This window comes from Petromyzon marinus, chromosome 84 (assembly GCF_048934315.1).
Source record: "Petromyzon marinus isolate PM22_M1 ecotype Great Lakes invasive population chromosome 84, UKy_Petmar_22M1.pri1.0, whole genome shotgun sequence".
In the NCBI taxonomy this organism is placed as follows: domain Eukaryota; kingdom Metazoa; phylum Chordata; class Hyperoartia; order Petromyzontiformes; family Petromyzontidae; genus Petromyzon; species Petromyzon marinus.
In genome coordinates, this window is record NC_133749.1 from 3,136,498 (window position 1) to 3,199,264 (window position 62,767).

General features: G+C 53.8%; 2 protein-coding genes and 1 long non-coding RNA gene across 3 annotated transcripts in view; 2 read left to right on the plus strand and 1 right to left on the minus strand.

Moving 5' to 3' along the window:
* Positions 1-5,859, plus strand: part of RNF25 (ring finger protein 25) — a 53,378-nt gene extending 47,519 nt beyond the window's left edge. Inside the window, exon 9 of the mRNA XM_076057806.1 lies at positions 875-5,859. Within this exon, the coding sequence (XP_075913921.1) occupies positions 875-2,626 (1,752 nt within the window). The 3' untranslated portion in view covers positions 2,627-5,859. The remainder of the gene's footprint in view (positions 1-874) is intronic.
* Positions 5,860-41,257: 35,398 nt separating this feature from the next.
* On the plus strand, positions 41,258-59,071 carry LOC116937737 (uncharacterized). The gene is made up of 4 exons (XM_076057807.1): positions 41,258-41,274; positions 43,313-43,401; positions 45,813-46,615; positions 59,031-59,071. Exons 3-4 carry the CDS (start codon positions 45,925-45,927, stop codon positions 59,069-59,071), a joined length of 732 nt encoding a protein of 243 aa, XP_075913922.1. The 5' UTR covers positions 41,258-41,274; positions 43,313-43,401; positions 45,813-45,924.
* Positions 42,427-43,111, minus strand: LOC142907868 (uncharacterized). Its single transcript, XR_012931313.1, has 3 exons — positions 43,031-43,111; positions 42,833-42,944; positions 42,427-42,749 (listed from the first exon to the last, which is right to left on the minus strand). It is a non-coding gene; the product is annotated as an uncharacterized LOC142907868 (long non-coding RNA).
* Positions 59,072-62,767: the final 3,696 nt, after the last annotated feature.

The window sequence follows — 62,767 nt, forward strand, 5'->3', positions numbered from 1 at the left end:
AGAGCGAGAGTGAGAGAGTGGAACATTCGCCATTGGCTGCACCGGTGAGAGGAGTGGGAGATAGTGAAGGCAACTGTGAACCCCACCCACCCACACGGCCACTGTGAACCCCACCCACCCACACGGCCACTGTGAACTCCACCCACCCACACGGCCACTGTGAACTCCACCCACCCACACGGTCACTGTGAACCCACCCACCCACCCACACGGCCACTGTGAACCCCACCCACCCACACGGCCACTGTGAACCCCACCCACCCACACGGCCACTGTGAACTCCACCCACCCACACGGCCACTGTGAACCCCACCCACCCACCCACACGGCCACTGTGAACCCCACCCACCCACCCACAGGGCCACTGTGAACCCCACCCACCCACACGGTCACTGTGAACCCCACCCACCCACCCACACGGCCACTGTGAACCCCACCCACCCACCCACACAGCCACTGTGAACCCCACCCACCCACACGGCCACTGTGAACCCCACCCACCCACCCACACGGCCACTGTGAACCCCACCCACCCACCCACACGGCCACCGTGAACCCCACCCACCCACACGGCCACCGTGAACCCCACCCACCCACCCACACGGCCACTGTGAACCCCACCCACCCACACGGCCACTGTGAACCCCACCCACCCACCCACACGGCCACTGTGAACCCCACCCACCCACACGGCCACTGTGAACCCCACCCACCCACCCACACGGCCACCGTGAACCCCACCCACCCACACGGCCACCGTGAACCCCACCCACCCACCCACACGGCCACTGTGAACCCCACCCACCCACACGGCCACTGTGAACCCCACCCACCCACCCACATGGCCACTGAACCCACCCACCGTCTCTTTCAGACGCGCGTCGAAGAATCTCCTATCACGTTGGAGCTCTCTGCGCCTCCTCAGCCAATCAGCACGGAGGACACCGACTCTTCACCGTCCAGTCAGCAGCAGCGTTACCGCCCCCACCACCGCCCTCACCACCGGCGCCACCACCAGCAGCCAATGAGGGGCGACGACGCAGACAGGCGCGGCTACTTGCCAGCCAATCACAGCGGACATAACTGGATGAGGGGTGGGGACGGTTGGAGGAGACCGGCAAATCAGAGGGAGCCGTTTGGCCGTGCGGCCAATCAGAGGAGAGGTCTGCCCCCTTTTTCAGGGGCCATTGGAAGCGAAGAGAGTTTGACCAATCAGGAAACCGGATGTTGGGAGGATCCCCACGAGCCGACCAATAGAAGGGCGGTTTCTTCTACAATGCTTTTGGCCAATCGTGGAAGAGCAAGGGCCAACCGGAGTCACCCATTCACTGAGAGAACGGCTAATCAGAGCCCAGCTTCTTCGCACTTGGCCAATGAGGATGTAGAATCCTCGGTAGCCAATGAGAATATAGCTTCTTCACAATCGGCGAATGATGATGTAGCATCTTCAGTAGCCAATGAGAATGTAGCCGCTTTACAATCGGCCAAAGAGGATGTAGCATCTTCAAAAGTAGCCAATGATAGTCCAGCTGTTTCACAATCGGCCAATCAGAGCGCAGCATCTTCGGAAGCCAATCAGATTGAAGGGACTTATTGTGGGTCGTCATCGCAGGACAATCAGAACTCCCCATCATTGCTTTCATCGCCATTGACCAATGAGAGATTGGAATACTCAGTAGCCAATGAGATTGGGGCATCTTCATCAGGCAATCACAGACCATTGTCTGCATCAGCCAACCACAGGCGGCCAGGATTCTCTCCAGCCAATCACAGGGCTAGATTATCAGCCAATCCCAAGCCAGCTTATACATTGGCCAATCAGAACCCTGGAGTTGCAGCAGGCAATAGGAGCAAAGCATCTTCAATGGCCAATCACAGTGAAGAACACTATTCAACCAACCACAGACAAGTTTGTGCAACCGCCAATCGCAGGCCAGTGTCTTCAGCCAATCAGAGGCCAGCATGCTCATCAACCAATCAGAACTCTTCTGTTACAGCCAACCAGAAACCAGCATATTCATCAGCCAATCACAGGCAAGATTGCTCTTCAGCCAATCAGAGCTCTGCGGCTCCAGTAGCCAATAGGAGCTCAGCATTTCTATCAGCCAATCGGAACATGGATTCTGCAACGACCATGAGCGGGCCATCATCTTCATCGGCCAATCAGAAGCTGGCTTACTCAGCAACCAATCGCAGAATAGTGCCTTCATCGACCAATCAGAGGCCAGCATACGCATTGGCCAATCCAGAGTCTTTATCGACCAATTGCAGCGAAGAACACCAGTCAACCAATCACAAGCCAGCTTCTGCGAGAGCCAATGACAGACCAGCATGCTTGTCGGCCAATGACACACCAGCATACTCGTCCATTCAAAGGCCACCACATTGCTCATTGACCAATCAGAGGCCAGCACATAGCTCGTTGGCCAATCAGAGGGCAGCACAGTTCTCATCGGCCAATCAGAGGCCAGCTTTCGAAGCAGCCAATAGCGGCAGCCGGGGGAGGGGACGCGGTGGGAATGTGAGGGGCCAGGCAGGCCCCAGGGCATGCTGGGATAATTCCTATGATGCATCGGGAGGGAGGGCAGCTTCTGATTTCTCGATAGAACGTAGGGCGGACATGTGAGGTGAACCATAGTCTCATCCCATACAGAACCATAGTCTCATCCCATACAGAACCATAGCCTCATCCCATACAGAACCATAGTCTCATCCCATACAGAACCCTCATCCCATACAGAACCATAGCCTCATCCCATACAGAACCCTCATCCCATACAGAACCATAGTCTCATCCCATACAGAACCATAGCCTCATCCCATACAGAACCATAGTCTCATCCCATACAGAACCATAGTCTCATCCCATACAGAACCATAGTCTCATCCCATACAGAACCATAGTCTCATCCCATACAGAACCATAGTCTCATCCCATACAGAACCCTGGTCTCATCCCATACAGAACCCTGGTCTCATCCCATACAGAACCCTAGACTCATCCCATACAGAACCATAGTCTCATCCCATACAGAACCATAGCCTCATCACATACAGAACCATAGTCTCATCCCATACAGAACCATAGTCTCATCCCATACAGAACCATAGTCTCATCCCATACAGAACCATAGTCTCATCCCATACAGAACCATAGTCTCATCCCATACAGAACCATAGTCTCATCCCATACAGAACCATAGTCTCATCCAATACAGAACCATAGCCTCATCCCATACAGAACCATAGTCTCATCCCATACAGAACCCTCATCCCATACAGAACCATAGTCTCATCCCATACAGAACCATAGTCTCATCCCATACAGAACCATAGACTCATCCCATACAGAACCCTGGTCTCATCCCATACAGAACTCTGGTCTCATCCCATACAGAACCCTAGACTCATCCCATACAGAACCCTCATCCCATACAGAACCATAGTCTCATCCCATACAGAACCATAGTCTCATCCCATACAGAACCATAGACTCATCACATACAGAACCATAGTCTCATCCCATACAGAACCATAGTCTCATCCCATACAGAACCATAGACTCATCCCATACAGAACCCTCATCCCATACAGAACCATAGTCTCATCCCATACAGAACCATAGTCTTATCCCATACAGAACCATAGCCTCATCCCATACAGAACCCTCATCCCATACAGAACCATAGTCTCATCCCATACAGAACCATAGTCTCATCCCATACAGAACCATAGACTCATCACATACAGAACCATAGTCTCATCCCATACAGAACCATAGTCTCATCCCATACAGAACCATAGACTCATCCCATACAGAACCCTCATCCCATACAGAACCATAGTCTCATCCCATACAGAACCATTTGTCGATGGTGCTGTTGGTGGTGCATCTGCCAGTGACCTCCTGCACCTAGCCTGGCACGGCAGTCAACCCATGGCACCTGCTGGGTCTGTCACGTGACCACCTCCTCGTGCACCTAGCCTGGCACAGCAGTCAACCCATGGCACCTGCTGGCCCTGTCACGTGACCTCCTGCACCTAGCCTGGCACAGCAGTCAACCCATGGCACCTGCAGGGTCTGTCCCCTGACCTCCTCCTCGTGCACCTAGCCTGGCACGGCAGTCAACCCATGGCACCTGCAGGGTCTGTGGTGATGTTCGTGATAGCTGTGGTCGCAACCATCACCGACATCATCATCACCACCATCATCACTGTCACGACCACCATCACCACCATCATCACTGTCACGACCACCATCACCACCATCACCACTGTCACTACTACTATCACTACCACCACCATCACCACCACCACTATCACTACCACCACCACTACTGTCATCACTACCACCACCACTACTGCCACTACCACCACCACCACTACTGCTACTACCACTACCATCACTACTATCACGACCACCACTACTACCACCGCCACTACCACCACCACCACCACTACTGCCACTACCACCACTGCTACTGCCACTATCACCACTACTACCACCGCCACTACCACCACCACCACCACTACTGCCACTACCACCACTGCTACTGCCACTACCACCACTACTACCACTGCCACTAACACCGCCACTATCACTACCACCACCACGATCACTACCACCACTACCACCACCACGATCACTACCACCACTACCACCACTGCTACTGCTACTACCATCACTACTACCACCGCCACTACCACACTACCACTGCTACTACCACACTACCACTGCTACTACCACTACTGCACTACCACTGCTACTACCACTACCTCACTACCACTGCTACTACCACTACCACACTACCACTGCTACTACCACTACCACACTACCACTGCTACTACCACTACCACACTACCACCGCTACTACCACTACCACACTACCACCGCTACTACCACTACCACACTACCACCGCTACTACCACTACCGCACTACCACTGCTACTACCACTACCACACTACCACTGCTACTACCACTACCACTGCTACTACCACTGCTACTACCACTACCACACTACCACTGCTACTACTACTACCGCACTACCACTGCTACTACCACTACCACCGCTACTACCACTACCACACTACCACTACCACACTACCACTGCTACTACCACTACCACACTACCACTGCTACTACCACTACCACACTACCACTACCACACTACCACTGCTACTACCACTACCACACTACCACTGCTACTACCACTACCACACTACCACTGCTACTACCACTACCACACTACCACTACCACACTACCACTGCTACTACCACTACCACACTACCACCGCTACTACCACTACTACACTACCACTGCTACTACCACTACCACTGCTACTACCACTACCACACTACCACTTCTACTACCACTACCACACTACCACCGCTACTACCACTACCACACTACCACTGCTACTACCACTACCACACTACCACTGCTACTACCACTACCGCACTACCATTGCTACTACCACTACCACACTACCACTACCACACTACCACTGCTACTACCACTACCGCACTACCACTGCTACTACCACCACGGGCCCCCTACAGCTGCTACTCACAGCACGTGGTGGGCCCCCTACAGCTGCTACTGACAGCACGTGGTGGGCCCCCTACAGCAGCTGCTACTGACAGCACGTGGTGGGCCCCCCCTACAGCTGCTACTGACAGCACGTGGTAGGCCCCCTACAGCTGCTACTGACAGCACGTGGTGGGCCCCCCTACAGCTGCTACTGACAGCCTCGCGTGTACGGGAGGATGGATCTGTGTCCTTGCTCGGTGAAGGTGTTGCGATGTGATGGAGGTGATTTGCATGCGAGGACATTAAATATTATTGGCGAACGCAAAATCGAGGCCACGTGTTGTCTGTTCACAATCCCAGCTGTGTCTCTGTCAGCTGCGTCTATGCGTGTCTCTGTGTGTACACTGTGTGTGTGTCAGCTGTGTCTGTGTGTGTACACTGTGTGTGTGTCTATGCGTGTCTCTGTGTGTACACTGTGTGTGTGTCAGCTGTGTCTGTGTGTGTACACTGTGTGTGTGTCTATGCGTGTCTCTGTGTGTACACTGTGTGTGTCAGCTGTGTCTGTGTGTCTCTGTGTGTGTCAGCTGCGTCTATGCGTGTCTCTGTACACTGTGTGCCTCTGTGTCAGCTGTGTCTATGCGTGTCTTTGTGTGTACACTGTGTGTGTCAGTTGTGTCTCTGTGTGTACACTGTGTGTCAGCTGTGTCTGTGTGTCTCTGTGTGTGTCAGCTGTGTCTATGTGTGTCAGCTGTGTCTCTGTGTGTGTCAGCTGCGTCTATGCGTGTCTCTGTGTGTACACTGTGTGTGTGTCAGCTGTGTCTCTGTACACTGTGTGTGTGTCAGCTGTGTCTCTGTGTGTACACTGTGTGTGTGTCAGCTGTGTCTATGCGTGTCTCTGTGTGTACACTGTGTGTCTCGTGTCAGCTGTGTCTATGCGTGTCTTTGTGTGTACACTGTGTGTGTCAGCTGTGTCTGTGTGTGTACACTGTGTGTGTCAGCTGTGTCTCTGTGTGTACACTGTGTGTGTGTCAGCTGTGTCTCTGTGTGTACACTGTGTGTGTCAGCTGTGTCAGCTGTGTCTCTGTGTGTACACTGTGTGTGTGTCAGCTGTGTCTCTGTGTGTACACTGTGTGTGTCAGCTGTGTCTATGCGTGTCTCTGCGTGTCTCTGTGTGTGTCAGCTGTGTCTCTGTGTGTGTCAGCTGTGTCTCTGTGTGTACACTGTGTGTGTCAGCTGTGTCTCTGTGTGTACACTGTGTGTCTATGCGTGTCTCTGTGTGTACACTGTGTGTGTGTCAGCTGTGTCTCTGTGTGTACACTGTGTGTGTCAGCTGTGTCTCTGTGTGTACACTGTGTGTGTATCAGCTGTGTCTCTGTGTGTACACTGTGTGTGTATCAGCTGTGTCTCTGTGTGTCTCTGTGTGTGTCAGCTGTGTCTATGCGTGTCTCTGTGTGTACACTGTGTGTCTCTGTGTAAGCTGTGTCTATGCGTGTCTCTGTGTGTACACTGTGTGTCAGCTGTGTCTGTGTGTCTGTGTGTGTCAGCTGTGTCTCTGTGTGTACACTGTGTGTGTGTGTGTCTATGCGTGTCTCTGTGTGTACACTGTGTGTCAGCTGTGTCTCTGTGTGTCTCTGTGTGTGTGTCAGCTGTGTCTCTGTGTGTACACTGTGTGTGTGTGTCTATGCGTGTCTCTGTGTGTACACTGTGTGTGTCAGCTGTGTCTGTGTGTCTGTGTGTGTCAGCTGTGTCTATGCGTGTCTCTGTGTGTCTCTGTGTGTGTCAGCTGTGTTTCTGTGTGTACTCTGTGTGTGTGTGTGTCAGCTGTGTCTCTGTGTGTACACTGTGTGTCAGCTATGTCTATGCGTGTCTCTGTGTCTCTGTGTGTGTCAGCTGTGTCTCTGTGTGTACACTGTGTGTGTGTCAGTTGTGTCTATGCGTGTCTCTGTGTGTACACTGTGTGTGTGTCAGCTGTGTCTGTGTGTCTCTGTGTGTACACTGTGTGTGTGTCAGCTGTGTCTATGCGTGTCTCTGTGTGTACACTGTGTGTGTGTCAGCTGTGTCTCTGTGTGTACACTGTGTGTGTCAGCTGTGTCTCTGCGTGTCTCTGTGTGTACACTGTGTGTCTATGCGTGTCTTTGTGTGTACACTGTGTGTGTGTCAGCTGTGTCTCTGTGTGTGTGTGTGTGTCAGCTGTGTCTATGCGTGTCTCTGTGTGTGTCAGCTGTGTCTCTGTGTGTACACTGTGTGTGTCAGCTGTGTCTATGCGTGTCTCTGTGTGTCAGCTGTGTCTCTGTGTGTACACTGTGTGTCAGCTGTGTCTCTGTGTGTACACTGTCAGCTGTGTCTATGCGTGTCTCTGTGTGTACACTGTGTGTGTGTACACTGTGTGTCTCTGTGTGTACACACTGTGTGTCAGTTGTGTCTATGCGTGTCTCTGTGTGTACACTGTGTGTGTGTACACTGTGTGTCTATGCGTGTCTCTGTGTGTACACTCTGTGTGTGTGTCAGCTGTGTCTCTGTGTGTACACTGTGTGTGTGTACACTGTGTCTATTCGTGTCTCTCTGTGTGTGTGTACACTGTGTGTGTACACTGTGTGTCTATGCGTGTCTCTGTGTGTACACTCTGTGTGTGTACACTGTGTGTCTATGCATGTCTCTGTGTGTACACTGTGTGTGTGTAAGCTGTGTCTCTGTGTGTACACTGTGTGTGTGTACACTGTCTATGCGTGTCTCTGTGTGTACACTCTGTGTGTGTGTCAGCTGTGTCTATGTGTGTACACTGTGTGTGTGTGTACACTGTGTCTATGCGTGTCTCTGTGTGTACACTGTGTGTCAGCTGTGTCTCTGTGTGTACACTGTGTGTGGACACTGTGTGTCTCTGTGTGTACACTGTGTGTCTATGCGTGTCTCTGTGTGTACACTCTGTGTGTGTGTACACTGTGTGTCTATGCGTGTCTCTGTGTGTACACTCTGTGTGTGTACACTGTGTGTCTATGCATGTCTCTGTGTGTACACTGTGTGTGTGTAAGCTGTGTCTCTGTGTGTACACTGTGTGTGTGTACACTGTCTATGCGTGTCTCTGTGTGTACACTCTGTGTGTGTGTCAGCTGTGTCTATGTGTGTACACTGTGTGTGTGTGTACACTGTGTCTATGCGTGTCTCTGTGTGTACACTGTGTGTCAGCTGTGTCTCTGTGTGTACACTGTGTGTGGACACTGTGTGTCTCTGTGTGTACACTGTGTGTCTATGCGTGTCTCTGTGTGTACACTCTGTGTGTGTGTACACTGTGTGTGTGTACACTGTGTGTCTATGCGTGTCTATGCGTGTTTCTGTGTGTCAGCTGTGTCTCTGTGTGTGTGTACACTGTGTGTGTGTGTACACTGTGTGTGTGTACACTGTGTGTCTATGCGTGTCTCTGTGTGTACACTGTGTGTCTATGCGTGTCTCTGTGTGTACACTGTGTGTGTGTACACTGTGTGTCTATGCGTGTCTCTGTGTGTACACTCTGTGTGTGTGTCAGCAAAACAACCCCCGACCTCGTGGTGCCGGACGGGCAACGCAGTCGTGGGCAGTGCCGTGGGGGAGGGCCAATTCCGAGTGGCCTTTCCCCTCATGGCGTTTGTAACCACAACAGCGGCTAATTGGGGGGGCTCTGGACGGGTGCGAGGGGCTGGTAACCCCTCCACCTTCAATAAATTACCACTAAACCACGTCTAAGATATCTAACTAATAAGCTTGTGCTGGAGGCCCCAATTTGGCAGAGCCAGGAGATTGAATCTCTACCCTCGGGGCTACTCCAGAAACAACGAAAAGCCACTTCGTGTGGCCATGTGGAATGTTCGAACGCTCACTGCGGAGGAGAGGCTGCCACTCCTCTGTCGGGAGCTGAACCGGTACCGCCTGAGTCTCTGCGGCATTCAGGAGGTCCGGTGGACCGGCTCTGGCTCCTGCCACCATGAGGGGTGGACAGTCCTCTACTCGGGGCAGGAGACTGCCAAGCAACAGGGTGTGGCTCTTCTTTTGAACAAAAGAATGAAGGGGGCGTGGGAGCGTGGCGGTGAGGTGTGGGAAGCTGTAAGCCCCAGGCTACTTTGGGCTCACCTTCCCATCAACCGGAGGCGAGGAGTGGTGGTCGTGGTTACTTATGCCCTCACCGAAGACGAACATCCGTGGAGGGATGCAGGCAAAGCCGATGAGTCAGATGCCTTCTATGACCTGTCACAGGTGCTGGCTAAAGTGGCCCCTCGGGATAGAGTCATCATGTTGGGTGACTTCAATGCCCGAGTTGGTCATGATGCTGGCACCTGGTCTGGAGTGATTGGAGTGCATGGGCCAGATCAGCTCAATAACAACGGCAGGAGGCTGCTAGATTTTTGTGCAGCCCATGGGCTTGTAATTATCAACACGCTGTTCTGGCATTGGTGCATCCACACCACGTCATGGATGCATGCCGGGTCCAAGCAAGAACATCTGCTGGACTACGTAGTGACGGACCAGCGGATGCGAGCCCATGTCCTTGACACGAGGACCTACCGTGGAGCTGATCTGCCCACTGCCCATCGACTTGTCATCTGTAAAATGCACCTGCCATTCTTCCACTCCGGTGGTGTGTTTATCCTCAGTACCCCATTCAAACACTTAGTGACCTGGTCTCAGCTAGCTGATGAAAGTTGCAAGCGAGAATTTCATCATCGCTTGCGGCTGGGGTTGGCATCGTCCCCCACTCCTCCTGATGTCGAGGGTAAATGGGCGAGGTTTAGGACTGTGTCTCATGCAGCTGCAATGGCTGCTTTTGGTACACGGTCCAGACCTCCACAAAGACCCTGGCTGACAGAGGAGGTGTTCAAGCTGGCTGAGAAAAGGCGACAGGCCCACTCTCATTGGCTACAGCATCCCACGCCAGGGAATGAGGAGGCTTACCGCAGCCTTCGCTCGGAGGTTCGGAGAGCCGTGAGGCGCTGCAAGGATGGGTGGCGGTCATGGGTTGCTGAGGAGATGGAGTCTGCCTCAGTGGCCCGTGATCACAAATCTCTATTTAACTCCATCAAAAAAGTAACCTGCAGCGCCACACCTATTACCATCATTAGGAGAAAAAACGGTGATCCAATCTCCGACCTCCAGGAACAGGTTTGCAGATTTGCTGAGCATTTCTGTGAAGTCCTGGGAGAGGGGAAATCCCTCGACATGGGAAACATCGTGGCACAAAGTGGGGATGACCCTGCTGAGGCTGCGGTGCGTCAAATATTTGAAGAAGTCACCCCCTGTGAGTGGCTGGCTGAGGTGCCATCTTTCGAGGAAGTACTGAAGGTGATCCGGAGTCTGAGACCAGGAAAGGCAGCGGGCAGAGATGATCTCCCAAGCGAAATGCTGAGGGAGGGTGGCGTTTGTGCACAAACTGCCCTACATGACATCATAACAACAGTCTGGACCACTGGACGGGTTCCGCAGGACTGGAAGGATGCCCTGGTGGTCCCCCTCTTTAAGGGGGACTGGTCCTGGCAAGGATTATTCAACATCGCCTTGCCAGACACGCTGAGGAGAGGCTTGCAGAGCCCCAATGCGGTTTCAGGAAAGGGCGGTCCTGCACAGATGCCATATTTTCTGTCCGTCTGCTACAGCAGAGGTGTAGGGAATTCCAACAAGACCTACATCTCTGCTTTATTGACCTGGTCAAGACCTATGATACCATCAGTAGGCCTGGGCTCTGGGTTGTTCTTCGTGCTTTAAGTGACCCTCTGCTCACGATCATTAAGGACCTTCATGATGGTGAGCGGGCCTGGGTAAAACTACGTGGCCAGGAGCCGGAGCCATTCCCTGTACACCTTGGGGTGCGAAAGGGATGTCCTCTGGCTCCCACATTATTTAACATGTATTTCGACCACGTAGTTCGTGAAGCCTTCAATAGCTGTACCGGAGGAATTTCCATCCAGTACAGATACAATGGGAGGCTGTTCGATGCCTGGGTGCGGTCAAGGAATGGCTCCCTATTGCTCAACCACGTTATTTATGCCGATGACCTGGTAATTGCGACTCACTCAAAGGAGGAATTGGAGGCGCTGCTGCTGAAACTGGAGCGTGCCACTAAGAGATGGGGCCTTACCATCAGCCCCACCAAAACTAAGCACCTGCCTGGGTATTTTGATGGGGCAGTTGTGGAGAGAGTGGACCGTTTCCCATACCTGGGCAGTGTGTTCGTGACCGGCTCCAGTTTAACAGCAGAGGTCTCACTCCGAATCAGTCGAGCGGCAATATCTTTTCATCGGTTGCGTAACGTTGTGTGGAAGCTACCTGGTCTGTCGCTCCGCACTAAGCTTCAGGTCTTCTCAGCCACGGTCATTCCCTCCCTTCTCTACGCTTGCGAAACGTGGACCCCCCTAATGGAACATCTTCGCCGGTTAGAAACATTTAGGCTGGCTTGCCTACGATCCATCTTGGGTTTAACCAGACTGGATTGTGTGAGGAGCTCACAAATCCTTGAAAGATCTGGGCAAGGTCCCAACGATGAGCTCCTCCGGCGGGCAAGGCTGCGATGGCTGGGTCATGTAGCCCGCATGCCCAGCCACCGCATGCCGAAACAGCTTTTGCTCGGCCGGATCGAGGGGGCAAAGCGGGCGCGGCACGGGCTAGAGAAGAGATGGAGTGATGTGGTACAGGAGGACGTGGAGCTGAGTGGACTTGCCGATGACCGGTACCAGCGGTGTCAAGATCGGCCTCTGTGGAGGAGGCTCGTGAAGGATGCTACTGGGCAGTTGGAGGTAGTCGCCCTCCAACAACAACGGAGGGCAGAGGAGCGACGCTAACAACAACGAGCGGAGCGCCGGGTGGCTAAAGCACAGCGGGTTGGCACAGTAGGGGGCACAGGTGGTGCATCAGCCAGTCATCTCAGTCAGTCGACCCGTGGCACCTGGGTCTGCCCCGTGACCTCCTGCCAGCGGGCGTTCGACACTTCACGTGGCCTCAGGGTGCACATAGCCTGGCACAAGCATCGTGGTGACGTCACCGCCACTTAGTGGCGAATGGCGGTTGTTGTTGTTGTTGTGTCACTGTGAGTGTCACTGTGTGTGTGTCACTGTGTGTGTGTCACTGTGTGTGTCACTGTGTGTGTCACACTGTGTGTGTCACTGTGAGTGTCACTGTGTGTGTGTCACTGTGAGTGTCACACTGTGTGTGTGTGTCACTGTGTGTGTCACTGTGTGTGTGTGTCACTGTGTGTGTCACTGTGTGTGTCACACTGTGTGTGTCACTGTGTGTGTGTCACTGTGTGTGTCACTGTGTGTGTCACACTGTGTGTGTCACTGTGAGTGTCACTGTGTGTGTCACTGTGTGTGTCACTGTGTGAGTGTCACTGTGTGTGTCACTGTGTGTGTCACTGTGAGTGTCACTGTTTGTGTCACTGTGTGTGTCACTGTGTGTGTCACTGTGAGTGTCACTGTGTGTGTCACACTGTGTGTGTCACTGTGTGTGTGTGTCACTGTGTGTGTGTCACTGTGAGTGTCACTGTGTGTGTGTCACTGTGTGTGTGTCACTGTGTGTGTCACTGTGTGTGTCACTGTGTGTGTCACACTGTGTGTGTCACTGTGAGTGTCACTGTGTGTGTGTCACTGTGAGTGTCACACTGTGTGTGTGTGTCACTGTGTGTGTCACTGTGTGTGTCACTGTGTGTGTCACACTGTGTGTGTCACTGTGTGTGTGTCACTGTGTGTGTCACTGTGTGTGTCACTGTGTGTGTCACACTGTGTGTGTCACTGTGAGTGTCACTGTGTGTGTGTCACTGTGTGTGTCACTGTGTGAGTGTCACTGTGTGTGTCACTGTGTGTGTCACTGTGAGTGTCACTGTTTGTGTCACTGTGTGTGTCACTGTGTGTGTCACTGTGAGTGTCACTGTGTGTGTCACACTGTGTGTGTCACTGTGTGTGTGTCACTGTGTGTGTCACTGTGTGTGTGTGTGTCACTGTGTGTGTCACTGTGAGTGTCACTGTGTGTACACTGTGTGTGTGTGTCACTGTGTGTGTGTGTCACTGTGAGTGTCACTGTGTGTGTGTGTCACTGTGTGTGTCACTGTGAGTGTCACTGTGTGTGTCACTGTGAGTGTCACTGTGTGTGTGTGTCACTGTGTGTGTGTATCACTGTGTGTGTCACTGTGTGTGTCACACTGTGTGTGTGTGTCACTGTGTGTCACTGTGAGTGTCACTGTGTGTGTCACTGTGAGTGTCACTGTGTGTGTGTCACTGTGTGTGTGTATCACTGTGTGTGTCACTGTGTGTGTCACACTGTGTGTGTGTGTCACTGTGTGTGTCTCTGTGAGTGTCACTGTGTGTATCACTGTGTGTGTCACTGTGTGTGTGTGTCACTGTGTGTGTCACTGTGAGTGTCACTGTGTGTGTCACTGTGTGTGTGTGTCACTGTGTGTGTGTGTCACTGTGTGTGTCACTGTGAGTGTCACTGTGTGTGTGTCACTGTGTGTGTGTGTCACTGTGTGTGTGTGTCACTGTGAGTGTCACTGTGTGTGTCACTGTGTGTGTCACTGTGTGTGTGTGTCACTGTGTGTGTGTCACTGTGTGTGTCACTGTGTGTGTGTGTCACTGTGTGTGTCACTGTGTGTGTCACTGTGTGTGTGTGTCACTGTGTGTGTCACTGTGTGTGTGTGTCACTGTGTGTGTCACTGTGAGTGTCACTGTGTGTGTGTCACTGTGTGTGTGTGTCTCTGTGTGTGTCACTGTGTGTGTCACTGTGAGTGTCACTGTGTGTGTGTGTCACTGTGTGTGTGTCACTGTGTGTGTCACTGTGTGTGTGTGTCACTGTGTGTGTCACTGTGAGTGTCACTGTGTGTGTCACTGTGAGTGTCACTGTGTATGTGTGTGTCACTGTGTGTGTGTATCACTGTGTGTGTCACTGTGTGTGTCACACTGTGTGTGTGTGTCACTGTGTGTGTCACTGTGAGTGTCACTGTGTGTGTCACTGTGAGTGTCACTGTGTGTGTGTGTCACTGTGTGTGTGTATCACTGTGTGTGTCACTGTGTGTGTCACACTGTGTGTGTGTGTCACTGTGTGTGTCACTGTGAGTGTCACTGTGTGTATCACTGTGTGTGTCACTGTGTGTGTGTGTCACTGTGTGTGTGTCACTGTGAGTGTCACTGTGTGTGTCACTGTGTGTGTCACTGTGTGTGTGTGTCACTGTGTGTGTGTGTCACTGTGTGTGTCACTGTGAGTGTCACTGTGTGTGTCACTGTGTGTGTCACTGTGTGTGTGTCACTGTGTGTGTCACACTGTGTGTGTCACTGTGTGTGTCACTGTGTGTGTCACTGTGTGTGTCACTGTGTGAGTGTCACTATGTGAGTGTCACTGTGAGTGTCACTGTGAGTGTCACTGTGTGTGTGTCACTGTGTGTGTCACTGTGAGTGTCACTGTGTGTGTCACTGTGTGTGTGTCACTGTGAGTGTCACTGTGTGTGTCACTGTGTGTGTCACTGTGTGTGTCACTGTGTGTGTGTCACTGTGTGTGTCACTGTGTGTGTCACTGTGTGTGTCACAATGTGTGTGTGTCACTGTGTGTGTCACTGTGTGTGTGTCACTGTGTGTGTCACTGTGTGTGTCACACTGTGAGTGTCACTGTGTGTGTCACTGTGTGTGTCACTGTGTGTGTGTCACTGTGTGTGTCACTGTGTGTGTCACTGTGTGTGTGTCACTGTGTGTGTCACTGTGTGTGTCACTGTGTGTGTGTCACTGTGTGTGTCACTGTGTGTGTCACTGTGTGTGTCACAATGTGTGTGTGTCACTGTGTGTGTCACTGTGTGTGTCACTGTGTGTGTCACACTGTGAGTGTCACTGTGTGTGTCACTGTGTGTGTCACTGTGTGTGTGTGTGTCACTGTGTGTGTGTGTCACTGTGTGTGTGTGTCACTGTGAGTGTCACTGTGTGTGTGTGTCACTGTGTGTGTGTGTCACTGTGTGTGTCACTGTGAGTGTCACTGTGTGTGTGTGTCACTGTGTGTGTGTGTGTCACTGTGTGTGTGTGTCACTGTGTGTGTGTGTCACTGTGAGTGTCACTGTGTGTGTGTGTCACTGTGTGTGTGTGTCACTGTGTGTGTCACTGTGAGTGTCACTGTGTGTGTGTGTCACTGTGTGTGTGTGTCACTGTGTGTGTCACTGTGTGTGTCACACTGTGAGTGTCACTGTGTGTGTCACTGTGTGTGTCACTGTGTGTGTGTGTGTCACTGTGTGTGTGTGTCACTGTGTGTGTGTGTCACTGTGAGTGTCACTGTGTGTGTGTGTCACTGTGTGTGTGTGTCACTGTGTGTGTCACTGTGAGTGTCACTGTGTGTGTGTGTCACTGTGTGTGTGTGTCACTGTGTGTGTCACTGTGAGTGTCACTGTGTGTGTGTGTCACTGTGTGTGTGTGTCACTGTGTGTGTCACTGTGTGTGTCACTGTGAGTGTCACTGTGTGTGTCACTGTGTGTGTGTCACTGTGTGTGTCACTGTGTGTGTCACTGTGTGTGTCACAATGTGTGTGTGTCACTGTGTGTGTGTCACTGTGTGTGTGTCACTGTGTGTGTCACTGTGTGTGTCACTGTGTGTGTGTCACTGTGTGTGTCACTGTGTGTGTCACTGTGTGTGTGTGTCACTGTGTGTGTCACTGTGTGTGTCACTGTGTGTGTGTCACTGTGTGTGTCACTGTGTGTGTGTGTCACTGTGTGTGTCACTGTGTGTGTGTGTCACTGTGTGTGTCACTGTGTGTGTCACTGTGTGTGTGTGTCACTGTGTGTGTCACTGTGTGTGTGTCACTGTGTGTGTCACTGTGAGTGTCACTGTGTGTGTCACTGTGTGTGTCACTGTGTGTGTGTGTCACTGTGTGTGTCACACTGTGTGTGTGTCACTGTGTGTGTGTGTCACTGTGTGTGTGTGTCACTGTGTGTGTCACTGTGTGTGTCACTGTGTGTGTGTGTCACTGTGTGTGTCACTGTGTGTGTGTGTCACTGTGTGTGTCACTGTGAGTGTCACTGTGTGTGTCACTGTGTGTGTCACTGTGTGTGTGTCACTGTGTGTGTCACTGTGTGTGTGTGTCACTGTGTGTGTCACTGTGTGTGTGTGTCACTGTGTGTGTCACTGTGTGTGTGTCACTGTGTGTGTGTGTCACTGTGTGTGTCACTGTGTGTGTCACTGTATGTGTCACTGTGTGTGTCACTGTGTGTGTCACTGTCTGTGTGTGTCACTGTGTGTGTCACTGTGTGTGTCACTGTGTGTGTGTGTCACTGTGTGTGTCACTGTGTGTGTCACTGTGAGTGTCACTGTGTGTGTCACTGTGTGTGTGTCACTGTGTGTGTCACTGTGAGTGTCACTGTGTGTGTCACTGTGTGTGTGTCACTGTGTGTGTCACTGTGTGTGTGTCACTGTGTGTGTGTCACTGTGTGTGTGTCACTGTGTGAGTGTCACTGTGTGTGTCACTGTGTGTGTCACTGTGTGAGTGTCACTGTGTGTGTCACTGTGTGTGTGTGTCACTGTGTGAGTGTCACTGTGTGTGTGTCACTGTGTGTGTGTCACTGTGTGAGTGTCACTGTGTGTGTCACTGTGTGTGTGTCACTGTGTGAGTGTCACTGTGTGTGTCACTGTGTGTGTGTGTCACTGTGTGAGTGTCACTGTGTGTGTGTCACTGTGTGAGTGTCACTGTGTGTGTGTCACTGTGTGTGTGTCACTGTGTGAGTGTCACTGTGTGTGTCACTGTGTGTGTGTCACTGTGTGAGTGTCACTGTGTGTGTCACTGTGTGAGTGTCACTGTGTGTGTCACTGTGTGTGTCACTGTGTGTGTGTCACTGTGTGTGTCACTGTGTGTGTCACTGTGTGAGTGTCACTGTGTGTGTCACTGTGTGTGTCACTGTGTGTGTGTCACTGTGTGTGTCACTGTGTGTGTGTCACTGTGTGAGTGTCACTGTGTGTGTGTCACTGTGTGTGTCACTGTGTGTGTGTCACTGTGTGTGTGTCACTGTGTGTGTCACTGTGTGTGTCACTGTGTGTGTCACTGTGTGAGTGTCACTGTGAGTGTCACTGTGTGTGTCACTGTGTGTGTCACTGTGTGTGTCACTGTGTGAGTGTCACTGTGAGTGTCACTATGTGTGTCACTGTGTGTGTGTCACTGTGTGTACACTGTGTGTGTGTCACTGTGTGTGTGTCACTGTGTGTGTCACTGTGTGTGTGTCACTGTGTGAGTGTCACTGTGTGTGTCACTGTGTGTGTGTCACTGTGTGAGTGTCACTGTGTGTGTCACTGTGTGAGTGTCACTGTGTGTGTCACTGTGTGTGTCACTGTGTGTGTCACTGTGTGTGTCACTGTGTGAGTGTCACTGTGTGTGTCACTGTGTGTGTCACTGTGTGTGTGTCACTGTGTGTGTGTCACTGTGTGTGTCACTGTGTGTGTCACTGTGTGTGTCACTGTGTGAGTGTCACTGTGAGTGTCACTGTGTGTGTCACTGTGTGTGTCACTGTGTGTGTCACTGTGTGAGTGTCACTGTGTGTGTCACTGTGTGTGTCACTGTGTGTGTCACTGTGTGAGTGTCACTGTGTGTGTCACTGTGTGTGTCACTGTGTGTGTCACTGTGTGAGTGTCACTGTGTGTGTCACTGTGTGTGTCACTGTGTGAGTGTCACTGTGTGTGTCACTGTGTGTGTGTGTCACTGTGTGAGTGTCACTGTGTGTGTGTCACTGTGTGTGTGTCACTGTGTGAGTGTCACTGTGTGTGTCACTGTGTGTGTGTCACTGTGTGAGTGTCACTGTGTGTGTCACTGTGTGTGTGTGTCACTGTGTGAGTGTCACTGTGTGTGTGTCACTGTGTGAGTGTCACTGTGTGTGTGTCACTGTGTGTGTGTCACTGTGTGAGTGTCACTGTGTGTGTCACTGTGTGTGTGTCACTGTGTGAGTGTCACTGTGTGTGTCACTGTGTGAGTGTCACTGTGTGTGTCACTGTGTGTGTCACTGTTTGTGTGTCACTGTGTGTGTCACTGTGTGTGTCACTGTGTGAGTGTCACTGTGTGTGTCACTGTGTGTGTCACTGTGTGTGTGTCACTGTGTGTGTCACTGTGTGTGTGTCACTGTGTGAGTGTCACTGTGTGTGTGTCACTGTGTGTGTCACTGTGTGTGTCACTGTGTGTGTGTCACTGTGTGTGTGTCACTGTGTGTGTCACTGTGAGTGTCACTGTGTGTGTCACTGTGTGTGTCACTGTGTGTGTCACTGTGTGAGTGTCACTGTGAGTGTCACTGTGTGTGTCACTGTGTGTGTCACTGTGTGTGTCACTGTGTGAGTGTCACTGTGAGTGTCACTATGTGTGTCACTGTGTGTGTGTCACTGTGTGTACACTGTGTGTGTGTCACTGTGTGTGTGTCACTGTGTGTGTCACTGTGTGTGTGTCACTGTGTGAGTGTCACTGTGTGTGTCACTGTGTGTGTGTCACTGTGTGAGTGTCACTGTGTGTGTCACTGTGTGAGTGTCACTGTGTGTGTCACTGTGTGTGTCACTGTGTGTGTGTCACTGTGTGTGTCACTGTGTGTGTCACTGTGTGAGTGTCACTGTGTGTGTCACTGTGTGTGTCACTGTGTGTGTCACTGTGTGTGTGTCACTGTGTGTGTGTCACTGTGTGTGTCACTGTGAGTGTCACTGTGTGTGTCACTGTGTGTGTCACTGTGTGTGTCACTGTGTGTGTGTCACTGTGTGTGTCACTGTGTGTGTCACTGTGTGAGTGTCACTGTGTGTGTCACTGTGTGTGTCACTGTGTGTGTCACTGTGTGAGTGTCACTGTGTGTGTCACTGTGTGTGTCACTGTGTGAGTGTCACTGTGTGTGTCACTGTGTGTGTCACTGTGTGTGTCACTGTGTGAGTGTCACTGTGTGTGTCACTGTGTGTGTCACTGTGTGTGTCACTGTGTGAGTGTCACTGTGTGTGTCACTGTGTGAGTGTCACTGTGAGTGTCACTGTGTGTGTCACTGTGTGTGTCACTGTGTGTGTCACTGTGTGTGTGTCACTGTGTGTGTCACTGTGTGTGTCACTGTGTGTGTGTGTCACTGTGTGTGTCACTGTGTGTGTCACTGTGTGTGTCACTGTGTGAGTGTCACTGTGTGTGTCACTGTGTGAGTGTCACTGTGAGTGTCACTGTGAGTGTCACTGTGTGTGTCACTGTGTGTGTCACTGTGTGTGTCACTGTGTGTGTGTCACTGTGTGTGTCACTGTGTGTGTGTCACTGTGTGTGTCACTGTGTGTGTGTCACTGTGTGTGTGTCACTGTGTGTGTGTGTCACTGTGTGTGTGTCACTGTGTGTGTCACACTGTGTGTGTGTCACTGTGTGTGTCACTGTGTGTGTCACTGTGAGTGTCACTGTGTGTGTCACTGTGTGTGTCACACTATGTGTGTCACTGTGTGTGTGTCACTGTGTGTGTCACTGTGTGTGTCACTGTGAGTGTCACTGTGTGTGTCACTGTGTGTGTCACTGTGTGTGTCACTGTGTGTGTCACTGTGTGTGTGTCACTGTGTGTGTGTCACTGTGTGTCACTGTGTGTGTCACTGTGTGTGTGTCACTGTGTGAGTCACTGTGTGTCACTGTGTGTGTCACTGTGTGTGTCACTGTGTGTGTCACTGTGTGTGTCACTGTGTGTGTCACTGTGTGTGTCACCGTGTGTGTCACTGTGTGTGTCACTGTGTGTGTGTCACTGTGTGTGTCACTGTGTGTGTGTCACTGTGAGTGTCACTGTGTGTGTCACTGTGTGTGTCACTGTGTGTGTGTCACTGTGTGTGTCACTGTGTGTGTGTCACTGTGAGTGTCACTGTGTGTGTCACAATGTGTTTCTGTCTTCTAACAACTTCTAATATTAGCCGCCTAGGAGCCGTCAACACGAGGCACGTGACGACACCCACCTCACCCCCCCACCTCACCCCCCCACCTCCCCCCCACCTACCCCCCACCTCACCCCCCACCTCCACCCACACTCCCCCCACCTCCACCCACCTCACCCCCCCACCTCCCCCCCACCTCCCCCCCACCTCCCCCCCACCTACCCCCCACCTACCCCCCACCTACCCCCCACTTTCTCTTCATCTTCCCCTCCATGGGAGCGGCGTCTCTGGAGAGGTGAGAAGTCGCCTTGAAAATCTCATCGCTGTCTCTCTCTGTGTCTGTCTGTCTCTGTGTCTCTGTCTCTCTGTCTCTGTGTCTCTGTCTCTGTGTGTCTGTCTGTCTCTGTGTCTCTGTGTGTCTCTGTCTCTGTGTGTGTCTCTGTGTCTCTGGAGAGGTGAGAAGTCGCCTTGAAAATCTCATCGCTGTCTCTCTCTGTCTGTCTCTGTCTCTCTGTGTGTCTCTCTGTGTCTGTGTCTCTGTGTCTCTGTGTGTGTCTGTGTGTGTGTGTCTCTGTCTCTCTGTCTCTCTGTCTCTCTGTCTCTGTCTCTGTGTGTCTGTCTGTGTGTGTGTGTCTCTCTGTGTGTGTCTGTGTGTGTGTGTCTGTGAGTGTCTCTCTGTGTGTGTCTCTTTGTGTCTCTGTCTCTCTGTGTGTGTCTCTGTGTGTGTCTCTGTGTGTGTCTCTGTGTCTGTGTGTCTCTCTGTGTGTCTGTCTCTCTGTGTGTGTCTCTGTGTGTGTCTCTGTGTTTCTGTGAGTGTCTCCGTGTGTGTCTCTGTGACTGTCTCTTTGAGTGTCTCTGTGTCTGTCTGTGTGTGTGTCTCTCTGTCTCTGTGTCTCTGTCTGTGTGTGTGTGTCTGTGTGTGTGTGTCTCTGTGTCTCTCTGTGTGTGTCTGTGTGTGTGTGTCTCTGTGTGTGTGTCTGTGTGTCTCTCTCTGTGTCTGTCTGTGTGTGTCTCTCTCTGTGTCTGTCTGTGTGTGTCTCTCTCTGTGTCTGTCTGTGTGTGTCTCTCTGTGTGTCTGTCTGTGTGTGTCACTGTGTGTCTCTGTGTGTGTCTCTCTGTGTGTGTCTCTCTGTGTCTCTGTGTGTGTGTCACTGTGTGTCTCTGTGTGTGTGTCTCTGTCTCTCTGTGTGTGTCTGTGTGTGTGTGTCTCTGTGTCTGTCTGTGTGTGTGTGTCTCTGTGTGTGTCTCTCTGTGTCTGTCTGTGTGTCTCTGTCTCTCTGTGTCTCTCTGTGTCTCTGTCTCTCTGTCTCTCTGTCTCTCTGTGACTGTCTCTCTGTCTCTCTGTGTGTGTCTCTGTCTCTCTGTGTGTCTCTCTGTGTCTCTCTGTGACTGTCTCTCTGTGTGTGTCTCTGTGTCTGTCTCTCTGTGTCTGTCTCTCTGTGACTGTCTCTCTGTGACTGTCTCTCTGTGTGTGTCTCTGTGTCTGTCTCTCTGTGTGTGTCTCTGTGAGTGTCTCTGTGTGTCTCTGTGTGTCTCTGTGACTGTCTCTTTGAGTGTCTCTGTGTGTGTCACACTGTTTGTGTCTCTGTGAGTGTCTCTGTGTGTCTCTGTGAGTGTCTCTGTGTGTGTGTCTCTGTGAGTGTCTCTGTGTGTCTCTGTCTCTCTCTGTGTCTGTCTCTCTGTCTCTGTCTCTCTCTGTGACTGTCTCTCTGTGTGTGTCTGTGTCTCTGTGTGTCTGTGTGTGTGTCTCTCTGTGTGTGTCTCTGTGAGTGTCTCTCTGTGTGTGTCTCTGTGACTGTCTCTGTCTCTGTGTCTCTGTGTGTCTCTGTCTCTCTGTGTGTCTCTCTGTGTGTCTCTGTGTCTCTGTCTCTCTGTGTGTGTCTCTCTGTGTGTCTCTGTCTCTGTGTGTGTGTGTCTCTGTGTCTCTCTGTGAGTGTCTCTCTCTGTGTCTGTCTCTGTGTCTCTGTGTGTGTGTCTCTCTGTGTGTGTCTCTGTGACTGTCTCTGTGTGTGTGTCTCTGTGTGTGTGTGTGTCTCTCTGTGTGTGTCTCTGTGTGTGTGTCTCTGTGTGTGTCTCTGTGAGTGTCTCTGTGTGTGTCTCTGTGTCTCTGTCTCTGTGTCTGTCTCTCTGTGTCTGTCTCTCTGTGACTGTCTCTCTGTGTGTGTCTCTCTGTCTCTCTGTGTGTCTCTCTGTCTCTCTGTGTGTGTCTCTGTCTCTCTGTGTGTATCTCTGTGTCTCTCTGTGTCTCTGTGACTGTCTCTGTCTCTGTGTCTCTGTGTGTGTCTCTGTGTGTCTCTCTGTCTCTGTGTGTGTCTCTGTGACTGTCTCTGTGTCGCTCTGTGTCTCTGTCTCTGTCTCTGTGTGTGTGTCTCTGTGTGTCTGTGTGTCTCTGTGTCTCTGTCTCTGTGTCTCTGTGTGTGTCTCTGTGTCTCTGTGAGTGTCTCTGTGTGTGTCTCTGTGTCTCTGTGTGTCTCTGTGAGTGTATCTGTGTGTGTCTCTGTCTCTCTGTGTGTGTCTCTGTCTCTCTGTGTGTGTCTCTGTCTCTCTGTGTGTGTCTGTCTCTGTGTCTCTGTGAGTGTCTCTGTGTCTCTGTGTCTCTGTCTCTGTGAGTGTCTCTGTGTCTCTGTCTCTGTGAGTGTCTCTGTGAGTGTCTCTGTGAGTGTCTCTGTGTGTGTGTGTCTCTGTGTGTGTGTGTCTCTGTCTCTGTGACTGTCTGTGTGTGTGTGTCTCTGTGTGTGTGTCTCTGTGAGTGTCTCTGTGAGTGTATCTCTGTGTCTCTCTGTCTCTCTGTGTCTCTGTCACTGTCTCTGTGAGTGTCTCTGTGTCTCTGTGAGTGTCTCTGTGAGTGTCTCTGTGTCTCTGTGAGTGTCTCTGTGAGTGTCTCTCTGTGTCTCTGTGAGTGTCTCTGTGAGTGTCTCTGTCTCTCTGTGTCTTTGTGTGTGTCTGTGAGTGTCTCTGTGTGTCTCTGTGTCTCTCTGTGTCCCTGTGTGTCTCTGTGTCTCTCTGTGTCTCTGTGCCTCTGTGTGTCTCTGTGTGTCTCTGTGAGTGTCTCTGTGTGTGTCTCTGTGTGTCTCTGTGAGTGTCTCTGTGAGTGTCTCTGTGTGTCTCTGTGTGTCTCTGTGAGTGTCTCTGTGTCTCTGTGAGTGTCTCTGTCACTGTCTCTGTGTCTCTGTGCGTGTCTCTGTGTGTCTCTGTGACTGTCTCTTTGAGTGTCTCTATGTGTGTCACACTGTTTGTGTCTCTGTGAGTGTCTCTGTGTGTCTCTGTGAGTGTCTCTTTGTGTCTCTGTCTCTCTGTGTCTCTGTGTGTCTCTGTGTGTTTCTGTGTCTCTGTGAGTGTCTCGGTGTGTCTCTGTGTCTCTGTGAGTCTCTGTGTGTCTCTGTGTGTCTCTGAGTGTCTCTGTGTGTTTCTGTGTGTCTCTGTGAGTGTCTCTGTGAGTGTCTCCGTGTGTGTCTCTCTGTCTCTGTGAGTGTCTCTGTGTGTCTCTGTGACTGTCTCTTTGAGTGTCTCTGTGTGTCTCTGTGAGTGTCTCTGTGAGTGTCTCTGTGTCTCTGTGTGTCTCTGTGAGTGTCTCTTTGTCTCTATGTGTCTCTGTGAGTGTCTTTGTGAGTCTCTGTGAGTTTCTCTGTGTGTTTTTGTGTGTCTCTCTCTGTGTCTCTGTGAGTGTCTCTGTGTGTCTTTGTGTGTCTCTCTGTGTGTCTCTGTGAGTGTGTCTGTGAGTGTCTCTGTGTGTGTCTCTGTGTCTCTGTGAGTGTCTCTTTGAGTGTCTCTGTGTGTTTCTGTGTTTTTGTGAGTGTCTCTGTGTGTCTCTGTGAGTGTCTCTGTGTCTCTGTGAGTGTCTCTGTGAGTCTCTGTGAGTGTCTCTGTGTGTTTCTGTGTGTCTCTGTGTGTGTCTGTGTGTGTCTCTGTGTGTCTCTGTGTGTCTCTCTCTCTGTGTGTCTCTGTGAGTGTCTCTGTGTGTCTCTGTGAATGTCTCTGTGTCTCTCTGTGAATGTCTCTGTGTCTGTCTCTGTGAATGTCTCTGTGTCTCTCTGTGTGTCTCTCTGTGTGTCTCTCTGTGTGTCTCTGTGAGTGTCTCTGTGAGTGTCTCTGTGTGTCTCTGTGAGTGTCTCTGTGAGTGTCTCTGTGTGTGCCTGTGTCTCTGTGTCTCTGTGAGTGTCTCTGTGAGTGTCTCTGTGTGTCTCTGTGAGTGTCTCTGTGTGTGTCTGTGTCTCTGTGTATCTGTGTCTCTGTGAGTGTCTCTGTGTGTGTCTCTCTGTGTGTCTCTGTGAGTGTCTCTGTGAGTGTATCTGTGTGTCTCTGTGAGTGTCTCTGTGAGTCTCTGTGAGTTTCTCTGTGTGTTTCTGTGTGTCTCTCTCTGTGTCTCTGTGAGTGTCTCTGTGTGTCTTTGTGTGTCTCTCTGTGTGTCTCTGTGAGTGTGTCTGTGAGTGTCTCTGTGTGTGTCTCTGTGTCTCTGTGAGTGTCTCTTTGAGTGTCTCTGTGTGTTTCTGTGTCTCTGTGAGTGTCTCTGTGTGTCTCTGTGAGTGTCTCTGTGTCTCTGTGAGTCTCTGTGAGTGTCTCTGTGTGTTTCTGTGTGTCTCTGTGTGTGTCTGTGTGTGTCTCTGTGTGTCTCTGTGTGTCTCTGTGAGTGTCTCTGTGTGTCTCTGTGAATGTCTCTGTGTCTCTCTGTGTGTCTCTCTGTGTGTCTCTCTGTGTGTCTCTGTGAGTGTCTCTGTGAGTGTCTCTGTGTGTCTCTGTGAGTGTCTCTGTGAGTGTCTCTGTGTGTGCCTGTGTCTCTGTGTCTCTGTGTCTCTGTGAGTGTCTCTGTGTGTCTCTGTGAGTGTCTCTGTGTGTGTCTGTGTCTCTGTGTATCTGTGTCTCTGTGAGTGTCTCTGTGTGTGTCTCTCTGTGTGTCTCTGTGAGTGTCTCTGTGAGTGTCTCTGTGTGTCTCTGTGAGTGTCTCTGTGTGTGTCTGTGTCTCTGTGTCTCTGTGAGTGTCTCTGTGAGTATCTCTGTGTCTCTCTGTGTCTCTGTGTGTCTCTGTGTGTTTCTGTGTCTCTGTGAGTGTCTCTGTGTGTCTCTGTGTCTCTGTGAGTGTCTCTGTGTGTCTCTGTGTCTCTGTGAGTCTCTGTGTGTCTCTGTGTGTCTCTGAGTGTCTCTGTGTGTCTCTCTGTGTGTCTCTGTGAGTGTCTCTGTGAGTGTCTCTGTGTGTCTCTGTGAGTGTCTCTGTGTGTGTCTGTGTCTCTGTATGTCTCTGTGTCTCTGTGAGTGTCTCTGTGAGTGTCTCTGTGTGTGTCTCTGTGTCTCTCTGTGTCTCTGTGTGTCTCTGTGAGTGTCTCTGTGAGTGTCTCTGTGTGTTTCTGTGAGTGTCTCTGTGTGTGTCTGTGTCTCTGTGTCTCTGTGTCTCTGTGAGTGTCTCTGTGAGTGTCTCTGTGAGTGTATCTGTGTCTCTCTGTGTCTCTGTGTGTCTGTGTGTGTCTCTGTGTGTCTCTGTGTGTCTCTGTGTGTCTCTCTGTGTGTCTCTGTGAGTGTCTCTGTGAGTGTCTCTGTGTGTCTCTGTGTCTCTGTGTGTGTCTCTGTGTCTCTCTGTGTGTGTGTCTTTGGGGGGGGGGGGGGTGGTGTGGGCTTGGGGGGGCGGGGCTTGGGGGGGCGGGGCTTGGGGGGGGGGCGGGGCGATCTTCTCGGCCCTCAGTCTCTGTCTCTGTCGTCACACAGTGGAGGAGTTCACCACCCACCACCGCCCACCACCGCCCACCCACCCACCCACCACCCACCCACCCACCTGCCTCCCTCTCCTCGTCTCTCTCTGAGTGATGATGGAGTCCACGCCGCTCGCTGTTCCCGCACCGCGGACGGACGGAGAGCGGTGGGACGATGATGAGGATGAGGAGGAGGAGGATGATGATGATGATGAGGAGGATGATGAGGAGGATGATGAGGAGGATGATGAGGAGGATGATGAGGATGATGATGAGGATGATGATGAGGAGGATGATGAGGAGGATGATGAGGAGGATGATGAGGATGTGGTGGAGGTGGAGAAGGAACCTCCTCCTCCTCGTCCTCCTCCTCCTCGTCCTCCTCGTCCTCCTCCTCCTCGTCCATCGCCGCCGCGAGGCCTCCTGGTCCTCCTGGCCATGGCTGTCGCCTGGTGGCTCTCCGCTCTGGCCCGGTGCTCGCGAGGCCTCGGCCGTGCCCTGCGGCGGGCGCTGAGCGGCGGCGGAGTCCGACGTTTCGGCGGGCCAACCTGGACGAGGCGGGGCGTGTCGGCGGAGGAAGACGGGGAGGAGGCAGAGGCGCTGCTCCGTTCAACGGTGGAGGTGGAGGAGGTGGTGGAGGTGGTGGAGGTGGTGGAGGATGTGGAGGAGGTGGAGGAGGTGGAGGAGGTGGTGAAGGTGGAGGAGGTGGTGGAGGTGGTGGAGGTGGTGGAGGTGGTGGAGGTGGAGGAGGTGGTGAAGGTGGAGGAGGTGGAGGTGGTGGAGGAGGAGGAGGTAGTGGAGGTGGTGGAGGAGGTGGTGGAGGAGGTGGTGGAGGTGGTGAAGGTGGAGGTGGAGGTGGAGGAGGAGGAGGTAGTGGAGGTGGAAGAGGTGGAGGTGGAGGAGGTGGTGGTGAAGGTGGAGGTGGAGGAGGATGTGGTGGAGGAGGAGGGGGATGTGGTGGAGGAGGAGGTGGAGGAGGATGTGGTGGAGGAGGAGGGGGATGTGGAGGTGGAGGAGGTGGAGGCAGTGGTGGTGGATGTGGAGAGGGCAGTTAAGGTGGAGGATGATGGTTGTGATGATGATGGTGATGATGATGATGGTGATGATGATGATGGTGGTGATGGTGATGATGATGATGATGAGGTGTTGGTGGTGGGAGTGGAGGAAGTTGCGGCTGGCATGGGGAAAGTCGTGCAGGACGATGACAGTGCCTTGCCTGAGACTCACTTGCCAGTCACCCAACCTCCAGACGGCACCTCGAATGTGGTGACTGCCTTGGCCGAAGGCTCTCCACGGGACACCGCCGTGCCTGAGACCCACGGCATCGCCACTACCGCCACCACCACCACCACCGCTACCGCCACCGCCACCACCACCAGCACCGCCACCACCACCGCTACCGCCACCACCGCTACCGCCACCACCACCGCCACCACCACCACCACCGCCACCACCCCCGCCACCACTACCGCCACCGCCACCACCACCGCTACCGCCACCACCGCTACCGCCACCACCACCGCCACCACCACCACCACCGCCACCACCCCCGCCACCACCACCACTACCTCCACCACCTCCACCAACGCCACCACCACCGCTACCTCCACCACCACCACCACCACCACCACCGCCACCACCGCCACAACCGCCACCACCGCCACCGCTACTACCGCAGAGACTCACAGAGCCCCGATCTCTACTGAGCAAAGTTCAGGTGACACAGAGACTCACAGAGCCCCGGTCTCTACTGAGCAAAGTTCAGGTGACACAGAGACTCACAGAGCCCCGATCTCTACTGAGCGAGGTTCAGGTTTCACAGAGACTCACAGAGCCCCAGTCTCTACTGAGCAAAGTTCAGGTGACACAGAGACTCACAGAGCCCCGATCTCTACTGAGCAAAGTTCAGATGACAGAGAGACTCACAGAGCCCCGATCTCTACTGAGCAAATTTCACGTGACACAGAGACTCACAGAGCCCCGATCTCTACTGAGCAAAGTTCAGATGACAGAGAGACTCACAGAACCCCGGTCTCTACTGAACGAGGTTCACGTCTCACAGAGACTCACAGAGCCCCGATCTGTACTGAACAAAGTTCAGGGGACACAGAGACTCACAGAGCCCCGATCTCTACTGAACGAGGTTCAGGTGACACAGAGACTCACAGAGCCCCGGTCTCTACTGAGCAAAGTTCAGGTGACACAGAGACTCACAGAGCCCCGGTCTCTACCGAGCAAAGTTCAGGTGACACAGAGACTCACAGAGCCCCGATCTCTACTGAACGAGGTTCAGGTGACACAGAGACTCACAGAGCCCCGGTCTCTACTGAGGAACGTTCAGGTCTCACAGAGACTCACAGAGCCCCGGTCTCTACTGAACGAGGTTCAGGTGACATAGAGACTCACAGAGCCCCGGTCTCTACTGAGCAAAGTTCAGGTGACACAGAGACTCACAGAGCCCCGGTCTCTGCTGAACGAGGTTCAGGTTTCACAGAGACTCGCAGAGCCCCGGTCTCTACTGAGGAACGTTCAGGTGACACAGAGACTCACAGAGCCCCAGTCTCTACTGAGCGAGGTTCAGGTGACACAGAGACTCACAGAGCCCCGGTCTCTACTGAGCAAAGTTCAGGTGACACAGAGACTCACAGAGCCCCGATCTCTACTGAGCAAAGTCCAGGTGACAGAGAGACTCACAGAGCCCCGATCTCTATTGAGGAACGTTCAGGTGCCACAGAGACTCACAGAGCCCCGATCTCTACTGAACGAGGTTCAGGTGACACAGAGACTCACAGAGCCCCGGTCTCTACTGAACGAGGTTCAGGCGACACAGAGACTCACAGAGCCCCGATCTCTACTGAGCAAAGTTCAGGGGACACAGAGACTCACAGAGCCCCGATCTCTACTGAGGAACGTTCAGGTCTCACAGAGACTAACAGAGCCCCGATCTCTACTGAGCAAAGTTCAGCTGACACAGAGACTCACAGAACCCCGATCTCTACTGAGCAAAGTTCAGGTGACACAGAGACTCACAGAGCCCCGGTCTCTACTGAGGAACGTTCAGGTGACACAGAGACTCACAGAGCCCCGATCTCTACTGAACGAGGTTCAGGTCTCACAGAGACTCACAGAGCCCCGGTCTCTACTGAGGAACGTTCAGGTGACACAGAGACTCCCAGAGCCCCGATCTCTACTGAGGAACGTTCAGGTATCGCAGAGACTCACAGAGCCCCAGTCTCTACTGAGGAATGTTCAGGTGACACAGAGACTCACAGAGCCCCGATCTCTACTGAACGAGGTTCAGGTGACACAGAGACTCACAGAACCCCGATCTCTACTGAGGAATGTTCAGGTGACACAGAGACTCACAGAGCCCCGATCTCTACTGAGCAAAGTTCAGGTGACACAGAGACTCACAGAGCCCCGATCTCTACTGAGGAACGTTCAGGTGACACAGAGACTCACAGAGCCCCGGTCTCTACTGAGGAACGTTCAGGTGACACAGAGACTCATAGAGCCTCGGTCTCTACTGAACGGGGTTCAGGTGACACAGAGACTCACAGAGCCCCGGTCTCTACTGAGGAACGTTCAGGTGACACAGAGACTCACAGAGCCCCGGTCTCTACTGAGCGAGGTTCAGGTGACACAGAGACACACAGAGCCCCGGTCTCTACTGAACGAGGTTCAGGTGACACAGAGACTCACAGAGCCCCGGTCTCTACTGAGCAAAGTTCAGGTGACACAGAGACTCACAGAGCCCCGATCTCTACTGAGCAAAGTTCAGGTGACACAGAGACTCATAGAGCCCCGGTCTCTACTGAGCAAAGTTCAGGTGACACAGAGACTCACAGAGCCCCGGTCTCTACTGAGCAAAGTTCAGGTGACACAGAGACTCACAGAGCCCCGATCTCTACCGAGCAAAGTTCAGGTGACACAGAGACTCACAGAGCCCCGATCTCTACTGAGCAAAGTTCAGGTGACACAGAGACTCACAGAGCCCCGGTCTCTACTGAACGAGGTTCAGGTGACACAGAGACTCACAGAGCCCCGGTCTCTACTGAACGAGGTTCAGGTCTCACAGAGAATCACAGAGCCCCGATCTCTACTGAGGAACGTTCAGGTGACACAGAGAATCACAGAACCCCGGTCTCTACTGAGCAAAGTTCAGGTGACACAGAGACTAACAGAGCTCCAATCTCTACTGAGCGAGGTTCAGGTGACACAGAGACTCCCAGATCCACGATCTCTCCAGAACAACGTTCCCACCACACAGAGACTCACAGACCCACGATCTCTCCAGAGCAACTTTCACACCACGCAGAAACTCACAGATCCACGATCTCTCCAGAACAACGTTCACACCACACAGAGACTCCCAGATCCACGATCTCTCCAGAACAACGTTCACACCACACAGAGACTCACAGACCCACGATCTCTCCAGAACAACGGTTACACCACACAGATACTCACAGACCCACGATCTCTCCAGAACAACTTTCACACCACACAGAGACTCCCAGAGCCTCAATCTCTCCAGAACAACTTTCACACCACACAGATACTCACAGACCCACGATCTCTCCAGAACAACGTTCACACCACACAGACACTCCCAGACCCACGATCTCTCCAGAACAACGTTCACACCACACAGAGACTCCCAGACCCACGATCTCTCCAGAACAACGTTCACACCACACAGAGACTACCAGACCCACGATCTCTCCAGAGCAACGTTCACACCACACAGAGACTCCCAGATCCACGATCTCTCCAGAGCAACGTTCACACCACACAGAGACTCCCAGATCCTCAATCTCTCCAGAACAACTTTCACACCACACAGAGACTCCCAGACCCACGATCTCTCCAGAACAACGTTCAGACCACACAGATACTCCCAGATCCACGATCTCTCCAGAACAACGTTCACACCACACAGACACTCCCAGATCCACGATCTCTCCAGAAAAACGTTCACACCACACAGATACTCACAGACCCACGATCTCTCCAGAAAAACTTTCACACCACACAGACACTCCCAGACCCACGATCTCTCGAGAACAACGTTCACACCACACAGAGACTCCCAGACCCACGATCTCTCCAGAACAACGTTCACACCACACAGAGACTCCCAGATCCACGATCTCTCCAGAACAACTTTCACACCACACAGACACTCCCAGACCCACGATCTCTCCAGAACAACGTTCACACCACACAGACACTCCCAGACCCACGATTTCTCCAGAACAACGTTCACACCACACAGAGACTCACAAACCCACGATCTCTCCAGAACAACGTTCACACCACACAGAGACTCCCAGACCCACGATCTCTCCAGAACAACTTTCACACCACGCAGAGACTACCAGATCCACGATCTCTCCAGAACAACATTCACACCACACAGACACTCCCAGATCCACTATCTCTCCAGAACAACGTTCACACCACGCAGATACTCCCAGACCCACGATCTCTCCAGAACCACGTTCACACCACACAGACACTCCCAGACCCACGATCTCTCCAGAACAACGTTCACACCACACAGATACTCCCAGACCCACGATCTCTCCAGAACAACTTTCACACCAAACAGACACTCCCAGATCCACGATCTCTCCAGAACAACGTTCACACCACACAGACACTCCCAGATCCACGATCTCTACAGAACAACGTTCACACCACACAGAGACTCCCAGACCCACGATCTCTCCAGAACAACGTTCACACCACGCAGATACTCACAGACCCACGATCTGTCCAGAACAACGTTCACACCACGCAGATACTCACAGACCCACGAGCTCTCCAGAACAACGTTCACACCACACAGAGACTCACAGACCTATGATCTCTCCAGAACAACGTTCACACCACGCAGATACTCACAGATCCACGATCTCTCCAGAACAACGTTCACAACACACAGATACTCACAGATCCACGATCTCTCCAGAACAACATTCACACCACACAGACACTCCCAGACCCACGATCTCTCCAGAACAACTTTCACACCACACAGAGACTCCCAGATCCACGATCTCTCCAGAACAACGTTCACACCACACAGAGACTCCCAGACCCACGATCTCTCCAGAGCAACGTTCACACCACACAGAGACTCCCAGACCCACGATCTCTCCAGAACAACGTTCACACCACACAGAGACTCACAGACCCACGATCTCTCCAGAACAACGTTCACACCACACAGATACTCCCAGACCCACGATCTCTCCAGAACAACGTTCACACCACACAGATACTCCCAGATCCACGATCTCTCCAGAACAACGTTCACACCACACAGAGACTCCCAGATCCACGATCTCTCCAGAACAACGTTCACACCACACAGAGACTCACAGACCCACGATCTCTCCAGAACAACGTTCACACCAGACAGATACTCCCAGACCCACGATCTCTCCAGAACAACTTTCACACCACACAGAGACTCCCAGACCCACGATCTCTCCAGAACAACGTTCACACCACACAGACACTCCCAGATCCACGATCTCTCCAGAACAACGTTCACAGCACACAGATACTCCCAGACCCACGATCTCTCCAGAACAACGTTCACACCACACATATATTCACAGACCCACGATCTCTCCAGAACAACGTTCACACCACACAGACACTCCCAGATCCACGATCTCTCCAGAACAACGTTCACACCACACAGAGACTCACAGACCCACGATCTCTCCAGAACAACGTTCACACCACACAGATACTCCCAGACCCACGATCTCTCCAGAACAACTTTCACACCACACAGAGACTCCCAGACCCACGATCTCTCCAGAACAACGTTCACACCACACAGACACTCCCAGATCCACGATCTCTCCAGAACAACGTTCACACCACACAGAGACTCACAGACCCACGATCTCTCCAGAACAACGTTCACACCACACAGAGACTCCCAGACCCACGATCTCTCCAGAACAACTTTCACACCACACAGAGACTCCCAGACCCACGATCTCTCCAGAACAACGTTCACACCACACAGAGACTCCCAGACCCACGATCTCTCCAGAACAACGTTCACACCACACAGAGATTCACAGATCCACGATCTCTCCAGAACAACTTTCACACCACACAGACACTCCCAGATCCACGATCTCTCCAGAACAACGTTCACACCACACAGAGACTCCCAGACCCACGATCTCTCCAGAACAACGTTCACTCCACACAGAGACCCCCAGACCCACGATCTCTCCAGAACAACTTTCACACCACACAGACACTCCCAGATCCACGATCTCTCCAGAACAACGTTCACACCACACAGACACTCCCAGACCCACGATCTCTCCAGAACAACTTTCACACCACACAGACACTCCCAGACCCACGATCTCTCCAGAACAACGTTCACACCACACAGAGACTCCCAGACCCACGATCTCTCCAGAACAACGTTCACACCACACAGACACTCCCAGACCCACGATCGCTCCAGAACAACGTTCACACCACACAGATACTCCCAGACCCACGATCTCTCCAGAACAACGTTCACACCACACAGACACTCCCAGACCCACGATCTCTCCAGAACAACGTTCACACTACACAGATACTCCCAGACCCACGATCTCTCCAGAACAACGTTCACACCACACAGACACTCCCAGACCCACGATCTCTCCAGAACAACGTTCACACCACGCAGATACTCCCAGACCCATGATCTCTCCAGAACAACGTTCACACCACACAGACACTCCCAGACCCACGATCTCTCCAGAACAACGTTCACACCACACAGATACTCCCAGACCCACGATCTCTCCAGAACAACGTTCACACCACACAGATACTCCCAGACCCACGATCTCTCCAGAACAACGTTCACACCACACAGAGACTCCCAGACCCACGATCTCTCCAGAACAATGTTCACACCACACAGACACTCCCAGACCCACGATCTCTCCAAAACAACGTTCACACCACACAGAGACTCCCAGACCCACGATCTCTCCAGAACAACTTTCACACCACACAGACACTCCCAGACCCACGATCTCTCCAGAACAACGTTCACACCACACAGACACTCCCAGACCCACGATCTCTCCAGAACAACTTTCACACCACACAGAGACTCCCAAACCCACGATCTCTCCAGAACAACGTTCACACCACACAGATACTCCCAGACCCACGATCTCTCCAGAACAACGTTCACACCACACAGAGACTCACAGACCCACGATCTCTCCAGAACAACGTTCACACCACACAGACAGTCCCAGACCCACGATCTCTCCAAAACAACGTTCACACCACACAGAGACTCCCAGACCCACGATCTCTCCAGAACAACTTTCACACCACACAGACACTCCCAGACCCACGATCTCTCCAGAACAACGTTCACACCACACAGACACTCCCAGATCCACGATCTCTCCAGAACAACGTTCACACCACACAGACACTCCCAGACCTACGATCTCTCCAGAACAACGTTCACACCACACAGAGACTCCCAGACCCACGATCTCTCCAGAACAACTTTCACTCCACACAGAGACTCCTAGACCCACGATCTCTCCAGAACAACGTTCACACCACACAGATACTCCCAGACCCACGATCTCTCCAGAACAACGTTCACACCACACAGAGACTCCCAGACCCACGATCTCTCCAGAACAACGTTCACACCACACAGACAGTCCCAGACCCACGATCTCTCCAGAACAACGTTCACACCACACAGACACTCCCAGACCCACGATCTCTCCAGAACAACGTTCACACCACACAGATACTCCCAGACCCACGATCTCTCCAGAACAACGTTCACACCACACAGAGACTCCCAGACCCACGATCTCTCCAGAACAACGTTCACACCACACAGAGACTCCCAGACCCACGATCTCTCCAGAACAACTTTCACACCACACAGACACGCACAGACCCACGATCTCTCCAGAACAACTTTCACACCATACAGAGACTCCCAGATCCACGATCTCTCCAGAACAACGTTCACACCACACAGATACTCCCAGACCCACGATCTCTCCAGAACAACGTTCACACCACACAGATACTCCCAGACTCACGATCTCTCCAGAACAACGTTCACACCACACAGAGACTCCCAGACCCACGATCTCTCCAGAACAACTTTCACACCACACAGACACGCACAGACCCACGATCTCTCCAGAACAACTTTCACACCATACAGAGACTCCCAGATCCACGATCTCTCCAGAACAACGTTCACACCACACAGAGACTCCCAGACCCACGATCTCTCCAGAACAACGTTCACACCACACAGAGACTCCCAGACCCACGATCTCTCCAGAACAACTTTCACACCACACAGACACGCACAGACCCACGATCTCTCCAGAACAACTTTCACACCATACAGAGACTCCCAGATCCACGATCTCTCCAGAACAACGTTCACACCACACAGATACTCCCAGACCCACGATCTCTCCAGAACAACGTTCACACCACACAGATACTCCCAGACTCACGATCTCTCCAGAACAACGTTCACACCACACAGAGACTCCCAGACCCACGATCTCTCCAGAACAACTTTCACACCACACAGACACGCACAGACCCACGATCTCTCCAGAACAACTTTCACACCATACAGAGACTCCCAGATCCACGATCTCTCCAGAACAACGTTCACACCACACAGATACTCCCAGACCCACGATCTCTCCAGAACAACGTTCACACCACACAGATACTCCCAGACTCACGATCTCTCCAGAACAACGTTCACACCACACAGATACTCCCAGACTCACGATCTCTCCAGAACAACGTTCACACCACACAGACACTCCCAGATCCACCATCTCTACGGCTCATGGAGGGGTGCTTGCCGTCGCTCACCCCCGTGACCTCGACGCCCGTTCAGCCGGCGGATCCGGCGGCGGCAACGACGATGCCAACGAATCCACCGCCGGGCGTCCCACCCGGGACACCCCCAGGGGCACCGCCGTGGACACCCCCAGGGACACCCCCAGGGACACCCCCAGGGACACGCCCAGGGACACGCCCAGGGGCACCCCCAGGGGCACCCCCAGGGACACCCCCAGGGACACCCCCAGGGACACGCCCAGGGACACGCCCAGGGACACCCCCAGGGGCACCGCCGTGGACACCCCCAGGGACACCCCCAGGGACACTCCCAGGGACACGCCCAGGGACACGCCCAGGGACACCCCCAGGGACACCCCCAGGGACACCCCCAGGGACACGCCCAGGGACACGCCCAGGGGCACCCCCAGGGACACCCCCAGGGGCACCGCCGTGGACACCCCCAGGGACACCCCCAGGGACACCCCCAGGGACACCCCCAGGGACACCCACAGGGACACCCCCAGGGGCACCCCCAGGGACACCCCCAGGGACAGCCCCAGGGGCACCGCCGTGGACACCCCCAGGGACACCCCTAGGGACACCCCCAGGGGCACCGCCGTGGACACCCACAGGGACACCCCCAGGGGCACCGCCGTGGACACCCCCAGGGACACCCCCAGGGTCACCCCCAGGGGCACCGCCGTGGACACCCCCAGGGACACCCCCAGGGACACCGCCGTGGACACCCCCAGGGACACGCCCAGGGACACCCCCAGGGGCACCCCCAGGGACACCCCCAGGGACAGCCCCAGGGGCACCGCCGTGGACACCCCCAGGGACACCCCTAGGGACACCCCCAGGGGCACCGCCGTGGACACCCACAGGGACACCCCCAGGGGCACCGCCGTGGACACGCCCAGGGACACCCACAGGGGCACCCCCAGGGGCACCGCCGTGGACACCCCCAGGGACACGCCCAGGGACACGCCCAGGGACACCCCCAGGGACACCGCCGTGGACACCCCCAGGGACACCCCCAGGGGCACCCCCAGGGACACCGCCGTGGACACGCCCAGGGACACAACCAGGGTCACCCCCAGGGACACCCCCAGGGACACCCCCAGGGACACCCCCAGGCACACCCCCAGGGACACCGCCGTGGACACTCCCAGTGGCACCGCGGCCAGGCCCGAGTTCGATCCGAGTCACGGCAAGGTGTTTGTGAGGTCGGAGACGCTGCCGACGGAACTGGAGCTGCATCATCATCATCATCGTCGTCGTCTTCATCGTCATCCGACCGCCGGGACGACGGAGACTCGCGCTGCCCGGCGTCCTGAAGAGGAGGAGGAGTGGATGACGACGTTGACGAGGGCCGTTCCGTCCCTCGGAGACGTCAGGCAGCGCGGAGAGACGGGTGGCCGATTTCGTTTCGATGGCGACGGAGGTGAGGGGGGCGCCGAAATGGAGCAGCTGCAGGCGCGGGGGGTTGCAGTGTGTTGAGATTGGGTCGAGAGACCGGGGCTCTAGGGTAGAGACCGGGTCTCAGGGTCTCAGAGTCTCAGAGTCTAGAGTAGAGACCGGGGCTCTAGGGTAGAGACCGGGTCTCAGGGTCTCAGAGTCTCAGAGTCTAGAGTAGAGACCGGGTCTCAGGGTCTCAGAGTCTAGAGTAGAGACCGGGGCGCTAGGGTAGAGACCGGGTCTCAGGGTCTCAGAGTCTCAGAGTCTAGAGTAGAGACCGGGTCTCTAGGGTAGAGACCGGGTCTCAGGGTCTCAGTGTCTCAGAGTCTAGAGTAGAGACCGGGTCTCTAGGGTAGAGACCGGGTCTCAGGGTCTCAGTGTCTCAGAGTCTAGAGTAGAGACCGGGGCTCTAGGGTAGAGACCGGGTCTCAGGGTCTCAGTGTCTCAGAGTCTAGAGTAGAGACCGGGTCTCTAGGGTAGAGACCCGGTCTCAGAGTCTAGAGTAGAGACCGGGTCTCAGGGTCTCAGAGTCTAGAGTAGAGACCGGGTCTCTACTCTAGAGACCCGGTCTCTAGAGCAGAGACCGGGTCTCAGGGTCTAGGGTGGAGACCGGGTCTCAGGGTCTCAGAGTCTAGAGTTGAGACCGGGTCTCAGGGTCTCAGTGTCTAGAGTAGAGACCGGGTCTCAGGGTCAGAGTCTAGAGTAGAGACCGGGTCTCAGGGTCTCAGAGTCTAGAGTTGAGACCGGGTCTCAGGGTCAGTGTCTAGGGTAGAGACGGGGTCTCAGGGTCAGTGTCTAGAGTAGAGACCGGGTCTCAGGGTCAGTGTCTAGAGTAGAGACCGGGTCTCAGGTTCAGAGTCTAGAGTAGAGACCGGGTCTCAGTGTCTAGAGTAGAGACCGGGTCTCAGGGTCAGTGTCTAGAGTAGAGACCGGGTCTCAGAGTCTCAGAGTCTAGAGTAGAGACCGGGTCTCAGAGTCTCAGAGTCTAGAGTAGAGACCGGGTCTCAGGGTCAGTGTCTAGAGTAGAGACCTGGTCTCAGGGTCTCAGAGTCTAGAGTAGAGACTGGGTCTCAGTGTCTAGGGTAGAGACCGGGTCTCAGGGTCTCAGTGTCTAGGGTAGAGACCGGGTCTCAGGTTCAGTGTCTAGAGTAGAGACCGGGTCTCAGTGTCTAGAGTAGAGACCGGGTCTCAGGGTCAGTGTCTAGAGTAGAGACCGGGTCTCAGGGTCAGTGTCTAGAGTAGAGACCGGGTCTCAGGGTCTCAGTGTCTAAAGAAGAGACCGGGTCTCAGGGTCTCAGAGTCTAGAGTAGAGACCGGGTCTCAAGGTCAGTGTCTAGAGTAGAGACCGGGTCTCAGAGTCTAGAGTTGAGACCGGGTCTCTGGGTCAGTGTCTAGAGTAGAGACCGGGTCTCAAGGTCAGTGTCTAGAGTAGAGACCGGGTCTCAGGGTCAGTGTCTAGAGTTGGGACCGGGTCTCAGAGTCTAGAGTAGAGACCGGGTCTCAGTGTCTCAGAGTCTAGAGTAGAGACCGGGTCTCAGGGTCTCAGAGTCTAGAGTAGAGACCGGGTCTCAGGGTCAGTGTCTAGAGTAGAGACCGGGTCTCAGGGTCTCAGAGTCTAGAGTAGAGACCGGGTCTCAGGGTCTCAGTGTCTAGAGTAGAGACCGGGTCTCAGTCTCAGTGTCTAGAGTAGAGACCGGGACCAGGGTCAGAGTCTAGAGTAGAGACCGGGTCTCAGGGTCAGTGTCTAGAGTAGAGACCGGGTCTCAGAGTCTAGAGTAGAGACCGGGTCTCAAGGTCAGTGTCTAGAGTAGAGACCGGGTCTCAGAGTCTAGAGTAGAGACCGGGTCTCAGGGTCAGTGTCTAGAGTTGAGACCGGGTCTCAGGGTCTCAGTGTCTAGAGTTGAGACCGGGTCTCAGGTTCAGTGTCTAGAGTAGAGACCGGGTCTCAGTGTCTAGAGTAGAGACCGGGTCTCAGGGTCTCAGTGTCTAGGGTAGAGACCGGGTCTCAGGGTCTAGAGTAGAGACCGGGTCTCAGGGTGAGTGTCTAGGATAGAGACCGGGTCTCAGGGTCTCAGTGTCTAAAGAAGAGACCGGGTCTCAGGGTCTCAGAGTCTAGAGTAGAGACCGGGTCTCAGGGTCAGTGTCTAGAGTAGAGACCGGGTCTCAGAGTCTAGAGTTGAGACCGGGTCTCAGGGTCAGTGTCTAGAGTAGAGACCGGGTCTCAGGGTCTCAGAGTCTAGAGTAGAGACCGGGTCTCAGGGTCTCAGTGTCTAGAGTAGAGACCGGGTCTCAGTCTCAGTGTCTAGAGTAGAGACCGGGACCAGGGTCAGAGCCTAGAGTAGAGACCGGGTCTCAGAGTCTAGAGTAGAGACCGGGTCTCAGGGTCAGTGTCTAGAGTTGAGACCGGGTCTCAGGGTCTCAGTGTCTAGAGTTGAGACCGGGTCTCAGGGTCAGTGTCTAGAGTTGAGACCGGGTCTGAGGGTCAGTCTCTAGAGTAGAGACCGGGTCTCAGGGTCAGTGTCTAGAGTAGAGACCGGGTCTCAGGGTCAGAGTCTAGAGTAGAGACCGGGTCTCAGGGTCTCAGAGTCTAGAGTAGAGACCGGGTCTCAGAGTCTAGAGTAGAGACCGGGTCTCAGTGTCAGTGTCTAGAGTAGAGACCGGGTCTCAGGGTCTGTGTCTAGAGTAGAGACCGGGTCTCAGGGTCAGAGTCTCGAGTTGAGACCGGGTCTGAGGGTCAGTGTCTAGAGTAGAGACCGGGTCTCAGGGTCTCAGAGTCTAGGGTAGAGACCGGGTCTCAGGGTGAGTGTCTAGAGTAGAGACCGGGTCTCAGGGTCTCAGAGTCTAGGGTAGAGACCGGGTCTCAGTGTCTCAGTGTCTAGAGTAGAGACCAGGTCTCAGGGTGAGTGTCTAGAGTAGAGACCGGGTCTCAGGGTCGGTGTCTAGAGTAGAGACCGGGTCTAGGGTCAGTGTCTAGAGTAGAGACCGGGTCTCAGGGTCTCAGAGTCTAGAGTAGAGACCGGGTCTCAGGGTCAGTGTCTCGAGTTGAGACCGGGTCTCAGGGTCTCAGTGTCTAGAGTAGAGACCGGGTCTCAGGGTCTCAGAGTCTAGAGTAGAGATCGGGTCTCAGGGTCAGTGTCTAGAGTAGAGACCGGGTCTCAGGGTCTCAGAGTCCAGAGTAGAGACCGGGTCTCAGGGTCAGTGTCTAGAGTAGAGACCGGGTCTCAGGGTGAGTGTCTAGAGTAGAGACTGGGTCTCAGGGTCTCAGAGTCTAGAGTAGAGACCGGGTCTCAGGGTCAGAACCTACAGACGGGAATTCACAAGCAGTTGAAACTGCAACTCATTAACCCTTTCAAAGACGTGATTCACAACCTTGAATCTGGGCTTCACGATCGGCACCTTCCTTGAATCTCCATCTTTAGCTCCGCCATGTTACGACCCGGACGAGCCCCCAGTGCCTTAGCCAACCCCTCCCCTCCCCCCCTCTTTCCTTCCCCTCCGTTGGCTCCCTCCTCCTCCTCCTCCCCGCCACCTCCTCTCCCCCCCACCTCCTCATCCTCTCGTCCAGCCTGGGAGGCGGTGGAGCTCAGCTCCCTGCACTACCGGGACCCTCTGCACATGCCCCCGCGCTGGGGCCCTCCGCTGCAGGGCTTCGTGGCTGTCGAGCGGAAGTCCTTCGCCCGGGGCATGCACCGCAGAGCCTTCAGGGCCATCGCGGGTCCCGGCATGGGGCCCGACTTCCCCGCCGGGACGCCGTGCGTCCTCAAGCGGCACGGGGCCCTGGACGAGGAGCGGGAGGCGGACGCTGCCGACGGATTGGTGGAGGAGAACCGCAAGATGGCGCTGCACGTGACTAGCGGCACTCACGAGCACGTGGCCACGTGGTGGTTGGTGGTGGTGTTGATGGCGGTGGCGGTGGTGGTGGTGGTGGTGGGGGAGGGGGGGTGGCTCGCCTAGGCCGATTCAGCTGCCGCTGGGGAGACAAAGGCGGTCGGGCGTGGTGCTGATGGCCACCCACCCCCCCCCCCCTTCCCCCGTCGTGTAACCGTTCCGGCCTTCGTAGGCGCTGCTCGCTAACAGCACTTGCCCCTGCAGTCTGCTAAGGCTACACGGGGGATCTTTGATCTTTGATCTTTGTGGTAGTGACGTAGAATCGGTCAACGTAGCAGCAGAGCACCGGTAGCCAACAGCAGCCCTGACCGGGGTCAGGCCACGTGATGGACCAGAGAGAGATGAGGGGGGGGGGGATGGGGGGGGGGTGGTGTTAAGGTTACGGGAGGGGCACATCGAGAACCCTGCTGGTAGGTTGGTGGGCGGGGTGGGAGTGGTGATGATGGATGGTGTTGATGCCCAGGTGCGGTCGAGGCATGGCTACCGATTGGTCAAGCGTGTTACGTACGCCGATGATCTGGTGATTGTTGCACACTCAGGGGGGGGAGTTGGAGATGCTGCTGCTGAACCTGGAGCTTGCCACTAGGAGTTGTGGGGCCTTACCATCAGCCCCACCAAAACTAAGCACCTGCCTGGGTATTGTGTACCATCGGACACTCCACCCCCACAACTCCCAATCGGTGATGGATAAGTTGTGGAGAGAGTGGAGAGTTTCCCATACCTGGGCAGTGTGCTTATGACCGGCTCCAGTTTAACAGCAGAGGTCTCACTCCGAATCAGTCGAGCGGCAATATCTTTTCATCGGCTGCGTAACGCTGTGTGGACGCTACCTGGTCTGTCGCTCCGCACAAAGCTTCAGGTTTTCTCGGCCACGGTCATTCCCTCCCTTCTCTACGCTTGCGAAACGTGGACCCCCCCTAATGGAACATCTTCGTCGGTTAGAAACATTTAGGCTGGCCTGCCAACGAGCCATCCTGGGTTTATCCAGGCTGGATTGTGTGAGGAGCTCACAAATCCTTGAAAGATCTGGACAAAGTCCCATCGGTGAGCTCCTCCAGCAGGCAAGGCTGCGTTGGCTGGGTCATGTAGCCCGCATGCCCAACCACCGCATGCCGAAACAGCTTTTGTTCGGCCGGATCGAGGGGGCTAAATTGGCGCGGCACGGGCTAGAGAAGAGATGGAGTGATGTGGTACAGGAGGACGTGGAGCTGAGTGGACTTGCCGATGACCGGTACCAGCGGTGTCAAGATCGGCCTCTGTGGAGGAGGAGGCTCGTGAAGGACGCTACTGGGCAGTTGGAGGCAGTCGCCCTCCAACAACAACGGAGGGCGGAGGAGCGACGCTCACAACAACGAGCGGAGCGCCAGGTGGCTAAAGCGCAGCAGGTTGGCACAGTAGCGGGCACAGGTGGTGCACCAGCCAGTCATCTCAGTCAGTCGACCCGTGCCACCTGCTGGGTCTGCCCCGTGACCTGTGCACCTAGCCTGGCACAGTAGGGGGGCACAGGTGGTGCATCAGCCAGTCATCTCAGTCAGTTGACCCGTGGCACGTGACCTCCTGGTGCACCTAGCCTGGCACGGTAGGGGGGCACAGGTGGTGCATCAGCCAGTCGTCTCAGTCATCTCAGTCAGTCGACCCGTGGCACCTGCTGGGTCTGCCCCGTGACCTCCTGGTGCACCTAGCCTGGCACGGTAGGGGGCACAGGTGGTGCATCAGCCACTCATCCCAGTCAGTTGATGCGTGGCACGTGACCTCCTGGTGCACCTAGCCTGGCACAGTAGGGGGGCACAGGTGGTGCATCAGCCAGTCGTCTCGGTCGTCTCAGTCAGTCGACCCGTGGCACCTGCTGGGTCTTGCCACGTGACCTCCTGCCAGCGTGTCCTCAAGGTGCACATGGCCTGGCACAAGCGTCGTGGTGACGTTGTTGCTGTTGCTGCTGTTGCTGTTGTTGTTGTTGTGAGTGAGTGAGTGAGTGCACTTGCCCCTACGGCACCGTGCGGACTACCTGGGGGACCTCTGCCTGTGTGTCCACAGCAGTGCGAGGTGCAGAACGCCGCCCGAGGGCTCTGTGAGACGTTCACAAGTCACGTGGTGAGGCGGGGAGGCGTCGGGATCACCCCGCGGTGAGCTCCAACAACACCACCACCATAGTCCACCAGAGTCCACCACCATCACCATAGTCCACCACCATAGTCCACCACCATCACCATAGTCCACCACCATAGTCCACCAGAGTCCACCATCACCACCATCACCACCATAGTCCACCAGAGTCCACCACCATCACCACCACCATCACCACCACCATAGTCCACCATAGTCCACCACCATCACCATAGTCCACCACTATCACCACCACCATCACCATAGTCCACCACCATCACCATCACCACCACCATCACCACCAGCAGAGTTCACCACCATAGTCCACCATAGTCCACCACCACCACCACCACCATAGTCCACCACCATCACCACCATCACCACCACCATCACCATAGTCCACCACCATAGTCCACCACCATAGTCCACCACCAACATCACCACCATGACCACCAGCGTCCACCACCATCACCATCACCACCACCACCATAGTCCACCACCACCACCATCACCACCACTACCAGCAGAGTCCACCACCATAGTCCACCACCACCATCACCACCATCACCACCACCATAGTCCACCACCATAGTCCACCACCACCACCACCATCACCACCACCATCACCATAGTCCACCATCACCACCATCACCACCAGCGTCCACCACCATCACCATCACCACCACCATCACCACCATCACCACCAGCGTCCACCACCATCACCATCACCACCACCACCATAGTCCACCACCACCATCACCACCAGCAGAGTCCACCATCACCACCAGCAGAGTCCACCATCACCATAGTCCACCATCACCACCACAGTCCACCATCACCACCAGCAGAGTCCACCACCAGCGGAGTCCACCATCACCACCACCAGCAGAGTCCACCATCACCATAGTCCACCATCACCACCACAGTCCACCATCACCACCACCATAATCCATCACCACCACAGTCCACCATCACCACCAGCAGAGTCCACCATCACCACCACCACCATAGTCCACCACCATCACCACCATCACCACCATCACCACCATCACCACCAGCAGAGTCCACCACCATCACCACCATCACCACCACCACCACCATAGTCCACCATCACCACCATAGTCCACCTTGTGTTGCAGTCGACACAAGCAATCATCATGATGATTGCGTGCAGTCGAAACGTCGTGAGAATTTTATTGTTCTACATTTTTAATAATTTTTATATTATTGTTATATTATTTTAATTGTTTCCCTTACACGTGGTGGTGACTTTACCGAAAGAACCAAGAATAATAATTTTATTGTTTTACAATAATTTTATTGTTTTTTATTTTTATTATTTTATTGTTTCCCTTCTACGTGGTGGTGACTTTACCGAAAGAACCAAGAATAATAATTTTATTGTTTTACAATAATTTTATTGTTTTATATTGTTATTATTTTTAATTGTTTCCCCTCTACGTGGTGGAGACTTTACCGAAAGAACCAAGAATATGAATCCCTGCAGTCACGAAAGCTTTAAATCGAAACCCCCCACCGCCTCGCTGGTGCCGGACCGGCAACGCTGCGGTGGTGGTGCAGTACCAGGCGGTACCGGTCCAGCTCCCGACAGAGGAGCGGCAGCCTCTCCTCCGCGGCGAGCGTCCGAACATTCCACGTGGCCACACGAAGTGGCTTTTCGTTGTTTCCGTGGGAGCCCCGAGGGTGGAGATTCAGTCTCCCGGCTCCGCCAATTGGGGGCTCTGGACGGGTGCGAGGGGCTGGTGACCCCTCAAACCTTTCAATAAGTTACCGCTTAACCACGACTGAAAAACTATCTAATCAATAAGCTTGTGCCGGAGGCCCCGGGGGGACAGGCGTCCATGACGTCTCCCGGCCAAACCCCAATTTGGCGGAGCCAGGAGACTGAATCTCTACCCTCGGGGCTCCTCCAGAAACAACGAAAAGCCACTTCGTGCGGCCACGTGGAATGTTCGAAAGCTCGCCGCGGAGGGAGAGGCTGCCGCTCCTCCGTCGGGAGCCGGACCGGTACCGCCTGGGTCTCTGCGGCATTCGGGAGGCCCGGTGGCACCGGCTCTGTCTCCTGCCACCGTGAGGGGCGGACAGTCCTCCACTCGGGGCAGCAGACTGCCAAACGACACGGGTGCGGCTCTTCACCTGAACGAAAAGAATGTTAGGGGGGGCGTGGGAGCGTGGCGGTGAGGTGTGGGAAGCTGTAAGCCCCGGGCTACTTTGGGGCTCGCCTTCCCATCAACCGAGAGGCGAGGAGCGGCGGTGGTCGTGGTTACTCACGCCCCCGCCGAAGGCGAACATCCGTGGAGGGATTCAGGCGAGGTGGCTGAGTCTGATGCCGTGACCATGAATGTTGTCGTTGTTGTTGTCGGTGGTGTTGGTGGTGGTGTTGGTGTTGGTGGTGACCTCCACCCACCAGGGTGCTGCCCCTCTACCTGGCCCACCTGCGGTGCCGCCGTGCGGCCGCCGCCACCCTCGAGTCCTGGCTGCCCGGGCGCTTCGTCAAATTCTCCCCGCGGGACGGCGGCGAGATGGCCGCGGTGGAGGGTCACTCCGACGGCGTGGTGGAGGGTCACGCCCACAGCGAGGGGAGGAGTCACGCCCACAGCGAGGGGAGGAGTCACGCCCACAGCGAGGGGGAGGGTCACGCCCACAGCGTGGAGGGTCACGCCCACAGCGTGGTGGAGGGTCACGCCCACAGCGTGGGGGAGGGTCACGCCCACAGCGTGGTGGAGGGTCACGCCCACAGCGAGGGGAGGAGTCACGCCCACAGCGTGGGGGAGGGTCACGCCCACAGCGAGGGGAGGAGTCACGCCCACAGCGTGGGGAGGAGTCACGCCCACAGCGAGGGGGAGGGTCACGCCTACAGCGTGGGGAGGAGTCACGCCCACAGCGTGGTGGAGGGTCACGCCCACAGCGTGGGGGAGGGTCACGCCCACAGCGAGGGGAGGTGTCACGCCCACGGCGTGGGGGAGGGTCACGCCCACAGCGTGGGGGAGGGTCACGCCCACAGCGTGGGGGAGGGTCACGCCCACAGCGTGGGGGAGGGTCACGCCCACAGCGTGGAGGGTCACGCCCACAGCGTGAAGGGTCACGCCCACAGCGATGGGGGCGGTGGCGACGTGGGTGTGGTGGGGGCGGGCATGGCGGAGAAGCTCTGCGCGTTTCAGCACTGGGTGTTCAACGCCACGGGCGGGGAGCTCGTCGTGACGGACTTGCAGGGTGAGTGGTGGGTGGGTGGGTGAGTGGGTGGGTGAGTGGGTGGGGAGGTGAGTGGGTGGGTGAGTGGGTGGGGGGGTGAGTGGGTGGGTGGGTGGGTGAGTGAGTGGGTGGGTGAGTGAGTGGGTGGGTGAGTGGGTTGGTGAGTGGGTGGGTGAGTGGGTGGGTGAGTGGGTGGGTGGGTGGATGAGTGAGTGGATGGGTGGGTTTGTGAGTGGGGTGAGTGGGTGAGTGGGTGGGTGGGTGAGTGGGTGGGTGGGTGGGTGAGTGGGTGGGAGGGTGAGTGGGTGAGTGAGTGAGTGGGTGGGTGAGTGGGTGAATGAGTGGGTGGGTTGGTGAGTGGGTGGGTGAGTGAGTGGGTGAGTGAGTGGGTTGGTGAGTGGGTGGGTGAGTGAGTGGGTGAGTGAGTGGGTTGGTGAGTGGGTGGGTGAGTGAGTGAGTGGGTGAGTGGGTGGGTGGGTGAGTGGGTGAGTGGGTGAGTGGGTGGGTGAGTGGGTGGGTGGGTGGGTGAGTGAGTGAGTGGGTGAGTGGGTTGGTGAGTGGATTGGGTGAGTGAGTGGGTGGGTGAGTGGGTGAGTGGGTGGGTGGGTGGGTGGATGAGTGAGTGGATGGGTGGGTTTGTGAGTGGGTTGAGTGGGTGAGTGGGTGGGTGAGTGGGTGGGTGTGTGGGTGAGTGAGTGAGTGGGTGGGTGGGTGGGTGAGTGGGTGGGTGGGTGGGTTAGTGAGTGGGTGAGTGGGTGGGTGGGTGGGTGAGTGAGTGGGTGGGTGGGTGGGTGAGTGGGTGGGTGAGTGAGTGGGTTGGTGGGTTGGTGGGTGGGTGGGTGAGTGAGTGAGTGGGTGGGTGGGTGAGTGGGTGGGTGGGTGAGTGAGTGGGTGGGTGGATGGGTGAGTGAGTGAGTGGGTGGATGAGTGAGTGGATGGGTGGGTTAGTGAGTGGGTGTGGGTGGGTGAGTGAGTGAGTGGGTGAGTGGGTGGGTGGGTGAGTGGGTGGGTGGGTGAGTGGGTGGTTGGTGAGTGGGTGGGTTGGTGCGTGGGTGGGTGAGTGAGTGGGTGAGTGAGTGGGTTGGTGAGTGGGTGGGTGAGTGAGTGGGTGAGTGAGTGGGTTGGTGAGTGGGTGGGTGAGTGAGTGGGTGAGTGAGTGGGTTTGTGAGTGGGTGAGTGGGTGAGTGGGTGGGTGGGGTGGTGAGTGGGTGGTGGGTGGGTGGGTGAGTGAGTGAGTGGGTGGGTGGGTAGGTGGGTGAGTGGGTGGGTGGGTGGGTGAGTGGGTGGGTGAGTGAGTGGGTGGGTGGGTTGGTGAGTGGGTGGGTGAGTGAGTGGGTGAGTGAGTGGGTGAGTGAGTGGGTTGGTGGGTGGTGGTGGGTGAGTGGGTGGGTGGGTGAGGGGTGGGTGGTGAGTGAGTGGGTGGGTGGGTGGGTGTGTGAGTGGGTGAGTGAGTGAGTGAGTGGGTGAGTGGTAAGAGGGTGGGTGGGTGAGTGAGTGAGCGAGTGGGTGGGTGAGTGGGTGAGTGGGTGGGTGAGATGGGTGGGTGAGTGGGTGAGAGGGAGGGTGGGTGGGTGGTGAGTGAGTGAGTGGGTGAGTGGGTTGGTGAGTGGGTGGGTGATGAGAGTGGGTGGGTGAGTGGGTGAGTGGGTGGGTGGGTGGATGAGTGAGAGGGTGGGTGGGTGAGTGGGTGGGTGGGGTGTGAGTGGGTGAGTGAGTGAGTGGGTGAGTGAGTGAGAGGGTGGGGTGGGTGAGTGAGTGAGTGGAGTGGGTGGGTGAGTGGGTGAGTGGGTGAGTGGGTGGGTGAGTGGGTGGGTGAGTGGGTGGGTGGGTGGGTGAGTGAGTGGGTTGGTGAGTGGATGGGTGAGTGGGTGGGTGAGTGGGTGAGTGGGTGGGTGGGTGGATGAGTGAGTGGATGGGTGGGTTTGTGAGTGGGGTGAGTGGGTGAGTGGGTGGGTGAGTGGGTGGGTGGGTGGGGAGGTGAGTGGGTGGGTGGATGGGTGAGTGAGTGAGTGGGTGGATGAGTGAGTGGATGGGTGGGTTAGTGGTGGGTGTGGGTGGGTGAGTGAGTGAGTGGTGGGTGAGTGGGTGGGTGGGTGAGTGGGTGGGTGGGGTGGGTGAGTGGGTGGGTTGGTGAGTGGGTGGGTGGGAGGGAGTGGTGAGGTGGGGTTGGTGAGTGGGTGGGTGAGTGGGTTGGTGAGTGGGTGGGTGAGTGAGTGGGTGAGTGAGTGAGTGGGTTTGTGAGTGGGTGAGTGAGTGAGTGGTGGGTGGTGAGTGGGTGGGTGGGTGAGTGGGTGAGTGAGTGAGTGGATGGGTGGGTAGGTGGAGTGAGTGGGTGGGTGGGTGGGTGAGTGGGTGGGTGAGTGAGTGGTGGGTGGGTGGGTGAGTGAGTGGGTGGGTGGGTGAGTGGGTTGGGTGAGTGGGTAGGTGAGTGAGTGGGTGGGTGAGTGGGTGAGGGGTGGGTGGGTGGATGAGTGAGTGGGTGGGTGGTGAGTGGGTGGGTGGGTGTGTGAGTGGGTGAGTGAGTGAGTGGGTGAGTGAGTGAGTGAGTGGGTGAGTGGGTGGTGAGTGGGTGGGTGAGTGAGTGGGTGTTGAGTGGGTGAGTGGGTGGGTGGGTGGATGAGTGAGTGGGTGGGTGGGAGTGGGTGGGTGGGTGTGTGAGTGGGTGAGTGATGTGAGTGGGTGAGTGAGTGAGAGGGAGGGGTGGGTGAGTGAGTGAGTGGGTGGGTGGGTGAGTGGGTGAAGTGGGTGAGTGGGTGAGTGGGTGGGTGAGTGGTGGGTGGGTGGGTGGGTGAGTGAGGAGTGGGTGAGTGGGTTGGTGAGTGGATGGGTGAGTGAGTGGGTGGGTTGAGTGGGTGAGTGGGTGGGTGGGTGGATGAGTGATTGGCATGGGGTGGGTTTGTGAGTGGGTGAGTGGGTGAGTGGGTGGGTGAGTGGGTGGGTGGGTGGGTGAGTGAGTGAGTGGGTGGTGGGTGGGTGAGTGGGTGGTGGGTGGGTTAGTGAGTGGGGTGAGTGGGTGGGTGGGTGGGTGAGTGAGTGGTTGTGGGTGTGGTTGGTGGGTGGGTGAGTGAGTGTTTTGGTGGGTTGGTGGGTGGGTGGGTGAGTGAGTGAGTGGGTGGGGGTGGTGAGTGGGTGGGTGAGTGAGTGGGTGGGTGGATGGGTGAGTGAGTGAGTGGGTGATGAGTGAGTGGATGGGTGGTTAGTGAGTGGGTGTGGGGTGGGTGAGTGAGTGAGTGGGTGGGTGAGTGGGTGGGGGGGTGGGTGAGTGGGTGGGTGGGTGGGTGAGTGGGTGGGTTGGTGAGTGGGTGGGTTGGTGAGTGGGTGGGTGAGTAAGTGGGTGAGTGAGTGGGTTGGTGAGTGGGTGCGTGAGTGAGTGGGTGAGTGAGTGGGTTGGTGAGTGGGTGGGTGAGTGGGTGAGTGAGTGGGTTTGTGAGTGGGGTGGGTGGGTGAGTGGGTGGGTGAGTGGGGTGGGTGGGTTGGTGAGTGGGTGGGTGAGTGAGTGGGTGAGTGAGTGGGTGAGTGAGTGGGTTGGTGGGTTGGTGGGTGGGTGAGTGGGTGGGTGGGTGAGTGGGTGGGTGGGTGGGTGAGTGAGTGGGTGGGTGGGTGGGTGTGTGAGTGGGTGAGTGAGTGAGTGGGTGAGTGAGTAAGAGGGTGGGTGGGTGAGTGAGTGAGCGAGTGGGTGGTGAGTGGGTGAGTGGGTGAGTGGGTGGGTGAGTGGGTGGGTGAGTGGGTGGTGGTGGGTGGGTGAGTGAGTGATTGAGTGGGTTAGTGGGTTGGTGAGTGGATGGGTGAGTGAGTGGGTGGGTGAGTGGGTGAGTGGGTGGATGAGTGAGTGGATGGGTGGGTTTGTGAGTGGGTGAGTGGGTGAGTGGGTGGGTGGGTGGGTCAGTGAGTGGATGGGTGGGTTAGTGAGTGGGTGAGTGGTGGGTGGGTGAGTGAGTGGGTGGGTGGGTGGGTGAGTGGGTGGGTGAGTGAGTGGGTTGGTGGGTTGGTGGGTGGGTGGGTGAGTGAGTGAGTGGGTTGGTGGGTGGGTGGGTGAGTGGGTGGGTGGGTGAGTGAGTGGGTGGGTGGATGGGTGAGTGAGTGAGTGGGTGGATGAGTGAGTGGATGGGTGGGTAGTGAGTGGAGTGGGGTGGGTGAGTGAGTGGGTGGGTGAGTGGGTGGGTGGGTGGGTGAGTGGGTGGGTTGGTGAGTGGGTGGGTTGGTGAGTGGGTGGGTGAGTGAGTGGGTGAGTGAGTGGGTTGGTGAGTGGGTGGTGAGTGAGTGGGTGAGTGAGTGGGTTGGTGAGTGGGTGGGTGAGTGAGTGGGTGAGTGAGTGGGTTTGTGAGTGGGGGTGAGTGGGTGAGGTGGGTGGGTGGGTGGTGGTGAGTGGTGGGTGGGTGAGTGGGTGAGTGAGTGAGTGGGTGGGTGGGTAGGTGGGTGAGTGGGTGGGTGGGTGAGTGGGTGGGTGAGTGAGTGGGTGGGTGGGTTGGTGAGTGGGTGGGTGAGTGAGTGGGTGAGTGAGTGGGTTGATGAGTGGGTGGGTGAGTGAGTGGGTGAGTGAGTGGGTTGGTGAGTGAGTGGGTGAGTGGGTGGGTGGGTGGATGAGTGAGTGGATGGGTGGGTTAGTGAGTGGGTGAGTGGGTGGGTGGGTGGGGAGTGAGTGGGTGGGTGAGTGGGTGGGTGAGTGGGTGGGTGAGTGGGGGTGGGTGGGTGAGTGAGTGACTGGGTGGGTGGTGTGAGTGGGTTGGTGGGTGGGTGGATTCACAGTGGCCGTGTGAAATGTTTTCAAGCGTGTGACCCCATGAACCTCGTGACCTAATGACCCCATTACCCCCCCCCCCCCCCCCCCCCCCCCCACAAGTAGTAGGGGTCGGTCCTGACGGACGTGGGGATCGCCACGGGAGAAGGGGAGTGAAGACACCAACAACAACACCCCCCACCACAACCACCATCATCACAACCACAACAACCACCAACCACCACCACACCACCACCACCACAACCACCACATCACCCACCACACCACCACACCCCCACCACACACTCACCACAACCACACCACAACCCCACCACCACAACACCACCACCACCACAAACCACCCACCACCACCACAACCACCACCAAACCACCACCACCACCACCACCACCACACCACACACCACCACAACCACCACCACCAAACCCATCACCACCACCACCTCAACCACCACCACAACAACAACCACCACAACAACAACCACCAACAACTACCACCACCACTACAACCACCACTACTATCACACCACCACACACCACCAAACCACCACCATCACCACCACTATCACCACAACAACAACCACAACCACCACAACCATCACCACCACCATCACCACCACCACCATCACCACCACCCACAACCACAATCATCACCACCACCACAACCACCACCACCACCATCACCACCACACCATCACCACCACCATCACCACAACCACCACAACCACCACCATCACCACCACCACAACAACCACCACAACCACCACCATCACCACCACCATCACCACCACCACAACCACCATCACCACCACCACAACCATCACCACCACCACCACCAACACCACCACAACTACCACCACAACCACCACCATCACCACCACTACAACCAGCACCACCACCACCACAACTACCAACACCACCACAACCACCACCACAACCACAACCACCACCACCACAACCACAACCACCACCACCACCACGACCACCACCACAACCACCACCACCACCACCACAACCACCACCACCATCACCACCACCACCATCACCACCATCACCACCACCTTACCACAACCACCACAACCACCACCATTACCACCACCACCACAACCACAACAACACCACAACCACCACCATCACCACCACCATCACCACCACCACAACCACCACCATCACCACCATCACCACCACCACAAGCACCACCATCACCACCCCCACCAACACCACCACAACTACCACCACCACAACCACCACCATCACCACAACTACAACCAGCACCAGCACCACCACAACTACCAACACCACAACAACCACCACAACCACCACAACCACCACCACAACCACCACCACCACGGCCACCACCACAACCACCACTACCACAACCACCATCACCACAACCACCATCACCACCATCACCACAACCATCACCACGACCACCACAACCATTACCACAACCACCACCACTACCACCACCATCACACCACCACCACAACCACCATCACCACCACCACGACAACCACAACCACCACAACTACAACCACCACAACCACCACCACAACCACCACCACAACCACCACCATCACCACCCCCCACCACCGAATGAGTGACTGAGTGAGTGACTGAGTGAGTGAGTAACTGGAGTGAGTGACTGAGTGAGTAACTGAGTGAGTGACTGAGTGAGTGAGTGACTGAGTGAGTAAACTGAGTGAGTGAGTGACTGAGTGAGTAACTGAGTGAGTGAGTGGGTGAGTGAGTGAGTGAGTAACTGAATGAGTGAGTGACTGAGTGAGTGATGAGTAACTGAGTGAGTAACTGAGTAAGTGAGTGAGTGATTGAGTTAGTAACTGAGTGAGTGAGTGACTGAGTGAGTAACAGAGTGAGTGACTGAGTGACTGTCTGACTGAGTGACTGAGTGAGTAACTGAGTGACTGAGTAACTGAGTGACTGAGTGACTGAGTAACTGAGTGAGTGACTGAGTGAGTAACTGAGTGAGTGACTGAGTGAGTGAGTGTGACTGAGTGAGTAACTGAGTGACTGAGTGACTGAGTAACTGAGTGACTGAGTGAGTAACTGAGTGACTGAGTGACTGAGTGAGTGACTGAGTGACTGAGTAACTCAGTGAGTAACAGAGTGAGTGACTGAGTGACTGAGTGAGTGACTGAGTAACTGAGTGACTGAGTAACTGAGTGAGTGACTGAGTAACTGAGCGAGTGACTGAATAACTGAGTGAGTGACTGACTGAGTGAGTGAGTAACTGAGTGAGTAACTGAGTGAGTGAGTGACTGACTGAGTGCGTGAGTAACTGAGTGAGTAACTGAGTGAGTGACTGAGTGAGTGACTGAGTGAGTGAGTGACTGACTGAGTGAGTGAGTAACTGAGTGAGTAACTGAGTGAGTAACTGAGTGAGTGACTGAGTGAGTGAGTGACTGAGTAACTGAGTGAGTGACTGACTGAGTGAGTAACTGAGTGAGTAACTGAGTGAGTGAGTGACTGACTGAGTGAGTGAGTAACTGAGTGAGTAACTGAGTGAGTGACTGAGTGAGTGACTGAGTGAGTGAGTGACTGACTGAGTGAGTGAGTAACTGAGTGAGTAACTGAGTGAGTGAGTGACTGACTGAGTGCGTGAGTAACTGAGTGAGTAACTGAGTGAGTAACTGAGTGAGTAACTGAGTAACTGAGTGAGTGACTGAGTAACTGAGTGAGTGAGTAACTGAGTGACTGAGTGAGTGACTGAGTGAGTGAGTGACTGAGTGACTGAGTAACTGAGTGAGTGACTGAGTGAGTGAGTTACTGAGTGAGTAACTGAGTGAGTGACTGAGTAACTGAGTGAGTGAGTAACTGAGTGAGTGAGTAACTGAGTGAGTAACTGAGTGATTGAGTAACTGAGTGAGTGAGTGACTGAGTAACTGAGTGAGTAACTGAGTGACTGAGTAACTGAGTGAGTGAGTGACTGAGTGAGTGAGTGACTGAGTAACTGAGTGACTGAGTGAGTAACTGAGTGATTGAGTGAGTGAGTAACTGAGTGACTGAGTAACTGAGTGAGTAACTGAGTGAGTGAGTAACTGAGTGACTGAGCAACTGAGTGAGTGACTGAGTGACTGAGTAACTGAGTGAGTGACTGAGTGACTGAGTAACTGAGTGAGTGACTGAGTAAACCGAGTGAGTGAGTAACTGAGTGAGTAACTGAGTAACTGAGTGAGTGACTGAGTGATTGAGTGATTTACTGAGTAACTGGTTGACTGAGTAACTGGTTGACTGAGTGAGTGACTGAGTGACTGAGTGAGTGACTGAGTGACTGAGTGAGTGACTGAGTGACTGAGTAACTGAGTGAGTGAGTTGTAATGAGGAGTAACTGAGTGAGTGAGAACTGAGTGAGTAACTGAGTGACTGAGTGAGTGACTGAGTGAGTAACTAAGTGAGTAACTGAGTGAGTGAGTAACTGAGTGAGTGAGTGAGTAACTGAGTGACTGAGTAACTGAGTGAGTAACTGAGTGAGTGAGTGAGTACTGAGTGACTGAGTAACTGACTGAGTGAGTAACTAAGTGAGTAACTGAGTGAGTGAGTAACTGAGTGAGTGAGTGAGTAACTGAGTGACTGAGTAACTGAGTGAGTAACTGAGTGAGTGAGTGAGTAACTGAGTGACTGAGTAACTGACTGAGTGAGTAACTAAGTGAGTAACTGAGTGAGTGAGTAACTGAGTGAGTGAGTGAGTAACTGAGTGACTGAGTAACTGACTGAGTGAGTAACTGAGTGAGTGAGTAACTGAGTGAGTGAGTAACTGAGTGAGTGAGTGACTGAGTAACTGAGTGACTGAGTGAGTAACCTGAGTGATTGAGTGAGTGAGTAACTGAGTGACTGAGTAACTGAGTGAGTAACTGAGTGAGTGAGTAACTGACTGAGTGACTGAGCAACTGAGTGAGTGACTGAGTGACTGAGTAACTGAGTGAGTGACTGAGTGACTGAGTAACTGAGTGAGTGACTGAGTAACCGAGTGAGTGAGTAACTGAGTGAGTAACTGAGTAACTGAGTGAGTGACTGAGTGATTGAGTGATTTACTGAGTAACTGGTTGACTGAGTAACTGGTTGACTGAGTGAGTGACTGAGTGACTGAGTGAGTGACTGAGTGACTGAGTGAGTGACTGAGTGACTGAGTAACTGAGTGAGTGAGTTAGTAACTGAGTGAGTGAGTAACTGAGTGAGTAACTGAGTGACTGAGTGAGTGACTGAGTGAGTAACTAAGTGAGTAACTGAGTGAGTGAGTAACTGAGTGAGTGAGTGAGTAACTGAGTGACTGAGTAACTGAGTGAGTAACTGAGTGAGTGAGTGAGTAACTGAGTGACTGAGTAACTGACTGAGTGAGTAACTAAGTGAGTAACTGAGTGAGTGAGTAACTGAGTGAGTGAGTGAGTAACTGAGTGACTGAGTAACTGAGTGAGTAACTGAGTGAGTGAGTGAGTAACTGAGTGACTGAGTAACTGACTGAGTGAGTAACTAAGTGAGTAACTGAGTGAGTGAGTAACTGAGTGAGTGAGTGAGTAACTGAGTGACTGAGTAACTGACTGAGTGAGTAACTGAGTGAGTGAGTAACTGAGTGAGTGAGTAACTGAGTAACTGAGTGACTGACTGAGTGAGTAACTGACTGAGTGAGTAACTAAGTGAGTAACTGACTGAGTGAGTAACTAAGTGAGTAACTGAGTGAGTGAGTAACTGAGTGAGTGAGTGAGTAACTGAGTGACTGAGTAACTGACTGAGTGAGTAACTGAGTGAGTGAGTAACTGAGTGAGTGAGTAACTGAGTGAGTGAGTGAGTAACTGAGTGACTGAGTAACTGACTGAGTGAGTAACTAAGTGAGTAACTGAGTGAGTGAGTAACTGAGTGAGTGAGTGAGTAAACTGAGTGACTGAGTAACTGACTGAGTAACTGAGTGAGTGAGTGAGTAACTGAGTGACTGAGTAACTGACTGAGTGAGTAACTGAGTGAGTGAGTAACTGAGTGAGTGAGTAACTGAGTAACTGAGTGACTGACTGAGTGACTGAGTGAGTGAGTGAGTAACTGAGTGACTGAGTAACTGAACTGAGTGAGTAACTGAGTGAGTGAGTAACTGAGTGACTGAGTAACTGAGTAACTGAGTGACTGACTGAGTGAGTAACTGACTGAGTGAGTAACTAAGTGAGTAACTGACTGAGTGAGTAACTAAGTGAGTAACTGAGTGAGTGAGTAACTGAGTGAGTGAGTGAGTAACTGAGTGACTGAGTAACTGACTGAGTGAGTAACTGAGTGAGTGAGTAACTGAGTGAGTGAGTAACTGAGTAACTGAGTGACTGACTGAGTGAGTAACTGACTGAGTGAGTAACTAAGTGAGTAACTGACTGAGTGAGTAACTAAGTGAGTAACTGAGTGAGTGAGTAACTGAGTGAGTGAGTGAGTAACTGAGTGACTGAGTAACTGACTGAGTGAGTAACTGAGTGAGTGAGTAACTGAGTGAGTGAGTAACTGAGTAACTGACTGACTGAGGAGTGAGAACTGACTGAGTGAGTAACTAAGTGAGTATCTGACTGAGTGAGTAACTAAGTGAGTAACTGAGTGAGTGAGTAACTGAGTGAGTGAGTGAGTAACTGAGTGACTGAGTAACTGACTGAGTGAGTAACTGAGTGAGTGAGTAACTGAGTGAGTGAGTAACTGAGTAACTGAGTGACTGACTGAGTGAGTAACTGACTGAGTGAGTAACTAAGTGAGTAACTGACTGAGTGAGTAACTAAGTGAGTAACTGAGTGAGTGAGTAACTGAGTGAGTGAGTGAGTAACTGAGTGACTGAGTAACTGACTGAGTGAGTAACTGACGTGAGTGAGTAACTGAGTGAGTGAGTAACTGAGTGAGTGAGTGAGTAACTGAGTGACTGAGTAACTGACTGAGTGAGTAACTGAGTGAGTGAGTAACTGAGTGAGTGAGTAACTGAGTAACTGAGTGACTGACTGAGTGAGTAACTGACTGAGTGAGTAACTAAGTGAGTAACTGACTGAGTGAGTAACTAAGTGAGTAACTGAGTGAGTGAGTAACTGAGTGAGTGAGTGAGTAACTGAGTGACTGAGTAACTGACTGAGTGAGTAACTGAGTGAGTGAGTAACTGAGTGAGTGAGTAACTGGGTAACTGAGTGACTGACTGAGTGAGTAACTGACTGAGTGAGTAACTAAGTGAGTAACTGACTGAGTGAGTAACTAAGTGAGTAACTGAGTGAGTGAGTAACTGAGTGAGTGAGTGAGTAACTGAGTGACTGAGTAACTGACTGAGTGAGTAACTGAGTGAGTGAGTAACTGAGTGAGTGAGTAACTGAGTAACTGAGTGACTGACTGAGTGAGTAACTGACTGAGTGAGTAACTAAGTGAGTAACTGACTGAGTGAGTAACTAAGTGAGTAACTGAGTGAGTGAGTAACTGAGTGAGTGAGTGAGTAACTGAGTGACTGAGTAACTGACTGAGTGAGTAACTGAGTGAGTGAGTAACTGAGTGAGTGAGTAACTGAGTAACTAAGTGACTGACTGAGTGAGTAACTGACTGAGTGAGTAACTAAGTGAGTAACTGACTGAGTGAGTAACTAAGTGAGTAACTGAGTGAGTGAGTAACTGAGTGAGTGAGTGAGTAACTGAGTGACTGAGTAACTGACTGAGTGAGTAACTGACTGAGTGAGTAACTGAGTGACTGAGTAACTGAGTGACTGAGTAACTGAGTGACTGACTGACTGAGTGAGTAATTGAGTGAGTGAGTAACTGAGTGACTGAGTAACTGAGTGAGTGAGTAACTGAGTGAGTGAGTAACTGAGTAACTGAGTGACTGACTGAGTGAGTAACTGACTGAGTGAGTAACTAAGTGAGGTAACTGACTGAGTGAGTAACTAAGTGAGTAACTGAGTGAGTGAGTAACTGAGTGAGTGAGTGAGTAACTGAGTGACTGAGTAACTGACTGAGTGAGTAACTGAGTGAGTGAGTAACTGAGTGAGTGAGTAACTGAGTAACTAAGTGACTGACTGAGTGAGTAACTGACTGAGTGAGTAACTAAGTGAGTAACTGACTGAGTGAGTAACTAAGTGAGTAACTGAGTGAGTGAGTAACTGAGTGAGTGAGTGAGTAACTGAGTGACTGAGTAACTGACTGAGTGAGTAACTGACTGAGTGAGTAACTGACTGAGTGAGTAACTGAGTGACTGAGTAACTGAGTAACTGACTGAGTGAGTAACTGACTGAGTGAGTAACTGAGTGACTGAGTAACTGACTGAGTGAGTAACTGACTGAGTGAGTAACTGAGTGACTGAGTAACTGAGTGACTGAGTAACTGAGTGACTGACTGACTGAGTGAGTAATTGAGTGAGTGAGTAACTGAGTGACTGAGTAACTGAGTGAGTGAGTAACTGAGTGACTGACTGAGTGAGTAACTGACTGAGTGAGTAACTAAGTGAGTAACTGACTGAGTGAGTAACTAAGTGAGTAACTGAGTGAGTGAGTAACTAAGTGAGTAACTGAGTGAGTGAGTAACTGAGTGAGTGAGTGAGTAACTGAGTGACTGAGTAACTGAGCAACCGAGTGACTGACTGAGCAACCCGAGCGACTGCACTTGCCCCCCGACATGCTCTAGCAGGCTACGCGGGGCACCTTTTGCCTCTGCCTTTGCCTCTGCCTCTGCCTCTGCCCCTGCCTCCCACGTGGTGCCGCAGGTTCCGAGGCCTGCGAGGCAGCTGCCCTCCGTCCCACGTGACTCTCTTCCGGGTCGTGCACCGATGCAGCCCCTGCTGCCTCCTCCTGGGCCTGTGCCCCCCCCCCCGCCCCCCCCCTGCTGCACGTGGGTGTGCCCCCCCCCCCCGCCCCCACACTGCCGGGGCCCCCCACGTGCAGCAGGGGGGGGGCGGGGCAGGGGGGGGGAGGGGAGGGGAGGGGCCAGGTGACGTCATCCGCGGTCGGATGAGGAGCCGAACGAGCTCAAGTTGAGGAGCTGTCGGTGAAATTATTTTTTTTTTCCTTTGACCCCCCCCCCCCCCCCCCCCTTTAAGGTGAATGACGTCCATGAATGACGTCACGCGATTTTTTTGGACGACCTTTGGGCCCCCTCCCCCCCCCCCCCCCTCGGCTATGACGTCACACGACGTCACAGCAAAGTCAAACGCCCCCACCACTCTGCTATGACGTCACAGCAAGTCAAACGTCCCCCCACCCCCCCCTCAACATGACGTCACAGCAAGTCAATCGCGCCCCCTCAACTATGACGTCACAAAGCTATTCCCCCCCCCCCCTCGACTATGATGTCACAGCCAGTCAAACGCGCCCCCTCCTCAATATGACGTCCCAGAAAGTCAAACGCCTCCCCCCTCAATATGACGTCACAGCAAGTCAATCGCCCCACCCTCAACTATGACGTCACAGCAAGTCAAACTCCCCCACCCCTCAACTATGACGTCACAGCAAGTCAATCGTGCCGCCTCAACTATGATGTCACAAAGCTCTTCCCCCCCCCTCAACTATGACGTCACAAAGTTCTCCCCCCCTCAGCTATGACGCCACAAAGCTCTGCCTCCCCTTCAACTATGACGTCACAAAGCTCTGTCCCCCCCCTCAACTATGACGTCACAAAGCTCTTTCCACCCCCCTCAACTATGACGTCACAAAGCTCTGCCTCCCCCTCGACTGTGACGTCACAAAGCTCTGCCTCCCCCCTCAACTATGACGTCACAAAGCTCTGCCTCCCCCTCAACTATGACGTCACAAAGCTCTCCCCCCTCAGCTATGACGTCATAAAGCTCTGCCTCCCCCCAACTATGACGTCACAAAGCTCTGCCCCCCCTCAACTATGACGTCACAAAGCTCTTCCCCCCTCCTCTCAACTATGACGTCACAAAGCTCTGCCCCCCACCCCACACAAAATAAAAAAAATGAAACTCGCTTCAAATCGCCTTAAACTATTGTCGTCATCGTAACGCGAATGTGACGTGGAGCTGTACTCTGTGACGATGTAGCAGAAGACATTCATCACAAAGTCTCATTTTATTAAGTAGAACGTGTTGTCCACGTTCATTTATTCATTCTAAAAGTTGCCCATTCTGATGTGACGTCACATCTCTCACCACCCTCCCCCCATCCCTCCCCCTCATCGTCACAAATGTCTGACCCCCACCCCCACCTCACCCCATAGGTGCGTGACGTCATTTATGGGCAGCCCCGTAGCTTAGTGTTCAGTGGTGTCCAGTGTTTAAACGCGCTAAGCAGGCTTTCGCGACCGATGCTATTCACAACAGAGGGTTACAATTTTCGATTTAAAGCTTTCGGTAAAGTCACCAGCTGCTTAGACTGAGAGTGAAATAATAAAATAGCACGGTAAAATTCTCCCGACGTTTCGGCCACAACACAAGGGGGGCCTTCTTCGGGCGAAAGGGACAGACCTGTGGCCCTGTTGTCCCGACGTTTCGGCCACAGCACAAAGGGGCCTCCTTCGGGCGAAATGGACAGAACTGTGGCCCTGTCGTCCCGACAGTTCTGTTCCGTTCACCTTGAAGAAGGCCGCTTGTGTTGTGGCCCGAAACGTCGGGAGAATTGTACCGTGTTATTTTATTATTTTATTCTCATTCTACGCAGCTGGTGATTTTGACGAAAGAGCCAAAGATGATGAAGGGTCAGACCGCTTAATTTATAAATGTGTCGTAACCCTCCACCACCCGACGCGAGGACAAATTAGTCCGCCACTTTAGCCACACGCCGGTGGCGTTGTTGAAGAGTGAATCCACAACATGCACGGTTTTTGATGCACCAGTACGTCGTTTCGCCGGTGATTACATCCCCAGCATCATCATCATCATCGGGCAATTCGGGCCAGATTGGTGAAGGCCTCTCCGCTCGCTCCCGGTCTTAAAATAGAGCAGCAAAGCAGGGTGGACATCGTCATCGTTTAACTCATTCCAGGGTGCAGTGATTATACAATCGATTGGTAATCAGTCAATGGTTATTATGAGTAATGCGTTTCAGACGAGTATTCGGTTGTAACACGTGTTATTGCGATTGTATGCTACGTCAGTAATCCGTTAATCAGCATGCGTTTCCCCCCTTATGGAGTGGGGATTTCTTTTTATATCTCCTGCTATATATATATACAAATGTGCACGTGGAAAACTTTGAAATGAGAGCGCTTGCCTCGAGCACGCGAAAACCATCTTTTTGGTTTAGATATGTGGGCGACACTTTGGTTGTCTGGCCACGCGGTAAAAGACACGCTTAATGGTTGATCTAAATCATCTCAATGCACAAAAACCCCGGCCATCCAGTTCACCGTGGAAATGGAGGTGAACAACACACTTCCGCTCCTTAGATATTTTGCTTGGACATGGCCTAAACGGTAGAAAAAAAAATAATGACACCACGCAGCGTTTACAGAAAGCAAACGCACACTGATGCCTACCTGAATGCAGATTCGCATCATCATCATCATGATCATCATGATCATGATCATCATCATCCAGCTCAGAAATCCTCTCTTATCAAGGCGCTCGTACATCGGGGCTAATAAAACAGTGTCAGATGGTGAGAGTCTAGTGAGGGAGATTAAACACGTTAAAGACGCACTACGACAGAATGGCTACAATAATGCTCAGATTAGCAGAGCACTGAATGCCAAATCACGATCGCAAAGCAGCACTGCTTGAAAGCGATCAGATTGTTAAAACAATAAAAAAAATTCCATATATCTCAGGAGTAACTGACAGATTAGCCCCGTGTTTTTGCAAAAGCTAAAACATCACAGCAAGATTTGGTACGGTACACAAAATTTTAAAAAAAACGAGTATCTTGCAATTTAAAGCTTTCGTGACTGCAATGATTCATCTTCTTATTTGGTTCTTTCGGTAAAGTCACCACGTAGAATGAGAATAAAATAATAAATTGATAAAATAAAATAACACAATAATATTCTCACGACAATTTCGGCCACAACACAAGCGGCCTTCATCAGGTGAAGGGACGAGACTGTCTGGTAGGACAGCGCTGAAACGTCGTGAGAATATTATTGTGTTATTTTATTTTATCAATTTATTATTTTATTCTCATTCTACGTGGTGACTTTACCGAAAGAACCAAAGAAGATAGTATCTTGCACTGAAGACGAATTACCTAAATTATCAACAGAAGGTGTATATCGGATTAATTGTTTATGCGGCAGATGCTATATTGGACGGACGGGATGTAACATCAGCGTAAGACTAAAGGAACGTCAGAGAAATATTAAATTATCTCAAACACAATGTCGGCAGTGGCAGAACATGCTTGCCAACAAGGACACTCAATCGATTTTGATGATGTTGAAGTGTTGTGTAAAACTAATTATTTACCGGCAAAGACTAATCAGAGAATCCATTTGAAATTGAGAGAAATAGAAATAACTTTTTATCGCTCTGACAGCTACAGGCTTAGTGCG

Coding starts and splice junctions, on each gene's coding strand:
- LOC116937737 (XM_076057807.1), top strand. CDS start 45,925: ATGGCCGCGGTGGAGGGTCACTCCGACGGCGTGGTGGAGGGTCACGCC. Junction 46,616..59,030: donor CGTCGTGACGGACTTGCAGG/GTGAGTGGTGGG, acceptor GTGGTGCCGCAG/GTTCCGAGGCCTGCGAGGCA.